This window comes from Melospiza georgiana, chromosome 23 (assembly GCF_028018845.1).
Source record: "Melospiza georgiana isolate bMelGeo1 chromosome 23, bMelGeo1.pri, whole genome shotgun sequence".
In the NCBI taxonomy this organism is placed as follows: Eukaryota; Metazoa; Chordata; class Aves; order Passeriformes; family Passerellidae; genus Melospiza; species Melospiza georgiana.
In genome coordinates, this window is record NC_080452.1 from 5,345,777 (window position 1) to 5,415,329 (window position 69,553).

Genomic DNA, 69,553 nt, shown 5'->3' on the forward strand with positions numbered 1-69,553 from the left:
GCCTTGGTCCTGGCTGGTTTTCCTCTTCACATGGCTGTGTGCTCTGGGCACTCTTTACCAGCTGGATAATAAAGGGTTAAAGCTGGATAAAGAGTTTAGGGCAGTCCCCAGGGATGGGGCAGAAGCAGTGGGCAGCAGTGCCCCTCTGGCCCCCAGAGCTTGCCCTGGGCTGAGCTCTCAGCCAGGGAATCCAGCCCAGGCACTGCTGCCCACTGCTTCTGCTTCTGGGGTGGGAGCCAACAGCACCTGCCTGGGGGAACTGAGAGCTGGAAACTCTTTCCTGGCCATGTCCTTGCTCCTTTCTCTCCCTGTGCCCTGGGTCCTGCTGCATCTGGAAGCTTCCTGGGCTGAGCAGGGATGCACATCCCTGGGGCCTGAAAGCCAGGGCAGGGCATGGGAGAGGGTGCAGGGGCAGGGATCCATCCCTTCTTTGCTCTCCCTCTGTATCACTCCACCTCCACCTTCCCCACTCCCCTACTGCCCCCAAGGTGAGAACCCTTCCCACCAGCACTGACTCAAGCACAATTCAAACATCCTCGAGGAGGGTCCTTGGGTGCCTTGAGCATCTCCACAGCCACAAACCTGCCTTGTTCTCCAGAAATGTGTCCACTACTGGCCTGAGAAGGAGGGCACCTACGGCCCCTTCACCATCCACGTGCAGGGGGTGAGCGAGTCTGTGGAGTACGTGGTGCGGGACCTCTCCATCCAGGTGGGTCTGAGCCTCATCCTGGGGGCACAGAGGGAGCACCTGGGGCCCAGCAGTGCCCCTGGCACCCCTGGCATCTCTGGTGAGATGGCAATGCTCTGTGACAGGAGAGAGGAGGGTTCATGATTCTCAGGAGGGCCCTGCCAGAGGAGGGGTGTGCAGAGCCTGGGGAGGCTGGGAGGGAGCAGGAGCCAGTCCTGGGGTGCAGAGGAGAAGGGTCAGCTGGGCAGAGCAGCACCAGCCTGGTATTTTTGCACTGTGGCACTGGGCTCTGCCCCATGGGCTCTCTGTGTCACCCTGGGCTGACACCAGCCAGAGGATCTGGCTTGCTTTGCCTGGGCTCTGGTGGCAGTATTGGAACACTCTGCATCTGTTCTCATCCTCTGGCTCTGGCCCTGGGGTCTCTCCCTCATGTCTGGCAGAGGCTCAGAGAGGGATTCAGAAGGAAAATGGCTGAGATGGGTGCAGGCTGCTTGAGCTCTGCTGAGCTGAGCTCCCCATTTCATCTGGCCCGTGCCCTCACATCCCCATTTCTCTTTGTGCTGTGCTGGAGAAGCTTGGGAAGGAATGCCGCAAGGTCAAGCACATCCTCTTCCCCTCCTGGCCAGACCAGCAGACACCTGAGTCAGCCAAGCCCCTGCTGCACCTGGTGGCCAAGGTGGAGGAGGCTCTGCAGACTGCAGCCAGCCCAGGGCCCATCGTGGTGCACTGCAGGTAAGAGCTGCCACCTCACTGAGCCCTGTCTGTGCTTCTGTCCAGGGTCAATCCCCTGTGAGTGCTCACACACAGGTCCCAGCTGGTGCAGAAATCCCAGGGCACAGCCACCCACAGCAGCTCCTGTCCTGGCAGCTCAATGGGGGCATTAGAGTGGCAGCTCCTGCACTGGGGTCCAGCAGGGTGGGAGCAGGAGGGGTCTGCATTGGGACCCAACCACCAGCCCCACCCTACACCCACATCTCCAGCTCTGGAAGGTCCTGCTTGAGCAGGGAGATGGAACCAGGTGGCCCCATGGTTGGTCCCTTTGAACCTGACCCATTCCTGCTCCCTGTGCCACCCAGCATGGCCTGTGGCTTGGATGTGGCCATGTTTCAGGACAGCCCTCCTGCAGGAGGTGGCCTTTGCCTGTTCTCTCCTTGCTGAGTGAATCTGGGGACAGTGGAGCAGAGCACCCAGCTGTCCCTATGGAACGTGCAGCATGCACTGCTGCAGACTGAGTGCAAACCTGGTGCTGGGGTTAGAGCCCAGCTGGGAGGGGAGGGCTGCAGAGCCCCCTGCACTGCACAGGGATGGGCACAGACTGGTTTTGTGCTTGCAGAGCAACCTCAGCTGGGCTGTGCCACTTGGCAAGAGCTCCCTGCCATGGCAGAGGGACCCCAGCCCATGGATTTGGTGCCTGGCTCAGAACCTTGGTCTGGCAGCTGGGGCCAGGACCCAGCCTCCCTCTAGGCAGAGATCCCAATCCAGGAGTACAGCAGCTCAGCAATTCCAGCACAGGCAGTGGGTGCTGAGGGTGCTCACAGCTGTGTCTGCCCTGCAGCGCGGGCATCGGCCGCACCGGCTGCTTCATTGCCACCAGGATCGGGTGCCAGCAGCTGCAGGACACGGGGGAGGTGGATATCCTGGGCATCGTGTGCCATCTGCGCATAGACAGGTGGGTACACAGGGCAGGGGGCTCCCTGCTGGGTGCCAGCCTGACAGCAGGGCTGGGGGAGGGATGTGGCAGAGACATGGGCATGGGCATCCCAAGGGGCACGGGGACTATGTCTGCTGGAAACCAGAAAGGTGCCTGGGGAAAGCAGGTGTGTGGATGGCAAACAATTCCCAGTGCCAGGCTGGTTCTGCAGTCAGAGCTGTTGTAGCTCTGAGCTGAGGACACAAGGGAGAGGAGAGGGGCTGTGAACCTGGCAGCCATCTGCTCCTCCCTTCCAGCTCAGCCACTAAGTCCAGAAACACTCCACCTGGCCACTTTTCAAGAAGTACAGGTGAAAATTAGCACCAAATCAGCTGCTAATCTCATTTTGAACAGCCCAGCAATGCTTCTGAACCCCTCCATTCTCTGGGCTGCTCTGCTGCCTGTTTCAGAGGCATCTTGATATGGCTGGTGCAGCGGGAATGTTTGTGCCGTGGGAGCAGAGAGCTGGAGCAGGGTTCTGTGTCTGTGAAGTGTCAGTGGTCCCTGCCTTTCCCTTGCAGGGGTGGGATGATCCAGACGAGCGAGCAGTACCAGTTCCTCCATCACACGCTGGCTCTCTACGCCTCCCAGCTGCCAGAGGGGGCAGCCTGCTAGTGCAGGGCTCCCGCCGGGCCCGTGGCTCCCTGCTCGGACCTCTCCTGCACCAGCCTGGGGATACCTTCACCAAAACCCCTCCTGATGCTGCCAGGCCACAGAGCAGCAGCATAAGCATCCCTCGGGTGCTCCCTGTGCATCCCACAGCCCAGCCAGCCCAACTGTGGCTTTGGACCCTGGGGATGAGCAAGGTGAGGTGCTGCACTGGCTGCTCCACGTGGCCACTGCTGCTGCCTCCAGGCAGATTTCACCCGCAGAAAGCAGCTTTGGCTTTTGAGAGGTGCAAGATCCTGACGCAGAAGAGCAAGCTGTGTGGAGGAACTGCAGCTGGCAGATGCTGGGAGTGTGGTTTGCCTTTCAGCTGCACACAAATGTCCACCCTGTCAGACACAGCACTGGTGGAACTACCCTGAAATAAACAGAGCCTCTGTCCTGGCTGTGCATCCTTGTGGGCAGGGCTGGGCTTGCTCCAAACATGCCCCATGAAGCTCTGCTTGCTAAAGACACACCTTGATGGCTTGGTGCACAGTCACTAACAGCGTTCCACAACTTGCTTTCCTCTCCACCTTCAGCCAACACCTCCTCAACAGCCTTAAAGCAGAATCATAGAATTATAAAGGTTGGCAAAGACCTCCAAGGTGATCAAATGCAACCTCTGATCGAACCCCACGGAGGCCACTAAACAGCATCATGAATTGCCATGTATATTTGTTTCCTGAGCACCTCCAGGGATGGTGAGTCCACCTCCTCCCTGGGCAGCCTGTGCCAGTGCCTGAGCACCTTTCAGGGAGGAAATTTTCCCCCATATCCAACCCAGACCTCCCCTCTCTCGAGCAGGGGAGATTCCCAAATGCAGTTTGCAAGTGATGTGTTCCCAATTGCCTTTTGTTACATGAGGGTGGGGATTTTAAATTCTTGGGGTTTTTTTTCTGAATTAAGAACAAAATAATATTTGGGTTTTATTAGGTTGGCTTTTTAACTGATAAATCCAGAGGGGGAAATATAGAAGATGGAAAAACATTTTGTCATAAAGCATGGAGATGGGAATACTCTGGGAAGTATTTTGAAGTACTATGAAGGTATCCAAAGCTGCCCTTGCCAATGGGCATCAAACACCCATTTGGGCAGTGAGGGCTGGGAAGGAGAAGGGAAATGCCCAGTCTGTGCCCACCCATGTCACAAGCCCTGACATGATCCAGTGTGAGATGCAGGGAGAAAAGGCTCAATTTTCCTGCTGGAAGATGTGTGTGCATGACCTACCCCTTCCCCCCTCCATGGCTCCCCAAAATGCAGCTGAATTGCTGCCCAATGGTCATCCCTGCCCACTTCCCTCCCTTGGCACCAGGCACAAATCTGCTTCCTGGCCCAGCAGCAGGAAAAGGAGCAGATCTCAAGTGCCATCCTTTCACCTGCTGCATTTCCATTGTCCTGGCAGAGAAATCTCTCTGCTCATAGTGTCAGCTCAGCCCTTCCTCAAGCTCCAGCCTGCCCAGCCAGGACATTTGGGGTGGAATTGTGTTCTCTGTGGGACTCTTGTGTGATGCTCAGGCACTTGGAGAGGCTGTGGAGCTTCTGCAAGCTCCCTGCAGGTCAATGCATGGCTCAGGACTTTGTCTTCTCTGGTAATTTGGTGTAACACTTGTCTTTAATGGTGTCTCTGAGGCACCCATGGAGGTTTGAGTTGTCAGACAGGCTTTATTCAGCATCCCCCTCCTCAAGTCTTTCTCACCCACTCCCATCAAGCAGGAGAAGTTGAAGACTTGCAAACTGCACCTGGACAGTCTTCCTGCCCTCCCTGGACAGCAGGACACACACCATTTTCCTCTTGCTTTTAGTGTGCTGTCCAGAGGAGAGCTCTTAGGGCAGGCTCAGGCCAAGGGCTGCCTGAGGGTCTCCCAAGGCATGCAGGAGCAGCACCAGGATCCCAGCTGGGCCAGGGGTGTTGTCACCTCCTCCCAGATTCCCCATCAGGTGCTGGGAGTTTTTCCAGCTCAGCTGTCTGATGCAGATTATGATCAGTTAAGCAGGTTTCCTGCCTTTGATCTCAGTTTCTACCAGCTCCATCTGCTCCACACTTACCTGGCCCCTGTGGGAGCTCTCTCCATCCTCTGTGGATGAACCATCCCCTGTGTTATTGCCAAACCCTCCCTGGGCTCAGCCCATGTCAGGGGTGAAGAAGAGTTTGTGTAGCACAGGTCATTGGGAGTGGGGCTGGCTCAGCCTCATCCCCAGTGGGTGCAGCTGTGAGCAGCACTGAGCCATGGAGTGCCCAGGGGTGCTGAGCAGCCACAGAGGGAACAGAGGGCACACAGGTGCACTGCATGAACATGAGGTTGGGCTAAAGAACAAGAAGGGCCAGTTCTTGAAGTCTCCTGAAGTGGTGTGTATTGGAAAAAAGCTCCCAATATTCCCAGTTAGATTGTGCCTGGGCCAGTCTGACCCTCGCTGCCGGGCCAAAGGCAGCAACTGCGGTGTGTCACCCCAGAGATACCTTGGCTTGCTGGTGGTTGCAGCTGGGCACTGAACAAGTCCAGGCTTGTTAGGAACCCCGTTTACCTCAGGAGGAACAGCTTCAGGCGATGGTGAAGAGAAAAAGGAGAGGATTCTGCTGGAGGGTTTAATGTCCAGAGGTTTATTCCATGGTTACAGAGGTCTGAACGTGAGCAACTGCTCCAACAGAACCACTGGCCGCATGGTCTGATCACCTTTTAAGCTCAGGGACAGGGGGAGGGGAGGTACAGGTGAGCCACCAACCAGGTGAGAGGGGCAGGGTCTCAGGGGAAGATGACACCCAGACAGGCCAATGACCCCTGGGCATAGGGGCATCCTTTGAACTTGACCAACCACACGACGCCTTGCTGGGATGTTCAGCCTGATTGACAGGACTCACTCAGCATGGGGGCAAGGGGGAAGGGAGAGAGGTACAGGCACACCTGGGGGAATGACCTGGAAGGCCAGAATGGGACATTACAGCACACCACAACATGTGTGGTGTTGCTCTGTGTGGGTTGAAGCCTTCTGGCATTACGTGGTGACACTCTGTGTATTGTGCCCATCTCAAGTGTGATGTGTGCTGTGACAGGTTTGAGCTGCTCTGGCTGTGTCCTGAGAAACTGCCTCAGGTTCATAAACAGCACAGGGTGCCAGCGGACAGAGAAAAGGAATCTCTCTAAAATCTTGTGCTCTCCCATGTCCTGGGAGAGCCCCTGAGCTTGGGTCAGCCTAGCAAGATTGCTGCTGTTCCTCAGTTCCCCACTTAAACACCAGGTATGGTCCCAGCTGTCCTGCTCATGGTGTTCCTGTGCTCCAGGGGAGGTACAGCCCAGGCAGAGCTGGGGGCACTGGGTTGCAGCATCCTGAGAACCATGTCCCCAGGGCTCAGGAAAAGTCCTTCCTCCACACAATCATAAACCAGTTTGGGTTGTAATTCCATCTAGTCCCAACCCCTCCCACTATCCCAGGCTGCTCCAAGTACAACCTGGCCCTGGGTACTCCAGGGATGGGGCAGCCACAGCTTCTCTGGGCAGCCTGTGCCAAGGCCTCACCTCCCTCTTTGTGAAACATTTCTTTCTGACATCTAAGAAAATATATTAGGTATAAAGATACAAGATATAAGATCCTATTTTATCCATATGACTGTAATTTTGGCCTGGGGTTTTCCAGGCTGATAATCCTTGCAACAGCTCACTGGGATGGGAGGAACACAACATGGTGGCCACATGGCACACATCACTGTTGTGGCACACACCACCGTTGTGGCACACACCACCTTTGGTGGTGGCAAGTAGACCCAGAATGCTCCAAATTCACTTGCAGCTGGTGGAAAGCTTCAGTGCCATCAAACACAGCACTGCTTCAGAAAGTCCTTGGAAAGGCAGAGCATGTGCCAAAATCAAGCATTTTGATTAATTAATAACAGCTTTGCTCTCAGGTGAGTGATGGTAACCACAGGCTCCAACAGCACCTGTGGACTCCAAGTAATCAGTGACCAAGCCATCACCTGGAAAGCAGACATTTCAGGAAAGATTTCTTCACCAAAAGGGTGCCCAGGCCCTGGCACAGGCTGCCCAGGGCAGTGGTGGAGTCACCATGGACATGGTTCAGCGGTGACCGTGGCAATGTTGGGTTAACAGCTGGACTCAATGATATTAGCAGACTTTTCCCATCTGAACAATCCTCTGATTCTATGAAAAAAAACCCCTTCAAGCAGAAATTCCATGCAAGATTTGGGGGATGATGAATTTTTCACTGGTATGAGGACTTCTGAAGGGGTGATTACAGAAAACAATGATATTTCTGCTTCCTAGGTCTCCCTTTAGGAGCACAGGGATCCTGAGCAGGCTGCAGCAGCTTGGAGAGCAAAACACTTTCTGTCTCCAAAAATAAAGTCAGCTTCCCCATGACTTATAGCACATGAGGGAAACTTCCCCACCATTAATTGTCAGGACTGTGAGGTGAATTGAGCTCTAACCCAGTTTCCCCATTTCCTGTGCACACCCATTTGTCTCAGGCAGCTCCAGCAGTGGATTCAGCACTTTGTCCCTCACAGAGCACCAGCAGCTGCTGCAATAAAGGATCTGCTGTGAGGAAACTGCAAACAGCCTGGTGTGTCAGTCCTTGCTTCAGGCCTGGCTCAAAGCCCACGAGGATGGAATGAGCCCTGTTGGAGTGGCACAGCCAGGGAGCCCCTGTGTGGGAGAGCACAGCAGAGCCAAGGCACAGCCCTGGGGCAGCTCTGCACCCCCAGCCCAGCAGAGTGAGCAGGGCCAAAGCAAGAGGGTTCTGAGGCTGCTAAGGCAGCAGGCTGGGTACGGCTCTCACAGGAACATCCTCTGAGGGAGCTGTGCCTTTGGGTTGTGTCTCGTTCTGCAGGTGGGAATTGCCAGCTTCTGTGGCATTGCTTGGGGCTCCTGGCACCCCCTGTGCCCCAGTGCCACCCTGGCTGCTGGCCCCAGCTCTGCTACACACCCCAGACCTGCACCCTCAGTTCTCCTGCACTGATCACACCCTGCACCCTCCAGTACCCCAGGACCTCTGCCACCCTGCATCTCCCCCACCCAGCACTGCCTGCACCCCTCAAACACCTGCACCCCCAGCACCCTCAGCATCCCTGCAGTCTGCACCCAAACCATCCCTGCACCCCTGCAGCCTGCACCTGAACCATCACATAGACATCACCTGGGGAAACTGAGGCCTGAGGCCAAGCACAACCTCCAGAGGCACCAAAGCAGTGACTGGCCCATCACTGAAGAAAACAGCAGGTGGATGAGGTACTCCCTGTGCCCATGGAGCTCCCACCACCCACAGCAGGTGCACCTCCCTCAGGGCTGGGGCTTCAGGTCCCCCCTCACCCACTGGTGTTCCCTGAGCCTCAGGAGCCAGGGGCCCTGCTGGGGCCTTGCCACCCTTGGTGTCTCCTTGGCACACCTCCTTTGGATGCCACCAGCCCTGGGCAAGGGGCAGCTCCTATGTCACTTGGCAGTGACACCGGGGGGACAATGGGGCAGGAGGGCAGAGGGGCAGCCCCACGGGCTGGCTCTTCCCTGCTGTGTGTGCCAGTGGTCCCAGTTGCACTCCCAGGTGTGTGGGGGGCTGGGGTGCAGGTACAGGTGCAGGATTGGGGTGTGCCCCGTGGCATGGCTGGAGAGGCTGGTGCCAGCTGTGCCAGGGCACTGCCAGGGGTGCAGGGAATGCACCTGCCGGGTGTAGGTGACCGGCACAGGGTGATGGAGGTGGAGGTTCTGGGTGCAGGTGACTACCACGGGAGGCACAGGGTGATGGAGGTGAGGGTGCTGGGCACAGCGGGCACCAGGTGAAGAGGTGCTGGGGGCACAGGAGTGCAGGCTGGGGGATACTGGGGCTGCAGGAAGGCTGTGGCTGCAGGGGAGCTGGGGTCCAGGTGTGTCGGGGCACAGGGGTGGGCTCGGGGGGATGTGCAGGGCTGTGGGGGGCAGCGGTACGAGGGTGCACCCCTCCCCTCAGGCTGAGGGTGCACTCCCCTCCTCAGGATCTGGGTTACCGAGGGTCGGGGATGCCGGCAGTGACCAGGGCAGGGCTGTGGGATATTCCGGTCTGTCCGGTCTGTCCGTGCTGTCCCGGGGCCCGGCCGCTCGGTGCAGCGGCTCCTCCGGGCCGGCAGGGGGCGCGGCAGCGGGGCGGGGGAGGCGGCGCGCGGGCCCCACCCGGTGCGGCAGCAGGGCCCGCGGCGCGCGGACAATACCGGCGGCGGCTCGGCCTCCATCGGCTCCGCTCGGCCCCGATCGGCGCCGCTCGGCTCCACCCCGACTGGCCCCGCCCCGACTCGGCCTCGCTCGGCTCCGCTCGGCCTCGCTCGGCCCTGCCCGGCCCGGCCGCGCTCGGCTCGGCTCGGCCCCGTTCGGCTCGGCCCGGCCCGGCCCAGCTCCGCTTTGCTCGGCCCGGCCCGGCTCGGCTCCGCTCGGCTCAACTCGGCCCCGCTCAGCGCGGCCCGGCCCGGCCGGCACCATGCTGGCGCTTTTCAACAAGCTGCTGGACTGGTTCCGGGCGCTGTTCTGGAAGGAGGAGATGGAGCTAACCCTGGTGGGGCTGCAGTACTCGGGCAAGACCACCTTCGTCAACGTTATCGCGGTGAGCCCGGGGACGCCCCGCATCGCCCCATCCCCGAGGGGTCACGTGCCCAGCCAGGGCTTCACCCTTGGACCCCCATTGCATCCCAGCTGAACCCCATTGCATCCCAATTGCACCCCCATCGCATCCCCATTGTACCCCCGTTATACCCTCATTGTACCCCCATCGCATGTCCCCGTTGCATCCCCGCGCCTTCCGTCCCCCATTGCATCCTCATTGCATCCTAATTGCATCCCAGTTGCACCCCATTGTACCCCCATTACATCTCAATTGCACCCCCACTGCGCCCCATTGTACCTCCGTTGTATCCCCACTGCATCCCCATTGTACCCCCATTGCATGTCCCCATTGCACCCCTAGGTATTCTCTGAACGTCTCCGCCCTATCGCACTCCAGTCTGAAAATGCTTTTAGGGAGGGGATGCAGGCTGTGGGTGCGGGATGCAGCAGTGGGGTACAGTGTGGGGCACAGGGTGGGCTGCAGTGTGGGGTACAGCAGTGGGGTATACTGTGGGGTGCAGGACGGGGCACAGTATAGGATGCAGGGTGCAGCAGTGGGGTACAGTGTGGGATGCAGGGTGCGGGCCCGGGGCAGCCCAGGCCATCCGCAGCCCCGGAGCCGAGGGGGTGCTCGGGTCCGGTTCGGCCCTGCCCTGTGTCCCGGAGCCCCGGCCGTGCTCAGCGGTCGGTGCCGGTGTCGGTGCCCTGTGGGCCGGGCAGTGCCGCCCGGGCACTGCGGGAGCTCCGCTCTCGGTCCCGTAGCAGCAGCGGGCGCTTTGTCATGGTTGCTGCCGCCGCCTCAGGACGGCCCTGCCGCGCTCGATGCTGCCGGGGATCCTTCCCTTGGGGCCGATGTGGAGGTGTTTGCCTTCCTTCCTCGGGAAGCACGAGGTGCTTCACCCAGCACCGTGCTGTGGGTGCCGGCTGCACCCGAGCGGGGCAGGGCAGGGCAGCGACCCCGCCTCGGGCCCCTCAGCCCCGGCCTCTCCCCGGCCGCGCTGCCTCATCCGCGGGCTCCCGCATCCAGCACAGCTTCGGGAGCTGCTGTCCTGGATCCCGAGCCCAGGGCGTGGCTTCACCCGTGGGGATGCTCGGCAGGCTCCCCGCCGGCTTTTCGGGTTGTTCTGGGCCTCTCAGTAGTGATGGTGCAGGGCGGGAGGATCCTGAAGGGTGGGTTTGGGCTGTTCATGGAGGGAGGTGGATGCAGATCCGCCCTGGTTCCCCCACTGCCCCCTGGTTGCTCTGAAGTCTGTGCCATGGCTCCAAAGCAGGGCAAGTTCTTGGTGCTTGCTCAGGGTGCTGGAAGCTGCTGGGCTCTCAGAGGGGATTTTCAGCTCATATGGTCGCTCTGTTGCATTGCTCTTTGGGAGGTGCTGAGTGACATAAATGTCCTTCCTGAAGTGTCTAGGGGCAGAGAGAGGGCACCCCAAAATGCTTTTCATCCTGGAGATGGTGGCACTCCTGCTCTCTTGCTGGAAGTCACTTCTCAGTGCTCCAGTCTCCTGCTGGTTCCTCCCATAGGCCAACACTAGCATCTGGGGTCAGGGAGCATTTTGCATCTGGGGCAGTGACCCTGAACACCAATCCTATTTTTGGAGAACCTCTCCCTGCCATTTGCATGTTTAATAGTCAATTTTTGCAATCCCATGGCAGGGTGGGACGTGGTGGTGCCATGTGTGAGCTGCTCCTGCTCTTGGTCTGCTGGGTGCTGCTGCCTGTTAACAGCACCCAGGCTACCTTAAAAATGGCAGAGTAATTTATTGTTGGTTTTAATCACCCAGTTAAGCTGTGAAGGGTGATGGAGCTTTATCCCAGAGCTGCTGCACTGTTCTGCCTGCACAGGGCTGGAAACCCCAAGGGTTGGTGTTTCCCACATGTCTCCTCCTCTCCCAGCCACATCTGGAGCAGACAGGGCTCAGTGTGAGCTTTGTGAGATTTGCTTCTGTGAGTAAATATTTTGTACCTGGCACTTTAAATGTGGGCACTAACCCAGATTTAACTGTGGGCAAGACCCCACTGGCAGGACCCATGCACTGGGACTCTCTCTGCTTAGCCAGGATTGCTGGTGTAGGGAAAAGGGATTTTGAGGAATTACAGCAGCTCTTGAGGTGGCTGAAGTTGGCACCGTGGCCTGCTGCTCTGGCAGGTCTGTTTTGGGGTTTTTGAGACCCTCACATGGCAGTCAGGCTCATGGTGCTGAATTTGGCCTCTTAAGTTATTTGGAAAGTTCAAGTTTTGTGGCAGATGGACACAAAAAGGGGCACCAACTTTTGAGAAGATATCCTGGAAAGAGGGATTGGTTGGGCACAGTGAAACAGGAGCATGGCACAGGAAATGCCAGCTCAACAGGAACTGTCTGAGAAAGTCTGGAGGTGCCTGGCTTTAGGGTGTTGCAGTGGGGTTGTTGGAAGGGGAAATAGCTGTGATTTGGGTTTTGTGAGGGGATAAAACCTGAACTGGAGAAGTGTTTTGGGGTGTTGGAGAGATGTCACAAGAAGGGCAGAAGGTCCTTTCTGGGACCAGAGCTGCTCTGGGGGTTGGCACCATCCTTTGCTTGCCGGATTTGTAGCTGCAGCTGACTGAGGAGTGGACTCTGGTTCCCTGGCAGGTGGGCGCTCCCTCCAGCAGCCAGGCTGTGCCTGTGCCAGGCAAGGGCTTTGCTGAAGGCAGCTGTGGTCAGGGTGACTCCTCCTGGGTCACCTGCCTGGGGTGGGAACTTTGATTTTCCAGGACTTATTTTTTCTTTTCCTAGCTGTTGATAGCTGAGGTTTGAAGTCTTTCCTGCTGCAGATACACACCTGGTGTTGATTAACCCTGAAGCCAGTGGGCTCTTAGCTGCCTTTTTTCCAGTCTGGAGGTGCCATGGATGGCTCAAGGGTGTTGAGAGCTCCTCAGTGGGTGCTGGGGCCCAAAACCTGTCAGTGCAGGCCGTGGTTGGAACAAGAGGGCACTGCTGCTTTTTATCATGTGATTTCTACCTGTGCTGGAGCCTTCCAAGAGAGTGAGGGCACAAGTGCCAGGGTGTTGGATGTGGTGGGAGCTCTGGGGCACCATCCTGTGCTCCAGCCCTGCCTGGAAAGTGATTGAGACCAGTGCTGCAAGAGGGACCATGGAGCTCTTGGAGCCAGTTCAGTGGAGGCTGTGAAGATGCTGACAGGACTGGAGCATGTCTCTTATAGGGACAGGCTGAGGGAGCTGAGGCTGTTGAGCCAAACAGCCACAAAGAAATGGCTGAGAGGGGCCTTCAGCAGCGTCTGTCAGTGTCTGCAGGGAGGGCTCAGAGGATGTGCCAGGCTCTGCTCCCTGGGGCCCAGCACTGGCACAGGAGGAAGGGACAGAAACTGATGCCCAGGAAGTTCCACCTGGACATGAAGCAGAACTTCATCCCTGGGCAGTGATGGAGCCATGAACAGGCTCCCAGAGATGTGTGGAGCCCCCTCCCTGGGGACATTCCAGAGCTGTGGGGGGATCCTGGGTGAGCAGGGGGGTTGGATCACTGTGGTCCTTCCAGCCTGACCCATCCTGTGAAACCACAGCAGCCTCATGTTTGGCTCCAGGTAGGATGTGGATGGTGGATGGTGGGGCAGGTGCCAGCTCTCCAGCAGGGATCTCAGGGAAGGCATGGCCTGGGAGTGGCTCAGAACACTGCAGAGCTCAGCACCTCCTCCCACCCCTCCTCAGAGAGACACTGACCCCTTGGGCAGCCAGCTGGATGAGCCTGGGAGGGAAGGTGCAGCTCCAGGTGTGCAAGGTGCCCAGGGTTTGCTGGGGTAGAGCAGAGAGGTGCTGAGGAGGTAGCAGGGAGATGTTGTCCTGATGTATTTGCACCAGTCTGTCCTGTCACCCAGCTCTCCCAAGAGCTCTGGGTATGCCCCACTGGGTGGGAGGTGGCTGTGGTTCTCAGATTCTGCCTCAGATGCTCACCTGGGCCTTCCACAGGTGTGTCTGTGCTCCTTGCCTTCATAATGCAGAAGGTGTCAGGTTTTATGGGGGGTTCTCCATATTCCTGGAAGAGGAGGAGAATCTGGCTGAGGCATGGTCTTGTCTTCTGCTGCAAGCTCTGTCAACATGAGCCAATGAAAATGCACAGTGTGGCTTTCCTGAGATAGCATCCCAGAGTGGTTTGGGTTTGGAGGGATCTTTAAAGATCAGCTTGTCCAACACCCTCACCATTGGCAGGCACATACAGGCACCTTCCTCTGGACTGGTTTGCTCCCAGCCCCATCCAGCCTGACCTTGAACATTCCCAGGGATGGGGCAGCCACACTTTCTCTGGCTAACCTGTGCCAGGGCCCCACCTCAATCATAAAACATTTCTTTTTTATATCTTATATATAATTTTCCCTCCTTGTTAGAGCTTGGACACGGTTTGGAAGGGCCTCGAGTGCCACCTGGCAGGAGTGGCAGGCTGGGCAGTTTTGGGCAGTGATGGGACACCCCACCCAAGGTGCTTTGGGCTCCTGCCTCTGTCCCAGGGAGGGCCATGCTCTGGTGATGGAGACACAACTGCAGAGAGCAGGGCTGGGTTCCAGCTCTGCCATCTTGTCCCTCTGGGGAGCAGGGCTGCAGAGCAGCCTGCAGTGATGGATCTAGAGCAGGTCACATCACTCCAGTGCCATCCTGTGCTGGGACAGGGTGACACCATGGTGAGGAGCAGGGCCTGGCCACCTCAGCCCTGTGTGCTGCTCACCGGAGCAGGGAGGCTGAGGTGGCTTCTCTGCATGTGCCAGTGAGCCTGCATGTCCCAGGCCCTGTCTGTCAGGGGTGATGGCTGAAGTGTCCATCAGGGGGTGTGGTGTCCATGTGCATGTGTCAGGATGGGCTCAGCATGACCTGGGGGCAACACTTACAATAACCCTTCACTTTGCCCTGGCAGAAGCTGAATTCTGGCCACCTCTCCCAGTGACCCAACTAGAAAGTCTTGGGGCAGGACAGAAAGGTCTCTTACCTTCCAGGCAGGGCACCAAGGCAGAGTGGTTTGGGCAGAGCAGTGGGTGACCCTGGCAAAACAAGCAATGAACTGGAGTCTGTAAAGACCCGACCTGCATTTGTGGCCACAAAATCCATCTTGCCTGCAACAATTTTTGTGCTTCCCAGTGGAATTGGGTTGGACTCGAACTTGAAGGTCTCTTCCAACTCAGTCATTCTTGAATTCTCTGAATTCTGTTGTTTAGCACTTGGTGTGGCTTGGCATCATCTTCAGGGTGAGCATGGATGCTATGTCCATTACATAACCAGAATTTGGGGGAAGAATGTGTCCAGTGAAGCCTTTGCTTGTCTCCATCTGGGTGCTCCCTGCTCTCCTGGCAGTGGAGCTGTGGATGGCTGGACCCTGCAGGGAGCTGAAAATGTGTTGAAGGCACCAGCACCAGGGTGGTTGGAGAGGGAAGAGGAAACTCTTGTGTTTCCAGCACTGGGAGCTGCTTTCAGAGAGCAGCTGATGCAGGATGAGCTGATGGAGGAGGAGCAAGATGCCTCTGTGGGTGATGGGACAGCACGTGGGAGCCATCCTGGGGCATCGTGCCTTGCATTCCCTGCTCAGCCTGTTCTGGACAGCTCAGGCAGTTCTGTTGTGGCTCCATGGACAGCCTGGAGGCAGGAGCTGCAGTGGGAGGGGGGTTTGGGGCAGGAGCAGGGCTGTGCTCACTCACACAGACATGCTCTGTCCCACTTGTGGAAGAAAGAAGAGGTGATTCCTGGCTCCTGCAGCTCACCCCTTCCTGGAAGAAACTTCTGTCACATGGGAACTTTCTCTGGTGTGGCTTTTGCACAGCCAGCAGATGCCATGATGTGTCTGCAATCCCTGAGGGAAGTGCCTGCAGCTTCCAAGAGCTCTTCAGCAACTGCTCTCTGTGCCCAATGATCAAAGCCTGAAAATTCTTTAATTTCACAGAGCTCAGCTGTGTGTTAAACCTCAGCCCATAGCAGATGTGCCCTGTGGATCCCTGCCTGCCTCCCCTCCTCTCCCCATGCCCTTCCCCACAGCTCTGTGTGGGTGCAGCATGGCCTGAGCACCCCTTGGCTGCTGGCTTGTGCTGCTGGATGCAAAAGGGATGTGAAAAAGGGAAGCAGGGGACATTGCAGAGCCTTTGGAACAGCTCAGGAAATCCCTGGGGACTTGCTGATGTGGTGCATCTGGAGGAGCCACAGGCTCAGCCAGGCACAAAAATCTGTTTATGCCAAAATAGCATAAACTGACTTCCTGTTTGAGGTTTGTGTTAACTAAGAGAAAAGCCCTCAAGAAACTGAGGATTTTAAGGCAGCAAAGACCTGCTACGATGAGTTTGGCCATGGTTGGTGGTTCCTGCAGGTTTCTGGCACTGATGGCTGAAATCCCCAAGGCTGCACTATCCTGGCTGTTAAACATCCTGCCCTACTGGCTCCTCTGCATTCCCCAGCATCCCCCAGGATGCATTTACAGGCCATAATCCTAGTTTGAGGTGAAGGGCTGTGCCAGCTCCTCTCTCCTGCCCCAGAGCTGCCACATCCCTGCCTGTGATGTCCCTCTGTGCTGCTCCACCTGGGCCCATCCTGCACCCTTGGGATTTGAGCAGCACACTGGGGTGGGCTTTGCCAGACTCTCAGAGATGAGTGATGAGATGGTGGCTCTCAATGGAGGGTGAACATTCTGTGTGTGTTAAGAGAAGTTTTGTAGATGCAGAGTTGTGTTACTGTGAGGTGTCCCCCTCCTCATTGTTATCATGGGATGGCCTTGGTACTCAGGCATTGGGAGGGTTGGCTTGTTACTATGGCAACACCTGAGCTCCACCCAAGGTGTGAGAAAGTGACAGCAAGGAAGGGGTTAACTGACAGGACTTTAAGGGGGTCTAGAGATATAAAAGGGGGAGCATCCATTTTGAAGATGAGCACATGGTTGATAGTCATGGGGGCTCCCAGTGCTGTAATTTTACCTTATTTCGTATTTTTGTTGTATTTGTTAAGGTTTAATAAATCATTAACATTTTAAAAGTGAGGGTTGTTTCTCACAGGACCCCTTGGTGTGTGCTGGGCACGGGGCTGGTGAGCCAGCACCAGCAGAGGGATGGCTCCTGCTCACTGCTCCAACAAGCTTGACCTGTTCCACAGCAGGCTGGGCTGCTGCAGCCCCACAGGGATCTCATCATCTGCTGCATAAACTCAGCAGACATTGGAGCAGCCCTGGAGCAGCTCTAGGGGGCCCTTTGTGATCCCCAAGTGACCCAGCACAGGCAGGGTGCACAACTGGGGGAGCAGTGCAGACAGCTCTCCCTTGAAAGCAGAAGTCAGTCTGGTTTGAGCTGGGCCATGAACCATCCAAAGCAGAAACATGAACCGTGCTGGTGCCCCCAGGTCCTGCAGCTGGAGAGGAGGTGGGGCAGGAGGTGCCTCCCTGGGTGGGGGGCCCAGCCTGAAAGCCCAGGGCTGCCTGACCAGAGGTCCCTGCAGAGGAGCAAGGTCTCAGCCTCCTCCACAGAGGGTTTGAGAGAGCTGGGATGGGTAAACCCGCAGCCCATGGGGACAGCAGTGGGTCCAGGGATGGGGGTGGCAGCTGGCTGAGGGTTGGGGCTGCACTGGGGCACCCAGGGCACCTGTGCCCGTTGCAGCAGCCATTGTGTCCCATGGTTTAGGAATGGTATTCCCCAGTTTGGTATTCCCCAGTTTGGTGCTCCCACTCCTGTTAGCTGTTGGCTGCCTCTTGCTTCCCCTTCCTCTCCAGCTGGAAGCACAAAAGGCAAAGGTGATGGGTTGAGACAAGAACAATTTACTAAAAACAGCAACGAGATAAGAATACACTGAGAGCAACACTGCTAATAAGAAAAGTGTACAAAGGGTGATTTACATGCAAAATGCTCAGCAAGCCTGGCACAATGACACAATGGCTTCCCTCTGCCCACCAGGCTTTCTCCCACTGGAAAAGAGCAGCATTCCCATGGTCATGGTGGAACCTTGTCTCCTGGGCTCTGTGCTCCTGGCATGGACCTATCCCAGGCTGTCAGCCTTGCTGCCCTGGCCCCATCCTCCACCTCCTAACACTGTCCCCCCTTGTTCTTGCAGTCAGGACAGTTCAATGAGGACATGATCCCAACAGTGGGCTTCAACATGAGGAAGATCACCAAAGGAAATGTCACCATAAAGGTAAGATTGTAGTTACTGCTGGTGAGGGCTCTTGGGATGAAGGGTGAAGGTGAAGATTGGTGATTCTTCTTCTGAAGGTGGAAGAATTCCAGGGATCCCAGCTGCAGCTCACGGAATAGAAGCATGGCAGCATTAAGGGTGGAAAGTCCCTTTAAGATCAAGTCCAAGCAGGAGTGCCATGCCCACCACTAAACTGTGTGTCCAAGTGCCACATCCAGGTGTTTTGTTAACATTTCCAGTGATTCCACCACCTGGAAGTGAAAGATTTGCCCTGTTAGGGTCCTGCAGGTACCCACCAGAGGAGGTGGTGGAAGGGCTGTAGGGGATCCAGACTTGTGCAGTGAGAGCCAGTGGAGGTTTCCTTGGATCTCTGGCTTGCTGGTAGCAACTTGTGGATGTGGTCACCTTGCTAAGGGTGGCAGTGCTGGGAAAAACAAGTCATGGCCTGCAGTAGTGGTCTCTGCCTTGGGAGCAGAGGAAGAGGAGGGTTCTACCTGTTCTAGATTTTTCCAGGGCTGGGGTTATACTGGGAAATAGCTGTTGGACAGGCTTGAAAAGCTGGCTGGGGGACCTCTGGCTGCTGCAGGAACACTTTTGAGTGTGCTGAATGTTCTTAAATGGGAAATGGCAGGAGGTGTGATGGGCATGGGGGGGAGGTGGGCCAGGGGTCCCTCTGTGCCAGCACAGGCACACACAGGGGGGTTCAGCATCCTCCAGCTCCCCTGCCTGAGGGTTCTCCCTTCTTTATCAGGTCAGGGGCCTCCTCTGAGGTTTGGTGCAGAGCCAGAATGCCCCAGGTGGGGAGGAAGGGTGTGGGGCAGGAGTGTGGGGTGCTGGGCACGGTGCCAGGGTAACAGTGCCAGTTAACAGTGCCATGTCCCTGTCACAGCTCTGGGACATCGGGGGACAGCCGCGGTTCCGCAGCATGTGGGAGCGATACTGCCGTGGAGTGAGTGCCATTGTGTGAGTATCCTGAGCCCTGCTGTGTCCCCCTGCCATGGAGTGAGTGTCCTGAGCCCTGCTGTGTCCCCCTGCTGTCACCCCCTGCCATTGTGTGAGTATCCTGAGCCCTGCTGTGTCCCCCTGCCATGGTGTGAGTGTCCTGAGCCCTGCTACATCCCCCTGCCATCCTCTGAGTGTCCCAGAGCCCTCCTGTCACCCCGTGCCCCCGTGCCATGGTGTGAGTGTCCCAGAGCCCTGCTGTCACCCCCTGTCACTGTGTGAGTGTCCCTGAGCCCTGCTGTCACCCCCTGCTGTCACCCCCTGCTGCTGCTGCTGAGCCTTGCCAGGGGCTGGGCCATCACCCCCCTGGGCTGCTCCGGTGCCTTTGCTGCCCGAGCTGGAATCCGTGTCAGGAGCTGGAATCACTGAATTACTGAATGATCATGAAGGTTGGAAAAGGCCTCTGAGATCATTAAGTCCAGCCATTAACCCAACACCACCATATTTATCCCCAGATGTTTTTTGAATACCTCCAGGGATGGTGACTCTACCACTGCCTTGAACAGCCTGTTCCAGGGCCTGGCCACCCTTCTAGGGGAGAATTTTTCCCTAATATCCAACCCAAACCTCCCCTTGTCCAACTTCAGGCCATTTCTTGTGGTTCTGTTGCTTGTTTCCTGGGAGGAGAGCCTGACCCCCACCTGGCTCCATCCTCCTGTCAGGGAATTGGAAAGACAAGAAAGTCCCCCTTGAGCCTCCTTATTTCCAGATAGTTCCCCTGGGGACTGATGTGTACATGGGCTCTACACAGGTCCCTGCAGCTGTGCCAGACCCTCCTCTTCCCTTGCAGCATCCCTCAGTCCAGCTCTGTTCCCCAGCTCCCCCTTCCAGGCTCCCCCGCATGCTCTGTGCTGGCTGCTCACCACAGGGGCTCAGCCCTTCCCCCAGGAGAGGCTGCTTTCCAGCTCAGGATGTTTGTGTGCTGCCAGATTAATCTTGTGCTGAGAGCAGGAGTCTCACCTGCTCCTGACTCAGCAAACCTGAGTGTCCCTGGCTGTCCCCTGCTTGCAAACAGTGCAGGAAAAGCAATGCCAGGGAGTCCAGGGAGAGCATAGCAAGGCACTCATGGGAAGCAGCTTGCCTGTTCCAAAGGACAAATACTGATCTTGGGACACCATACTGGGGTTACTTAAACCCAGACAGAAAATAAGATTTATGGGATCTTTCCCAAGTGACCATCCCCTGAGATTTGGAGGGCTGCTTTCTGTGCTGCCCTTCCCAATTCTAAACCTTAGCAGGTGAGGAGGAGTGTGGTACTGCTTGTTCTGCACGTTGGGACATGGCCTTGCACCTGCAGAGTGTTTTTATTACACTTTTTATTACAATGAGCTTTGCTGGAAATGACAAAATCTCTGTCCTTTCACCCCTTCTGCTGCCTCCTTCCATAATGTCATCATTTTGTGGTTGTCAGGAAACAAAAGGACCTGTCAGCATCCACGCCACACTCCAGTCTGCCCTCATCATCACATCAAGCTGTGTCAGGTGCCTTTCCCTTTGCTCTCAGCTCCCCCCTGTGCCCAACATGCCAAGGGCTGGGGCTGTCCCTGGGAGTGTTTTTCCCTCTTGGCACACATTCCCATTTTCCTGTGTTAAGCACTTTAGTAGTTAGGGCTTTTCCTATTTTCCTGTTTTTAAATAATTTTTAAAAGTTATTTTAAAAGTTTTCTATTAATTAATTTGGAGGCTGAGCAAAAGTGAACTGAGCTGTCTTAGGATTTTTACAAACTAGCTAGGATTTATCTCTGCCTCTAGAATTTCCTAGCAAAGGACATTGTTGTGGAATGTATTCCTATTTTTAAATAACTCCCCAAAGCCTGATGAGCTGGTGTTTCTCACCCCTTCTTTCCCAGCTTCTTGATCTTTGAATTCAAGGCTGCTTTGATCAATTCCTCACCCAAGTTTTGGCTTCACTGACATCATGTGCAGAATAAAAGTTGGCCTTTAAGAACAAAATCCTCTCCCAAATCTCCTGTTCTGCTCAGAGAAGCATTGGTGGCCACCAGCTTCACATCCACATGCTCCATGGCCCCTCCCAAGATTACCCCATTGATGGATGAGGAGGTCCTTCCCCTTCTTGGATCATCATCACCTCTGCATCCTCAGCTTCTGCTGCCTGCTCTGCTTGTCCTGGGTGTTTACAGGGCAGCTCCATGTGCATGTTGGACACTAAGTGTGTCCTGCAGCTCCTGCCTGGCCTTCCCTCACCCACCCTGTCACCTGCAGAGACAAGGATGAGGTGTTCCCCCACTCCCCTGGGAGACATGAGGGGCTCTCAGCTCCACAGCCATCCTTGGGAAGAGGTGAAGAGGTGGAAGGATCCTGTTATCAACCCCATCCATGTGCTGGCCCTGTTCCCAGTGAGCTGCCATGGGAGGAGGTTTGGGGTGGCACAGACACAGCATGGAGATCTGGGCACCTGTGCTCAGGGCTGTCCTTTCCCTTGCAGGTACATGGTGGATGCTGCTGACCAGGAGAAGATTGAGGCCTCTAAGAATGAGCTGCACAACCTGCTGGACAAGCCCCAGCTGCAGGGCATCCCGGTGAGCCTCAGTCCTGCTGCCCAGGCTGGCACTGCCAGGGCCTGCAGAGCACATCCAGGGAGGGCTCCCCTTCCTTGGAGCCATCACCTCCCTGCTGCACTCTGAGGGACCAGCTGGGACAGTGACACTTCCTAGGGCAGAACTGGGTCCAGCAACACGGAGGGAACTTTGGGGCAGAGAGCACAGATCAGGCCCCCTGGGTGAAATCCCCTCTCACATGGATTTACACTGATTTGTGCTGTGTCAGGAAGGGGCTGTCTCCTGTGAGAGGGGCAGTTGGACTGTGACAGGTGCAGGAGGTGGGACATGGGGTTGTGGCATGTGCCGGAGGTGGGACATGTCACAGGTGTGCTGTACCTGTGTGTTGCAGCCTGAATTGCTGCTAGTAAAGTCCAGAGTAAAGAAGCAAAAAGAGCCTTTGAATAATATCCACAGATGTTTAATTCAGCTGCACAGTGAGGTGTTCAGGTCCCAGCACACACACCTGGAGAGTTCTGCTTTCTCCAGGGGCCTGGGCACTGACCCTGGTCTTGGGCAGTACAAAGGTGTCTTGGTTTGGAAAGATAGGAATCTGCTAAGGAAGGCAGGAGCCTCCCCTGAAATGGAGAATGTAAACCCTCCCTACCCCTCTGAATTGCTATAAATTTTCAATTAAGGGCTCTCAGGCAAAAATATGGGAGTAGGAAATAACAGTTCTTTAATAGGGAAGAAAATAAAAAGATAAAATAAACAATGCAGTAAATCAAACCAACACTGCCAGAGTCAGAACACAGCCTGACACCCTGTGGGTCAGGGTGCTGGCAGCAGTCCCATTGGAATTGTGGCTCAGCCCTCCTGCAGTGTCAGGGCTGGTTCTGCTGGAGCAGGGATCCTGGAGAAAGGTGCAGTCTCTGCCTCTGAAGATCCAGAGGAAGAAGAGGCAGCTGCTGTTCCTCTGGGCAATCCAGTGCAGAAGCTGTGCTGGTGTTCCAGAATCTCCAGATTCTATCCGGGTAGGAATGCTTGGCTCCTCCCTCTGGGCTCACACCTCCCAATGGGATGCTGTAGTTCTTATCAGCCATGCAGTGACATTCAATAGCTGTTATCAGCAGATGTCCCCTCAGAGGGAGGAGTGATTGTGATCACTCAGAGAGAGATAAGGCAAACTGCCCACTTGACAAAAGATAATCTGCCATACAGATGGTAATTGAAAACATCTTGCATTGCAATCTGGAACAAAAGGTGAGGGCCAGTCAGGGAATAGGGAAAGTGTGGCTCAGGAACATAGGAGCAGACATAGGAACAGGGGAAGGAGCCAGTGGGGTCTAACAGCTTTTTGAGGGAAGCTTCTTGTGTCTCCCTAGACCAGGGAATGCCCTCCAGGGTCTCCACACCTGAGGGGTGGCTGTGCACCAGCTATCCCAAATCAGCATCCTTTGGAAGGAGCTAACTGAAGACTTGCCATGGATCCCAAATGCCCCTGCCAGCTAAATTCAGCTCCTGGCACACCAGGCTGCAGTCCCAGGCCTCTGGAGGCTCTGCTCTGAGAGAGGGTCCTGATGAAACCGGGCTGGGAGAGATGCTCACCCTGAGCTGCTGCAGAGCCCAGTGCAGGCTGGCACTCCCCCTGTCAGTGATGGCACACACCAGTGATGGCACAAACAGCTGGCTCTGCTTTGGGCTGTCTGCCTGCACTGTGGGGTCTGCCCAGCACCCAGGGCTGGCTCCTGCTGGATGGAGTCAGTGTCAGACATTTCATTTTCTGCTCAGAGACAGGAGAGGCTCCTGGGAGGGTGTCCTGGTGCCACAGCAGATGCTGCAGAGAGGATGAGCTGTGGGGCCATGAGCACTGGGAGCAGGGAGTGCCCAGGAGATGCTGGTGCCCTCCAGAGAGGATGAGCTGTGGTGTGACTGTGTTCACAGGGGTCCCAAGATGAGGGAAGAGATGAGGATCTGACTCCATGTTTCAGAAGGCTTGATTTATTATTTTATGGTATATAGTTTATTAAAACTATACTAAAAGAATAGAAGAAAGGATTTCATCAGAAGGCTGGCTAAGAATAGAATAGCAAAGAATGATAACAAAGGCTTGTGGCTCTGACACACGGTCCAAGCCAGCTGACTGTGATTGGCCATTAATTAGAAACAACCACATGAGACCAATCACAGATGCACCTGTTGCATTCCACAGCAGCAGATAACCATTGTTTACATTTTGTTTTTAAGGCTTCTCAGCTTCTCAGGAAGAAAAATCCTAAGGAAAGGATTTTTCATAAAAGTTATCTGTGACACTGTGGGGCCATGAGCACTGGGAGCAGGGAGTGCCCAGGAGATGCTGTGCAGGGCTAATTAAGGCAGTTAATTGAAGTGCTCTGCCTCCTGAGAGCTGCTGAAGGGGTTTGTCTGCCTGGGACATCCCAGTGGAGCAGCCAGGGCTGTGTGGTGGCACAAGCAGGTCCCTGCCTGGTCTGGTGCCAGGTTCTTCAGGTGTCCCCTGTCCTGCCTTGCAGGTCCTGGTCCTAGGCAACAAGAGGGACCTGCCCGGTGCCTTGGATGAGAAGGAGCTCATTGAGAAGATGTAAGTGTGCCAGTGTCACCTGGGGGTGTGACACAGTGTGCCAGTGTCCCCCTGGGGCACAGATGGGTGACACAGTGTCCCCCTGGGGCACAGGGGTGTGACACAGTGTGACCCCTCCCCATTCTGCCGTGTCCCCCCCGGAACAGTTGCCCATCTGAGGTGGCACTGTGAGCCTGGGGTGGCACTGTGAGCCTGAGGTGGCACTGAGGGCCTGGGGTGGCAGTGGGGTGGCACTGTGAGCCTGGGGTGGCACTGAGGGCCTGGGGTGGCTGGCAGACACGAGTGGCTGAGGATGATGTCTGAGGTGACACCTTGTGGAGACACAGAGGAGCTGGAGGCAGCAGTGCCAGGGCTGGTGCCACACGGTGGCGTGGGGGCCTGGCACAGCGTGGCACTGCCTGCTGGAGCTGGTGTGCCCCAGATACTGCCCTGACAGTGGGACTGGGCTCCTCCACAGGGAAAATCTGGGATGCTGCAGTGACTCACAGCACTTCCTGCCCTTCAGCCACCTCCCAGAGCGCCTCTGGACCTGGGCTGCCATTGCTGCTTCTGTGCAGCTGCCATTGCTGCTCCTGTGCAGCTGCCATTGCTGCTTCTGTGCAGCTGCCATGCAGCCAGCCCTCCCAAAACCTCCCTGCCCATCTGCAGGGCTGGGGGGACATGTGGAATTTGTTGGTTGGGGTCTCTGTGGGGTCGGGTCCCTCCTGCCCTGTCACACAGCCCCCCCTGAGCACCCCCAGGCATGGAGCCCTGGTGCCTGACCCTCACACAGCTCCTGGGGAGCTGCTGCCCTGCCCTGTGCCCTGTCTCAGAGCACAGAGAGACCCTTCAGGGGCTGCCCAGGGTGTCTGCCACAGCCACCCCACCCAGCCCAGAGTGTGCAGCCAGACCTGCTCCCTCCCCCAGGAACCTCTCTGCCATCCAGGACCGAGAGATCTGTTGCTATTCCATCTCCTGCAAAGAAAAGGACAACATTGGTGAGTGCTGGGGGCAGGGGGGGTGTTAGCTGGGTACAGGGGGAGGGGACAGGCAGAGACAGAGGCTCTGAGTGTCCCCTTGCCTCTGCAGACATCACCCTACAGTGGCTTATCCAGCACTCGAAGTCCAGGCGGAGCTGAGGGCCCTGGCTGGATGGGAGCTGCCGTTGTCCCAGCCCATCCCCTCCCTCCTGCTCTGTCCCTCCAGCTCTCTCTCTAGATGGGTATTTTTAGGGGACCCCAGGCTCTGCTGACATTGGGGCAGAGTCCTTGTTTTTATTGTAAAGAAGATGTCTGACTGCCCTCCTGTCCCCTGTCTTCTCCTGCCCTCCCTTCCTCCATTTTGGCACTGTTCTGTTGTTGTCTGTGTATACAGTATATATATATGTATATATATTTTAATTTTTTAATTTAAGGGATAGTGCTGTTATTAAATTGGGCCCTGTGAGCAGTAGGAAAGCTGGGGCTCCCCAAGGCCAGCCAGGGGTCAGCGTTGGGAGGAGGAGGAGGAGGAGGGTGGTAGCAGAAGGCAGCCCTTGGGGATGGGGCTGTGCCAGCTGCAGGCTGGTCCCTGGGGCTCCCCTTGCCCTTCTCTGGGTGTCCTGCTGCTGCCTCCAGGCAAGGACCACCCGGGGATGTTGGGGGTGCCCACCTTGCCCTGCCTGCCTTGGGTTTGGGGAGATGTGTCAATGCCACCTGCAGGCTCCTCCCCCCTCTGGGGGACAGGGATTGGTCACAAGCCACTGCCAGCAGCCTCCCCCTGCTGCCTCCACTTCCCCAACCCCTCCTTGGGGTCCAGGTCCCCCTTCCCCTGCTCTTGTGCCTGGCCAAATCCTGCCCAGTGCCCAGCCTGGCTGCTGGGGGATGATCTGGGGCACTGGTGCCAGTGCTGGGGGCCCAGCAGTGCCAGCAGCCCTGGGGGTGCTGGGGCTGGCACCTGCCTCCCACCTGTAACCTCCCAGGGGAGCTGAGCTGGCTCCCCACGTGCCAAGGGGCATCACCTGTGCCCAGCTGGGGCTGCTGGCTCTGCCCTGGCCAGGGACATCCCTTGGGATGCCAGGGAGGGAGGGAGGGACACGTGGAGGCACCTGGAGAGATGTTCAGAAATATCTGTGCACCCTCAGTGCTGCTCACTGAACCAGGGGTGTGCTCTGTGCCTGCTCCCCATTCCCTGCTCCCTATGCCCCACTTCCCCTTTCCTGCTCCCCATGCTTGCACCAAATTCCTGCTCCCCGTGCCCCTCTCCCCATTCCTTGCTCCCCATGCCTTTCTCCTCATCCCCTGCTCTCCATTCCCTGCTCCACTCTCCCCATTCCCCTCTCCCCACTCCCCATTCCCCAATCCCCATTCCTCCCTCCCCATTCCCCTCTCCCCATTCCCCTCTCCCCTCTCCCCATTCCTCCCTCCCCATTCCCCATTCCCTGCTCCCCATTCCCCATTCCCCACTCCCCTCTCCCTATTCCCCATTCCCTGCTCCCCATTCCCCTCTCCCCTCTCCCTATTCCCCATTCCCCATTCCCCTCTCCCCACTCCCCTCTCCCCATTCCCCATGCCCCCTCCCCATGCCCCCCCTGCTCTGCTGCCCTGGCTGGGGGGCACAGGAGCTGTGGGGCAGGGCCAGCAGGGCTTGTGGGGACAGTGGTCAGGTCTGTGTGTGCACAGGGGGTGACAAAGGCTGTGCCATGTCTGTGCCATGGGCTGGGGCCTGGCCAGGTTGTTTGGGGCCAGTCTGGGGCGCTGGGCTGGCACTGGAGCTGGGTGAGCAGGGGAGGCAGTGCTGGTGCCAGTGCAGGGCTGGGGCACAGGGTGGGAGCCCTGCAGCCCCCCCAGCCCCTTCCCACTGGGCTCCAGGGTGTCAGGCTGGGAATTTACCTTCTGTTCTTGTTTTTGCAGAATTGCACAAAGAGAGGTTTCTTTTTGGTTTTTTTTTTTTTTTTTTTTTTAATTTAACGACTTGTAAAGTGTTGTCTCCCCCCCACCCTCCCTTTTTTTTTTTTTTTTTTGTAAGAGATATTTTGACTCAGATTTGACCTCTGTTGGGAAATGATTCTTGTAACTGTACAATTTTTTTGCCTCCTAATAATAAATTAACAATTTTGCGTTGCGGCTGTGGTTGCTGCCACGTTACTTCCTCCCCATCTCTGCCACCCATCCTTGGGGGCCCTGCCTGGGAGGGAGGTCCCTGTCCCCTGGGTGGCACTGGGCACTGTGTGGCCATTGAGCAGGCACCTCTGATGGTGTCAGATCCTTGTTTTTTTGGCCTGGGTACCAAGACCAGCTTGGGCACTGCATCCATGGAGCTTCCTCTGGACCTTCTGTGTCTCAGAACTGCTGCAGAGCCCTGCTGGGTCTGGGGTCCTGCAGTGCTCCTGCTCCCTCTGGGGGCTGTTCCCACTGCTGCAGGGCTGCTGTGTCCTTAGGAGGCGCCTCCATGTCCCCAGGAGGGGGTGACCATCGCTGCTGGGGTCCTGGGGGTGGCCCTGCCCTGCCCTGTCAGCTGCCCCAGGGTGGGAGCGGGGCTGGCCCGGGGGTGCTGCCACAGGCACGGTGCCAGTGCTGCCTGCACCCCCTGCCCCTCCCCACGCCTGCAGCACAAGCCTGGCTTTGTTCACGCTTGGCCCAGGCTCAGGAGGAGCCATGTGGAGCAGGCACATGAGAGGTGCCCTCCCCCAGCAGCCCAGAGCCCCCAGACCCTCCCGGGACCCCGCTGACCCCATGGGCACTCCAAAGGTACGGCCTGGGTATGAGCCCCCTGCATCCCTGGGCCGAGACCAGACCCCTCCTCTCCCAAACCGTGGGGCCCAGCACGGGCTCGCAGCGAGGAGGATGAAAGGAAAAACCCAGTTTTGTGTTCTCAAAAGAAAACTGGGCCTTTTGTTTCCCTGGAAACAGCTCTGCGAAAGCGAAGCGCGCGCGGGGCCGGTGGGTGTTGCGCACAAAGCCCGCTCTGAGCCCCTGCCTTTCACTGCCCCTGGCAACCGGCTCCTTCTCGCTGGCACTCCGGGGCTGGGTGGCTGCCAGCCCCGGGACAAGGAGCTCTAACAGCTCCGGTGGACGGGGCTGCATGGCCAGGCTGCCCTCGGGCAGATCCGTCCCGCCTGCTCCTGACCCCCCGGCCCTGCTGGGAACATGTGGGCTTGGAAACCCTGGTGCCCTGAAACCGCCCTGCAATGGGCACGTGGAGGAGGGCCAGGAGCCCTGTGGGGCAGTTTGGGGAGATGCTGTCACCCCAAGGGGTGCTGGGGGTGGTGGTCCCACATCTTCCCACAGCACTGCAGTAGCAGCACCTTGGTTGTGCATAGTGCACATGGGGAACCAGGCTGGGGGCTACCTCAGCCCTGTGCTGGGCTGGCTGGACTTTACTGAGACCAGTTCAGGTCCTACAAACCACCCCAAACCCAACACTTCAGAGGGCACCCTCACTCTCAGCATCACCCCAGAGGGAGGCAGCAAAGGGGCTGGGCGCCTTTCCCCATCTCCCCTGGCTGCTCCCTGCCCTCCTGCCCCCCAGCTGCCCATGCCCACCCCAGTGCCCCCAGGTTTAGGGAAGAACCATTCCAGGGGCTCCCAGGGCTCAGCCCAGCAGTGCCAGCGGCTGCAAGCACGACGTGCTCTAGGTTACTGGTTTATTGAGCTCATACAGGGCACGGCTTGGATCCGTGGGATACGACCAGTTGGACCTTTTCCTCTTGTGGAGGGGCTGGCAGGAGGGGAGGGGACAGGAGGAGGGCAGTTTGTGTTTGCTGTGTCCTCTGGGAGCCATCATGGTCAGCCTCTGTAGTTTCAGGTGAGACCTTTCCGGCACGACGCCATCTCCAGAGCAGAGCCCCGGGGAGCCCGGCCAGGCAGCCGGGACAGGAGGGTGCTGCTGTCCTCACTGACCTCTGGGCAGAGGCAAGAGGGTCACCAGGGTAGCCATGGGGACTGGCATTTCAATCCCACCTGCCCCATGCTGGCTTTGAAGCCCACGGCGCAGCCCCCTGAGCCGTCTCTCTCTTGTTCCACGTCCAGACACGAGTACTAATGGCAGAACAAGGTTTGGTCTTGGGAGGAGGTGGTGAAACGATCGCTACGGCTCCCTGGTGGCACTTAGCATGGCGTGCCCAGGGCCAGGAGGGGCGGGGGGGTCTCCCGGGGCTTGTCGAAGAAGATGGAGGAGGACATCTCTGTTTTGAGCTTGCTGTCGGCGCTGCTCTCGCTGGAGGAGCCGTCGGGGCCGCAGCCCTCGCAGCAGCAGCAGCAGCAGTCCATGAAGGCCTGGCCCAGGGGACGGCAGAGACACAGGAGCAGCACGGGCGTCACGGAGCACTTGAAGAACAGGAAGAACTGGTTGATGAGGTTGAGCAGATCCAAAGTCTGCTTGGACACGTCGGGGGACATGTAGGCCACCACGATGTTGCAGACGTTCTCGGGGGTGGTGCAGAGCCCGTAGATGACGGTCAGGGCGATGATGGTGCAGTTGAGGTGGCCCTCGGCCTGGCCCTGCTTGGAGCCCCGGCTCTCGCCCTTCTTGTCGGGGCCGCGCACGCGCCGCGTCACCAGCTGGCAGCTGACGGTGAAGAGCACGGGCAGGCAGAAGTAGCAGCCAAAGTACCACCACATGCGGGCGTTCTGGTAGGTGAGCACCAGCGAGTAGATGGACTCAGGCAGGTTGGACGAAGGTTTCATGGTGCAGAACTCGCTCATCACGCCGGACACGGGCGACGTGTCCCGTGCCAGCTGCCAGAGCAGGATCTCGGGCACCGAGAGCGTCATGGAGCCCACCCAGATGACGGCCAGCTTGGCGATGATGGACTGGCACTGCTCGATGGGCCGCGTGCTGGCCTGGGGGCTGGTGGCTGCGTGGAACCGGTCGATGCCCAGGGCACACAGGCTGAACGTGGTGACCCCCAGCGACGAGACCTGGTCAGGGAGGAGGCACAACAGGGACATCACAGGGGGCTTGGCTCTGCCAGGCTGCGGGCAAACCCCTGGCAGAGACCAGAATGTTGACTCCATGTTTCAGAAGGCTTGAGTTATGATATATATGTTACATAATATATAAAAATTATTATTGATTATAATGCATATTATTTATATAACTTATATAATACATTATTCATCAATATAATGTATAATATATACAATTATTATTGAATATAATTTTAACATAATACTATGTACTAATTATTATAATATATATTAATTTCAATATATTATATATTCTATTACTATTATATTAATATGCTATATATTATATATTATATAATAAAATATATAATGCATATAATATATCATATACTATAATATATATTATATAATAATATATATTATGTATTAATATATATTATATAATATATATAATATAATATATATTATATTAAATTATATATTATATATTATATAAAAATCATAATATATTTATATCTATTATATTAAATTATAGATATATTAAAACTATACTAAAAGAATAGAAGCAAGGATGTCATCAGAAGGCTAGCTAAAAACAGAAAAGGAATGAATAACAAAGGCTTGTGACTGACCAAGACAGTCCAAGCCAGCTGGGCTGTGATTTGCCATTAATTAGAAACAACCAAAATGGACCAATCACAGATGCACCTGTTGCATTCTACATCAGCAGATAATCATTGTTTACATTTTGTTCCTGAGGCCTCTCAGCTTCTTAGGAGGAAAAACCCTAAGGAAAGGATTTTTCATGAAACATGTCTGTGACACCTGGCTACCTAAGACCACCACCCCTCCTCCAAAGGCTGTAGGGAGGTCACACCTGTGGCTGCGTCCCAAGGTTTAGAGTCACTTTTCTGTGACTCCTGAAAGGAGAAAAATGTCCCCTGCCCCTGTAGTCCCTGCCCAGCTCCCTTTTCTGCAGAAGGGAGAAGTTTAGCTGGATGTCTGTCTGTCTGTCCATCCAGCCAAGGTGGGAACAGCAGGGTTGTCCTTCAGGCTTTTGCTGTGTCCTGGACGGCTCTTGCAGAGGAGAAGCAGGGTCCATCACACCCACCAGGGTTCCCAGGGTTCCCAGGTTCCCAAGGCCTGCCTGGACAGGCCAAGCGAGTTGAAGGCGCCCTTGTCCCAAATCAGCTTGGGGCAATTTCCGCTGCATTGAGAATAGCAAGAAAAACATCCCCTCTGCCAGAGGAGGAGGCCAGGGCAGGGAGAGGATTCGCTGTGGCCAGCACCGACCAGCACTCCCAGCCCCAGAGTGGGAGCCAAGTCCCAGAGCCCTTGGCCAGCATGATGGCAGAGTCACATGCTGGTGTCCCAGTGCTGGGGCCGTTCCTGGCCTCACGAAGCCATCAAACATCAGACCCGTGCTGAAAGACCTTCCCAGCGCTCAGGAAACCTCCCAGGGCTCCACGTGGTGCCCTGGGAACAGCCTGGAACAGCCTGGAACACTGCCCCCCCTGACCCCCCAGGCTTTTCCTTGGCCCTGGGTTGGGCACTGCAGCAGCTGATGGCCACAGTGATGCCAGCACTCAGCAGCACATTCAGTTATGCACAGCAGCATCTCCCCAGACACAGAATCAGGACACCAGCCCAGCACCAGCATCCTGCACCCAGCACCATCTCCTAGCATGTCCCAGCTCTGCCCAAAGCCCAGAGCCAGCACCCAGCACACTGCACCTGCACCCTGGCTGGCACCTGCAGCCCTTGGTGTTGCTGTGCTGCTGCCTACACCCTTCCAAGGGCTCTTCCATCTCTCCTGGCGCTGTGGAGCACCCATCTCCAGTGCCCTGTTTGCAGGGATGGCACTGATGGTGGCATCAGTCAGTGCAGCACATCCCTGCACACAGCCTGTCCCCAGGAGCCCCTGTGACCAGCTTTGCTCCCAAAGCCTGGCCCTGTGCCACAGCACTGAGGATGCATCTGCTTCCCACAGCATCCCTGCAGTGCCTGAGCCACAGCCCCAGCAGACAGACAGACAGACAGACAGGAGCCCTGGCCTCCAGAGAAGATCCCTCTCCCAGCTGACTGCTGGGATTTGGCTCTGGCCTGGCTGTGGCTCCTGCAGCTGCCCCAGCTGAAGCCCTGGAGCCCTTTCTGCCCATGCTCTGGGGGGCAGGAGGGCAGGGCAGGACCCCCCACACCAGGACCTGTGACACCCTCATCCTTCTGCAGCACCAGCATCCCACCAGCATTCCTGTCCCTTCCTGACTCCTCTGGGACCAAGCTGTCCCAGGACACCCTGGATCCCTGAACCTGCTGGTGCCACCCCCAGGGTTCTCTCAGGGGACAGGGAGCCCATGAGCAGCAGCTCTTCCTCAGATCCTCCTCAAAACAGGGTCTGTTTGGGGCCTTGGGCAAACTCCTGTCCCTCTGAGTGCACCCAGGTGCAGCTGGAAGCCTGAGGTGGAGGACAGGGATGGGGCAAACTCTCCAGTTAGTGAGAGGATGGGGTGGGACACCTCAGAAAGGAGCAATGCCTGTAGGGCAGGGGTACAAGGGGGCTGCAGGGCTCCCCCAGCTTTGGGGCTGTGCAGGTTTGGGGCTGTGCTCAGTGGGACACCCCAGGCCATCCCCCTGCACCCAGAGGAGCTGCTGGAGCTTTAGGGCTGTGCCCAGGGAACCCTGCACAGTGCAGACCCTGGGCATGGACAGGGGTCTGTCACAGGGGACTCACAGGTGACTGTCACAGGGGATTGTCACAGGTGACTGTCACAGGGGACTGTCACAGGGGACTGTTCTGGGGCAGGGCATGGGGCACACAGGAACCCAGAGCACTGGGGTGGATGCCCAGGGGAGGGGAAGTTCTGAACCCTGGTCTGACCAAGCCCGAGGGGTTCTTCAGTGACCTGACCCTGTCCCTGAGCTCTTCCAGCTGTTTGCACCCTTTGATAAACGGGGCATTGACCACAGAGAACAGGCAGGCTTGCTCTGTCTGTCTCACCAGGGCACAGCTGGACCCAAGGTTCCCTGGAGGATGGGAGATGAGCACACTGAGGGGTGGGTTCCTGCATCAGCCCAAATCCTGCCTGCCCTCTGGGGCAGTTTTGCTCATTCTGCCATCCCCTGTCCCCACAGTTCCTCTGCCCTCCTCAGTGGGTGCCTGGCTCTCCCTGAGGTGTGAGGACAAGCACAGATCTCAGGCTTCCAGACCTCACTCCTGGGCTGTCCCATTCCACCTGCAGCCCCCTGGGCCATCCTCAGCAGCCCACAGTGTCCAGCACACTGCAGGGCTGAGCCCCCAGCTTTGGGTGGGACAGGAACAGACAGACGGGGGGACCCTGCTGACAGAAATCCCTGTGCTGGCTGGATGGGGTCTGGTGGGCTTTTCCCAGCCCTGGCAGCATCAGCGCTGGCTGCAGAGCCAGAGGGAAGGGCACTCTGGGGACTGTCCCTCAGCTCCTTGTGCCCCATTAGGGATCTCTGGCTGTCCTTGTGCCAGGCCAGCAGCCCCACAGCCTGCCCCAGAGCAAGGGGACAGAAAGGAGCTGAGTCCTGCATCCCTGGGGCCCTGAGCAGCCCTTACCTCCATGAAGGGCACGATGCGACAGGACACGTCCCCCAGCAGCCTCTTCTTGGTGATCTCGTTGAAGATGACCACGGGCAGGCAGAAGAAGAGGATGAGGAAGTCCCAGAAAGCCAGGCTGGCCAGGATGGAGTTCCAGGCACTCTTCATGTAGTAGTTGTGCCACACGATGCACATCACGGCCAGGTTGGCCACGATGCCCACGGTGAACACGACGAGGGACAGGAACACGACGGCGTAGGCGCTGTAGGAGCCCTCGGTGACCGGGTACAGCGGGTTGTGCATCTGCAGCCGCCGGTCGGACACGGTGCTCAGGTTGGCCCGGGGCTCGGGCCCGTCCCGCTCCGTGGGGACCCCGGCGTCGGTGCTAGAGGGGAGCAGGGCCCGGGTGGGCTGGAGGCCGCCGGAGCTGAGGGGCCGCGGGAATTCCACCCGCACCCCCGGCCCGTACTGCTGCACGGCCCGCGAGTCCTCCGTGCCCCGCCGCTGCCGCTGCCCGCCCGCGGGGACCGGGGCTGTGTGCTCAGCCTGCCCGTGCCCTGTGCTGCCCCGCATCCCCTCCGGTACCGGGGCTGTGTGCTCAGCCTGCCCGTGCCCTGTGCTGCCCCGCATCCCCTCCGGTACCGGGGCGCTGTGCTCAGCCTGCCCGTGCCCTGTGCTGCCCCGCATCCCCTCCGGTACCGGGGCGCTGTGCTCAGCCTGCCCGTGCCCTGTGCTGCCCCGCACCCCCTCCGGTACCGGGGCGCTGTGCTCAGCCTGCCCGTGCCCTGTGCTGCCCCGCACCCCCTCCGGTACCGGGGCTGTGTGCTCAGCCTGCCCCGGGCCAGCCCTGCCCCGCATCCCCGCGGCCCCCGGGGCCAGCAGCAGCAGCAGCAGCAGCAGCAGCGGTGGCGGTGGCGGTGCTGGCGATGCCATCGTGCCCGCTCCGAGTCCCCGCGGCTCCGGCACCGCCGCTCGCTCCGGCTCCGGCCGCGGCTCTGCGAGCCCGGGCAGCGCTGGGCAGCAAAAAGCGGCGGCTGGAGGGGAGCCGAGCCCTCTGCTGGTCACCCACCGCCCGGGACACGGGACAGCGGCCAGACTGGGCAGGTCCACAGCCCCGACACCCCCAGCATCTGCCTCAGCATCCCCAAACGTCCTCAAACCCCTCCCCAGCTTCTCCACATCCCTAACGCCCCCAGCATCTGCCTCAACATCCCCCAGACATCCTCAAACCTGTCCCCAGCATCTCCACAGCACCGACACCCCAGCATCTGCCTCTACATCCCCCAAACATCCCCTCAGCATCCCCAAACATCCTCAAACCCATCCCCAGCATCCCCACAAATCCCCCAGTATCCTCAAACTTCTCCCCAGCATCTCCACAGCCCCGACATCCCCAGCATCTACCTCAACACCCCCAAACAGCCCCGCGGCATCCCCCTGACATCCCACAACACCCCTCCATCTACCTCAGCATCCCCAAACAGCCCCTCAACATTCCCAGACATACCATAGCATCCCCCAAACATCCTCAAACCTCTTCCCCAGCATTTCCACACCTCCAGCATCTACCTCAACATCCCCAAACACCCCCCCGACGTCCAGCAACATCCCCCAAACATCCTCAAACCCCTCCCCAGCCTCCCCACAAATCTCCCAAGATCCCCAAATATTCCCCAATGTCCCTCCAGCATCCTCCCCTGAATAAAAATTCTCCAAGATCCCCAAACATCCCTTTAGCATCCCCCCTGGAATTCCCCATCCTGGAATACCCAGTACCCCCAAACACCCCCAGCATCCCCCAAGATTCTCCAATGCTCCACAACAGCCCCAGGTGGGCAGGACAGGGCTGCCAGGGCTGCCAGGGTGAAGCACAGGGTGTTCTGAGTGGGTTTATGGTGGGATGTGGGACATTGCTTGTCAGGAGCCAGGACATCCCTCTGGCTGTCCTGAGCAGCCCAGACCCTGCCAGGGGGCTCAGAGACCCTGGCACAGAGCCCAGGATGCCTGTGCGGGTTTGATTATGACCCATGGAGCAAATTACCAACCTTGTATGAAGATCTGCCACCCACAACAGTTTAGGTAGAATATTAGTGAAGTTATCACAGGGTGGAAAAGTAGATTTTAGTGTTTCTGGTATGGGGGTTCAGGAGTCAAGATGGAGGGATCTGGGCATGCCCAGCCTTTCTCCTTCTTCTTCTTGGCCTCCATCTTCTGCTGTGATGGTGGCACTTTTGGATTGGTTTAGAGTAGAAGCTCACTGTCTAACACAGGTGATAGGTATTGGAAAGTAATTATAAATATTGTACACATAGTTTTAAGTATAAAGACATAACACTGCCCTGGGCTCAGGCAGAGTGCCTGGAACTGTCCTGCTGGATGGACCTCAGCAGGGCAGGAGAAAGAATTTTATAGATAAGATAAAATAAACAACCTTGAGACCGAGAAATGAAGAGCTCTGACTCCTTCTTCAAGCACCAGGCTGGGAAAAGAGACTTTCCAACTTTTCTCGGGGCCACTGTGACAAGATAAAGATCCCAACAATGCTGACAGAGTTTTGGTGTGGGATGGCCTCCTGCTCCACTCACAGCCACGCTGTGCTCAGCTGGCACTGGGTGCTGGGCCACCACAGCTGGGCTGACACAAATTCTGGGGCTGGGGGACAGGAGGAGTGAGTGCCCCCAGATCAGAGGGCTCAGTGAAGCACAAACCCCTCATCCCCCCTGCCCGGGAGCTGCTGCTCAGAGTGTCACAGGCAGGGTCAGCCAGGGCTCAGCTGTGCCCGAGGGCTCTCCCTTCTCATGATGCCTCAGTTTGGCTTTTCTGTTTTTCAGGTTCTGTGCTGCTTTAGTGTGCGGGTCTGGGTTCATATTAAGGGATGCTGAGCTCTGTGCACAGAGCAGGGAGACAAAACAATTCCTGCTCCAGCTGGGCACCAAGGACAAATGATCCAAATCTCAGCCCAAGAGCACAAACAATATGAACTAAAGACAGAAAAACAAGCAGGATGGGACTTCATGGGTTAAAGCTGTAACTGGACAATTAACCCCAATATGCAAATGGACCAAAACTTATAAAAGTGAGAGACCCCATCACCTGTCATCCATTTTGTGACCATTTGGGTTCACCTGGGCTGTAGCCCTGGCTGGTGTTGGTACAAGCCCCTCAGGGCACAGGGCTGGAGGGAAATCTAAGCACAAGGATTGAACTGAAACCCCATGAGAAACTGAGATATATAAAGCTACAAACTGAAATAGAAATACAGATTTAGAATATAGATTTTAGCTTTCAGTAGAAATTTATACTCGGTGCCTTGGGTATCTAATAAGCTGCAATAGAGAACAAAAGCTTTTTTGTCTTTAGGCACAATTCTACCATAGTAGTGGCATTTCTATAAGGTTGCTTTGCTCCAGATAAAATGTAAATTGCTGGGCTCTTGTGCTGCCCAAGGTGGATCCATTGAGGCCTCCTAATAAATCCCTACTTTATTCTTTAGCTCTGTGCAGCCTCTGTTCTAGCTCAGCCTTCACCAGGCATCTCTCACCCTGCTTCTGCAGCCACGTGCTGCCTCTGACTCTCAAATTATTATAATATATATTAATTTCAATATGATATTATATATTATATTACTGTTATATTAATATGCTATATATTATATTATATATTATATAATATAATATATAATATTATATTATATATTATAATATATAATTATAATATTATATATTATATATTATAATTATATATTATAATATATATAATATATAATTATATATATAATTATATATTATAATTATATATGCTCTGAGCTTTGAGCACCATTTGGAAATCCTCATGAGAAAAGGAGGGTTTTGGCTCCTTCTGGGCTCTACAGGAGCAGATTGGCAATGCCCAAGGTCTGCCCTGCAGCCTCAGAGGGATCATTGGCCCAGCCTGAGTTTCCTTGAGAGCCGAGGATGTCACAGCACTCCTGTGAGCTTTGTGTGCCTGTGGATGTGACTGCCTGCTCACAGAAAGGCAGATAAGCCTTCCCATGGATTGGTCTGGGAAGTTTTAGGGAGGCAAAGAATGGTAAACAAATGGTGAACAATCTGCAGCTGGTGTTTTGAATAAGTTGTTTTTTTCATCAGGTGTTTACCAAAGGGTGGTTCCTTGATTAACCAACTGGGTTACAGGTCTTATTGAGAAGCAGCCAGGTTCTGGTGAACAATGTTGATTATAAATATCATGAGACTGTAATAAAAATGCATTTTTAGCCCTCTGATAGTGGATGGAGTGTGTCACTATCCCCACAGGTGACTCAAAGGCTGCAAGGATTCCAGGGAATCTGAAAGTTCACGTGAGTCAGGGTTCACGACTGCTCTGCCCTTGATCCACTGCCCTGCACCTGAAATGACCCAGGAGGAAAAACACCCCAAAGAGCTGAACTGGGTCCAGTGTGAGCAGGGCACAGCGCAGTGCCCGGGGTGCCAGCAGAGCCAGGGCAGGGGCAGCTCGGCCAGCCAAGCACAGAGAGGGTTAAATGAAGGATGAATACTCGAACTTGCTCCTCAGCAAAGCCCAGCGCTGCCCCAGCTCCCTCTGCAAGGCTCAGACAGGAGAGACGGGGGCACCAGTGCCCACAGCGGGCTCAGGGGGGCTGGCACTGCTCCTTGGCCAGGCCTGGGCAGAACCCACCCCTGTGCCAGGGCCAGGATGGGCAGAACCCACCCCTGTGCCAGGGCCAGGATGGGCAGAACCCACCCTCTGTGCCAGGGCCAGGATGGGCAGAACCCACCCCTGTGCCAGGGCCAGGATGGGCGGCTTGGCAGCGCCCAACACCCCTGAACACCCTCCAACAGCACCCAAATACCCCCCAAAATCTCCAGCAGCACCCTAAGATCCCCCAACACCCATCTAACATCCCCCAGCACCCACCCAACATCCCACAGCACCCATCCACATTCCTCAGCACCCCGCAGCACCCACCCAACATCCCACAGCATCCCTCAGCACCCACCCAGCACCTCCCAGCACCCACCCAGCACCCACCCAACATCCCCAACACCCATCCAGCACCCCTCAGCACCCACCTAACATCCCCCAACGACCCCCAGCATCCCACAGCACCACCCAACACCCCCTAGCACCCACCTAACATACTCCAACACCCACCTAACATCCCCCAGCACCCCCCAGCAACCACCCTAACCTCCCCCAACACCCATCCAACATCCCCCAGCACCCACCAGCATCTCCCAGCACCCACTCAGCACCCACCCAACATCCCCAAGCACCTCCCAACACCCCCCAACAGCCCCCAGCACCCCACAGCATCCCAAACACCCACCCAGCATCTCCCAGCATCCCCCAGCACCCACCCAGCACCCACCAGCACCTCCCAACACTCACCCAACATTCCCCCAGCATCCCCCAGCACCCATCCAGCAATGACCTAACATACCCCAACACCCATCCAGCACCCCCCAGCATCCACCAGCATCCCCCAACACCCACCTAACACCCCCCAGCACCTCCCAACACCCACCCAGCACCTCCCAGCACCCCCCAACATTCCCCAGCACCCCCCAGCACCCCCAGATCGCTGAGCAGGGCATGAGCAGGGGCAGGAGAGGAGCAGGATGAGCAGCTCCTCCCTCCTTCCCTCCCTCAGTGCCCCATCAGCTCGGAGGAGGGAGCCCTTGCAGCGCTCTCCTGCCAGGTGCTGGCAGCCAGGTGCTCTGCAGGAGCTGAGCTATTTTTATTATTTTTTTTATTTTTGGTTTCAATCCGCGGCATTGCACAAGGGCCAGGCGGTGTCACGGAGCTGCCTGGAGGGGTCACTGGGGCAAGGTGACACTGCAGGGGCACAGGGGTGACCCCAGGCTGGCTCTGCAACCCGGGAATCGCTGCCCGAGCTGCTCCTTTGGGATCCTCCTCTTCCTCCCCTCCCTGTTTGCAGCAGCTCACAGCGAGCTGGAACCAGGCTGGCCCAGAGCAGCCCTGGCACTGCCTGGCAATGGCACATTCATCTCCTCCAGCTGGATTCTCACAGGTCAGGCTGTTCCCTGGGAGATGAGAGTGGGTTTGGCAGATTCTACTGGGAGGGGCCTCACCAGAGCCCAAATATTCCCCTGGGAGCCAGGAGAGGATTTTCCTCCATCCCCCTTGCAGGTATTTCATTCATTCCTTTGTGCTTTGGACAAGTCTGCATAAAAATCATACACCACTGACATCCCACAGGGACAGCCCCAGCAGCACATTCCAAACCAGGACCACATTCCAAACTCTCTGATGGAGCAGGGACACGGGCCAGGAGGGCTCCTGAGCCTGCACTGCACCACCAACAGACTGGAGATCTTCAAAGCTGCTCTCAGGGACAGGAGAGCTCTGCTGCAGCCAAGGGCAGGGGTAAAACCACCTGGGGATCTGGAAAACCACCTGGGGATCTGCAAAACCACCTGAGAATCTGTAAAACCACGTGGGGAACTGTAAAACCACCTGGGGATCTGCAAAACCACCTGGGGATCTGGAAAACCAATTGGGGATCTGGAAAACCACCTGGGAATGTGTAAAACCATCTGGGAATGTGTAAAACCATCTGGGGATCTGGAAAACCACCTGGGGATGCGTAAAATTGCCTGGGGATGTGTAAAACCACCTCAGGATCTGTAAAACAATCTGGGGATCTGCAAAACCAACTGGGGATCTGGAAAATCACCTGGGGATCTGTAAAACCAATTGGGGATCTGTAAAATCACCTGGGGATCTGGAAAACCACCTCAGGATCTGTAAAACCACCTGGGGATCTGGAAAACCAATTGGGGATCTGCAAAACCACCTGGGAATCTGTAAAACCACCTGGAGATCTTCAAAAACCACATGGGAATGTGTAAAACCACCTGGGGATCCGTAAAACCACCTGGGAATCTATAAAACTATCTGGGGATCTGCAAAACCACCTGGGAATCTGTAAAATCACCTGGGGAGCTGTAAAACCAATTGGGGATCTGTAAAACCAGCTGGGATCTGTCAAACCAATTGGGGATCTGTAAAACCACCTGGGATCTATAAAACCAATTGGGGATCTGTAAAACCACCTGGGGATCTGTAAAATCACCTGGGATCTGTAAAACCACCTGGGGATCTTCAAAAACCACATGGGAATCTGTAAAACCATCTCAGGATCTGTAAAACCACCTGGGATCTGTAAAACCACCTGGGAATGTGCAAAACCACCTGGGATCTGTAAAACCACCTGGGAATGTGCAAAACCACATGGGAATCTGTAAAACCACCTGGGAATGTGCAAAACCACCTGGGGATCTGTAAAATCACCTGGGATCTGTAAAACCAATTGGGGATCTGCAAAACCAACTGGGAATGTGCAAAACCACCTGGGGATCTGGAAAATCACCTGGGATCTGTTTCACCCCATGCCCAGGTACCCCCACAGCGCCCCAGGTGCTGGGGAGGTGGAACAGGGCCACATCTGATCCATGGTGGGGAGGATGATGAGGGTGCAGCACCGGGACACACCAGGGGCAGTGGGTGGGCACTGCTGGGACCCCCAACCCTCTGAGGGGTTTCTCAGAGTCCTGCAGGATCCCCCTGGGCTCTCCTGCTCCAGCATCTCCCTCCTGGAGGAGCCCAGTGGGGTGAGATGTGCATGGTCCCTGCCACTGCTCACTGAGCTGGGAGATTCTGGGGGAAAGGAGAGTTTGTCCTGGGAATTTTTTGGGGAAAAGAGAGTTTTTCCTGGGAATTTCTGAGGGAAAAGAGAATTTCTCCTGGAATTTCTGAGGGAAAGAAGAGTTTTTCCTGGGAATTTCTGAGGGAAAGGAGAGTTTTTCCTGGAATTTCTGAGGGAAAGGAGAGTTTCTCCAGGCCATTTGCTCCAATCCAAGCCCAGAAGAATGGCTGAGATGGAGAAAGTTTGAAAGGCTGGGTAGAAATAAGGTAGAAGTGACTGCAGGGGTGACGCTGGTGCTGAGATGGGCAGTGGGATGGACATTAGGATGGCAGTGGATGGGCAGGGGATGGGATGGGATGGGATGGGATGGGATGGGATGGGATGGGATGGGATGGGATGGGATGGGATGGGATGGGATGGGATGGGATGGGATGGGACCCATGGGATGGGATGGGACCCATGGGATGGGATGGGATGGGATGGGATGGGATGGGATGGGATGAGATGGGATGGGACCCATGGGATGGGATGGGACCCATGGGATGGGATGGGATGGGATGGGATGGGATGGGATGGGCAGTGGATTGGGAATGGATGGGCATTCAGATGGGATGGGCAATGGATGGGCAGTGGATGGGCAGTGGATGGGCAGGAGATGGGCAGTGGATGGGCATTTGGATGGGCAGTGGATTGGGAATGGATGGGCATTGGGATGGGATGGACAATGGATGGGCAGTGGGGATGGACAGTGGATGGCAGTGGATTGGGAATGGATGGGCATTGGGAATGGATGGCATTGGGAATGGATGGCAGTGGGGATGGATGGCAGTGGGGATAGGCAGTGGATTGGGAATGGATGGGCATTGGGATGGGATGGGCAATGGATGGGCAGGGGATGGGCAGTGGGGATGGGCAGTGGATGGGCAGGAGATGGGCAGTGGATGGGCATTTTGATGGGCAGTGGGTGGGTCCCCTGAGGGCAGATGGAGCTGCCTGTGTGCAGCACGAGGAGCATCTTTGCCAGGAGCCGCCTGTGCCAGTGATGCTGAGCCCCTTGCCTCAGGCTGGGACAAGCTGCCCTGTCCCCAGGTGTGCAGCACCTGTCACCCTGTCCCTGAGGCTCCTGTCCACGACCCCAGGCTCCTCTCCAATGGGGCTATCATGGCACAGAGCTGCCCACCCCTCTGCCCTTGGCAGGGTCCCCCATCAGCCCTGGCAGTGGGAGCAGACCCAGCCCAGCTCAGCCCTCCCAGGGCGCTGCAGGGCTCAGACTCCTTCCCTCGATGAACACATCTTTTACTCTTAACTCGGAATCAATGTCAGAACCCCACGAGGCTTCAGCCCAGCCTTCTGCCATGGCAGCCAGAGCTCTCTGTGACACACACACAGCAGCAGAGCCGTCCTGTCTTTCGGTTTCTCGGCTGTTTGGGTGGCCTGGAAAGGCCCGGGGTGGCCTTGGACAGCCGGAGCTTCAAAGGACGAGGAGAGACTTCTGATCTTTTCTCGGTCTCGGTGTTTATTAATTGTTTATCTAAAAGATTTTCTCTCGGCCCAACAGAGGTCTGCACAGCAGCCAGCCATGAGCACACTGTGAGCCCTTGGGGCAGTCACCTATCTTTATACTCGAAATTACGTATACAATATTTATAATTTTTTCCCAATACCTTCTACCCTTATTAACCAGTGCACTTTTAGTAATAACCAATCCCAAAGTGCCACCATCACCACAGAAGATGGAGGCCAAGAAGAAGAAGAAGAAGGACAGGACACGCCCCAATTCCTCCATCTTACTTCTCTAGACCCCCCTGTACAGAAATCCTAAACCCTGTGTTTCACACTCTAATTAACTTATCCCTTCACCATTCACCCAGTGAAATCCTCCCATCCTCATACAGGTGTCGTCTCCCGTGCAGGATCAAAGTCCAGCCACCAGACACTTCTGGCAACATTCCAGGACTCCCGAGCCCCCCAAGGGTGATCTCGGTCACTCTGCACATCAGTCCTGAGGTGCTGAGATCCCACACCGTCCTGGTGGCCCTGCAGCGGTGGCACAGGGGACAGCGCTCTGTTCCCCTCGCTCCCGTGTGAGCTGCCACCCCTGACTCGGGGCACGGGGGGCACACAGGGCCCGTGGGAGGAGGAGAACGCTGCCTTTGTTTCCAGCAAACAGCGGCGCTGGGGAGCGGGGCAGTAACCGCGCTGGCCGCGCCTGTTTGCCAGGAAAGCAGCGAGAGGGCAGGGAGGGGACACGGCAAACACAGAAACACAGACAGGGAGCAGCCGGGCCGGGCTGCGGGCACCGCTGAGGGTCCTCAGGGATACACCCTGTGCATTTCTGTCATTTGTCCTGCCTAGAGGGACACTGAGGCCACCCAATGTCTGTGCCAGCCCTGTGACACCAGGACACAAAGCTGAGCCTGTCCACGCACACTGGGGGTGCCCATCAGTGATCCCACACTCTGGGGGTGCCCATCAGTGTCCCCATGGCACTGATCCTACCCTGGGGGTGTCCCCATGGCACTGATCCCACGCTGGGGGTTCCCATGGCACTGATCTCACACCCTAAAGGTGCCCATCACTGTCCCCATGGCACTGATCCCCCACAGTGGGGGCTCCTATCAATGTCCCCATCACTAATCCCCCACACTGGGGGTGTCTCCATGCACTGATCCCACACCTTGGGGTCTCCCAGAACTGTCCCCATGGCACTGATCCTATACTGGTTGTGCCCATCAGTGTCCCCATGGCACTGATCCTACCCTGGGGGTGTCCCCATAGCACAGATCCCTCAAACTGGGGGTGCCCATCACTGATCCCACACCCACACTGGGGTGCCCATCAGTGTCCCCATGGCACTGATCCCACACTGGGGGCTCCCATGGCACTGATCCCACACCCTAAAGGTGCCCATCAGTGTCCCCATGGCACTGATCCTATACTGGTTGTGCCCATCAGTGTCCCCATAGCACTGATCCCACACTGGCACTGATCCCACACCCTGGGTTCCCATCACTGACCCCACACCCTGGGGTGCCCATCACTGAGCCCACACCCTGGGGTGCCCATCACTGAGCCCACACCCTACCAGGCTCCTGGAACAGGACAGGGGAGCCTGGGGGTCCCTGCAGAGGCAAGGAGGGGGTCAGAGAAGCTCATCCCCTCCAGCCCCAGCTCTGTCACTGCTCCCTGCAATGGGGCATGGTGTGCAGTGGATGTTGAGGTTTTGGGGAGTGAAGCACCCTCAGTGTTTGCCCTGCACACCCCGGTGCCAACCGGGAGCCAGCACAGGCTCTGGGTCTGCAGTTTCTCCTCCCCTGCTCCTGGAGATGATGAAAAGCTGCTCCTGTGTGCCCATGGCACTGCTGGGGTGAGCTCAGAGCCCCCAGGGCCTCTGTGGGATCCCAGCCCTGCTCCATGCGTGGGTGTCCCAGCGGTCACTGCAGGGCAGGAACCCCCAAAGCCATTTACAGCAGGCAAACCCCAGTGACAGAGGGATTTCCCAGAGCCCCAGCAGGAGCTGAGTCCCAGGGCCAGCCCAGGGCCAGCCCGGCACTGCAGGGCTGTGCAGGGAAGCGTTCCCAGCCCTGGGGCAGGGGCAGCCTCGCTGCTTTCCCGGAGGAACTGAGAGCCCACAGCCAGGCCAGCTCAGGCAGAGGCAGTGTTTGCACGTGGAGTTGAACCAGCAGTGCTCTGCAAGCAGAAAAAGGCCATTGGGAGAGGCTGTGAGCTCTCCCCTTGGTGGTTCACCTTAAAGCTCCCTGTAAATGTCAGGGAAAAGTCAAAAAGGCAGAAATATGACTTGGAGCAAAAATACCCCCGAGTGTAGAAAATAAACCATCCTCAAGTCCACCACCTTTCTTTTGGGATGAGTATTTGGTTTCTCCATTTGTGTCATTTCAGTCCCTCTGTCTCTAGCAAGAAATCCTTCATTTTCCCTGCTGTGGGTGAACCTCCTGCTCCCTGGCTGCTGTGTGCCCCCTCTGGCCATCCCCTCTGTGCCCAGGGCCTCCAGAGCTGTGCCAGCTGGGCTTTGGGGGGCAGCTGCACAGGGGGGGCTGCAGCAGCTCCCCAAAGCCCTGGAGCCATCCTGCTGGAGGTGATGTGCTCATTCCCTGCTCCAGCACCACTCTCAGGGTGCTGCAGCGTCCCTGGCTGCTCTCAGTGAGCCCCTGCAGCCATGGGGGCCCAGCCCTGCTGGCACTGGGGCTCCAGAGAACCACGGGCAGCTCTGGGGGCAGAGCTGGTTCAGCTGTGTTCAGCTGTTCCTGTCTCGGCTGTTTTAATGACCTGGAAAGGCCTGGGATGGCCTTGGGCAGCCCGCGCTCCAAAGGACAAAAAGAGTCTTCAGGGTTTTTCTCGGTCTTCAGTGTTTATTAGTTCTTTATCTACAAAATTTTCTCTCGGCCCAACAGAGGTCTGCTCAGCAGCCAGCCATGAGCACACTGAGAGCCCCCGGGGCGGTCACCTATCTTTATACTCAAAACTACATATACAATATTTACCTATTTTCCCCAATACCTTTTACCCTTATTGACCAGTACACCTTTAGTAATAACCAATCCCAAAGTGCCACCATCACCACAGAAGATGGAGGCCAAGAAGAAGAAGAAGAAGGACAGGACATGCCCCAACTCCTCCATCTTACTTCTCTAGACCCCCCTGTACAGAAATCCTAAACCCTGTGTCTCACACTCTAATTAACTTATCCCTTCACCATTCACCCAGTGAAATCCTCCCATCCTCATACAGGTGTCGTCTCCCGTGTAGGATCAAAGTCCAGCCACCAGACACTTCTGGCAACATTCCAGGACCTCCGAGCCCCCAAGGGTGGTCTCGGTCACTCTGCACATCAGTCCTGAGGTGCTGAGATCCCACATTCAGCTGGTGTGGGCTGGGGTCACCTGTGCTGCTGCACCCCACCTGCTCTGGCATTGGGGGAGCCCTTGTGGAACCAGCCTGTCCATGGAGCCCCTGTGGAACCAGCCTGTCCAAGGAGCCCCTGTGGAGAGCTCTCTGCCCATGGAGCCCCTCAGGAAAGCTCTCTGCCCATGGAGCTCCTCAGGAAAGCTCTCTGCCCATGGAGCCCTGAGCCAGGCACAGCTCTGCTGCCCAGCCACACTCTGCCCTGGCTGTTCTGGGCTCTGGGCAAAAGTCAAGGTGAATTGTGCTTCCAGGAACACACGTGTGGGAACTCTGTCCTTTGGGAATAGTGTCATTTGTGAATAGTGTTGTTTGGGAATAGTGTCCTTTGTGAATAGTGTTCTTTGGGAACATTGTCCTTTGGGAATAGTGTAATTTGTGAAAAGCGTTGTTTGGGAACACTGTCCTTAATGAATAGTGTCCTTTGTGAGCTCTGTCCCTTGGGAACACTGTCCTTTGGGAACATTGTCCTTTCCTTTGGGAACACTGTCCTTTAGGAACATTGTCCTTTCCTTTGGGAACACTGTCCTTTAGGAACATTGTCCTTTCCTTTGGGAACACTGTCCTTTGGGAATAGTGTTGTTTGGGAGTGTTTTAATTCGTGAATACTGTCCTTTGGGAACAGTGATGTTTGGGAATATTGTTGTTTGGGAACACTGTCCCCTGGGAACACTGTCATTGGGGACACTGTCCTTTCCTTTGGGAACGCTGTTGTTTGTGTTTCCTCAGAATGCTGTGAGGGGAGGTGGTGCAGGGCACTCTGTGCTTTGTGTGCCCCTCAGGGCAAGGCACACCTCCAAAGGATGCAGGGGCATGGCTGGCACCGGGGGCACAGCTGGCACTGGGGGCACGGCTGGCACCAGGGGCACCAGTGTCACACCAGTGTCACCCCAGTGTCACACCCTGCCCTGCAGGAGGGGTCTGTGCCCAGCACTGAGCCAGGTGGGCTGGGAGCTCTGGGAGGGGCCCAGGTGCCCCCAGGGGCTCCATGAGCACCTCAGCGCTGCCTGCAGTGCCCGCCGGCCCCTCGGGTGGGGACCTCAGGTGTCCCATCTGCAGGGGCTCCATCCACACCTCCATCCAACATCTTCATCTCCTGAGTGGCCTCTCCTGGCTGTCCCCCTTGCAGCCCTCCAGCACACAGCTCACCCTCTCCGTCCTGCCCAGATCCTGCACCCACGGGCAGCCCCCGAGGCTGTGATGCACTGAGTGACCCCAGAGTGACACAGCCTGTCCCTCATGTGCCACCCCCAGAGCCTGTGGCACAGCTCAGCCCTCCCTCAGGGCTGGGGCAGCACCAGGGGCTGGTACAGGGTGGGCAGGGGGCACTGGGGGCCCTCCCTGGGGAGATCTGGGGGGTCCTGGCTGGTTTTGAGCTGAGCTGGCAGTGCCAGGGTGCGGGGGCAGGACACAGTGCCCTGCATGCCCAGCTCTGGGGAGCACAGTGACAGGGCACCACGGTGACATTTGTCAGCTGCCCTGGGCTCCCGGCCTGCCTGGCGACAAAGGTCACCCTGCAGAAACTTCAGCTGCTGGCTGCTGGAAAATTCCCTGCTTTGCACACATGCAAATGAGGGTGGGGAGCTGTGCCCACACCCTGGCACTGCATTCCCTTCTCCAAGCCCCAGCCAGGCTGGGGGGTTCCATTCTGACCATCACAAATATTGGCCCCCCAAATCCTGTCCTTGTCCTGGAGGTGTCCTGGCACAGGGCATGGCTGTGTCCCAGCCTGGCTGTGACCTGGGAGGGCTCATAAGAAATAACATACATAGAAATGTCCACATTTTATTAATTGTAATGAAAACTGGTGTTATAGACTGAAACATTCTGCCTACTTTGTCTGCAGCTAGGACTGGTTACAATCAAGAAAGGAGTAATTATTTCTAAACATTGTCATTATTATCTGAATAATTGCATGAGTATGTGGCCCTGCCACACAGACCCCCTTGCTCTGGGGCCAGAGAGGCTTTGCTGGAGCCACATCCAGCCAGGGCCCAGAGCATGGAGCAGATCACATCCCCATTGCTGTGCACAAGTGGGGAGAAGGGTTATGCCAGGCTCCTTGGAGGCCATGGGAGGAGACAGGCATCCATCTGTGCTTTGCCCTGGCAGTTTGGCACCTGTGCCCACTGCAGGACACTGCACAGTGCTGGTGCTGCATGGTTTGGGGGGCAGGAGCCCCCTGAGGTCCCACAGCTGCACACATGAGCTCTGAGGATATCCAGGCTCAGCCCAAAGCTTCACCCCATGAGCTCTGAGGGTACCCACAGCCCAGGCCCAGGGCAGGGCACAGAACAGGAGGGGAACACCCTAAGCCTTTACCTAAACAGCCCTGTTTCTGCCTGGGATGCCTGAGGGATGATGCAGGAAGGGAAAACCTCCCTGCCAAGCTTTTTACCTTGCACACTCTCTGCACTGCGGGATCCCACCTGACAGCCATGAGGACCTGTCCAGGGGTGGGCAGGATGTGCTCCACAGCGTTGGAGCTGCTCTACCCAACACCTGCAGTATCAGCAGAGGTGCAAGTGGGGTTCCTGGGGCTGGCAGCACCATCCATGCCAGGCTCCATGCCCTGCCAGCTGCAGGACAGAGCTGTCACCCATGGCTGGGGCAGCACAAGAGCCAGAGGGAGAGGATGGAGAGATCCCCAGGGGTCCTGAGCAGTTTCCCCTCTCTGCAGTGACTCAGCCCCATCAGTGAATTGCTCAGCACCGACTCTGACCCACAGGGCCTTCAGCCAGCAGCCCACAGGGGCCTGGAGCTCCTCGGTGCCACAGGGGCCAGCACCATGCACAGACTGTCCCCAGGGTCAGGTCACAGCTCCAGCTCAGAGCCAGGCCAGGCCCTGAGTCACCAGGTGACGGAATGCTGCAGGAATGTCCCAGGTGTGGCAGCACCACGGGTGATGTGAGGCAATGCAGCAGTTGCACCTCGGTGCTGACAGCACTCGTGACTGCAGCTGGGGGAGGTCTCTGCTGTTCTCAGCTTTGGGCACTTGCTGAGGAGCTGCTGAGAGATCACTCAGCTGGCACATGTCCAATGCCTGCCGGGATTTGGGTTCCTCTTCCCTGGGAGAAGCCACTGAGCTCCAAGGAAGGCTCCTCACCCTCTGTCCCTGACAGCAGAGCCTGGGCACGGTCTGCTGCCTACAAATCCTGCAGGAACCTTTCCTGCCCGCTCCTCAGAGCCAGGGGCACCAGCTGGGGACAGAGCCAGCCCCAGGCACCACATCCTCTCCTGTGACAGCACCTGAAGGAGCAGCTGGAGCTGTGCCGGGGCAGGGTCAGGCTGGAGAGCAGGAAAGGCTCTTCCCCAGAGGGTGCTGGCACTGCCCAGGCTCCCCAGGTAGACAGAGTAAAGATCCATTCTGAATTAGGTGAGGTGTCTAAGAGGGGTGAAAAGTCTGTGAGGCCAAAGCTGAAGGAAGAACTCGCATGCCGAGACAGCAAGGAGACAGAGAAAGAAAAACAGAAAAGACCACAAGGTCGATTTGCCCCAACTTAGAAATTCCTTTGATAAAGAAGAACTGGTGCTAAATGTCACACGGAATTAATATGTATGAACTTATTGTGAAACTGTATGCATATGCATTTGGAAGGGGGATAAAAGAAGACCCGAGGTCTTCAGAAGTACTCATGCCTTGTTGGGGGACTTGCGCAGCGCGTCATAATAAAGGCATACCGGGCTTTACAACTGTAAAAGTTGTGAGGTTTCTTCTTTTCTCCACAAAACACAGGGAATGGGCACAGCCCCGAGGCTGCCAGAGCTCCAGGAGCTCTGCGATAAAGTTCTGGAATGTTCTGCCTGGGGAGGTGGTGCAGTCCCCATCCCTGGGGTGTTTACAAAGCCTGGATGTGGCACTGGGTGCCAGGGCTGAGTTGAGGTGCTGGGGCTGGGTTGGACTCCATGACCTTCAAGATCTATTCCAGCCTGGTGATTCTGTGATTATGTGAACTCTGTGAATTCTGCGAATGAGCGCTTGGACAATGCTCTCAGGGATGCACAGGATGGGATTTTGGGGTGTGTGTGCAGGGCCAGGAGTTGCACTCCGTGATCCTTGTAGATCCCTTCCAGCACAGGAGATTCCATGATTCTCTGGTTCTGTATTGGAGCAGGGCCCAGGGCTGGCTGCAAACCCAGCAGGGATGATTTGTATTTGGGGCAGAAGGTCCCTTGGCTCCACCAGGCTCTCTGAAGTCCTGATGGTGGCCATGCAGGTGGCCATGCAGGTGGCCGTGTCCTGCCCAGCCTGGCAGCTCTCTCTCCTGTCTGGGACACTCAGAACACTGAAACATTTCCCTGCTCTCCCTGTACAGGAGCAATCCTGGGGCTCCAGCAGGGAGCAAGGTCAGAGGGGACAGCGGCAGAGTAGGATCCAAGTGCTGATACTCCATGAATACCACATGACAAAGCTCTGGAGGACTTCCAGCACCTCAGGACCTCACATCCCTTTGTCTGTGGGGTGCTGAGTGAGCCCCAAAAAGGGACAGGAGAGCAGAGAGCCAGTGCTGAGCAGAGCCAGGGGGCACAGCCAGGCTGCTCCTGCCCTGTGTGCATCCTGTGGATGTGGGGAACCCATGGAATGGAATATCTGGGACATCCCAGTGTGCAGCAGACTGGCAGATAAGATACCATGGGCAGGTGTTTCAGTGAGTGCTGTGTCAGGCTCCAGGACCAGGGAAAGAACAGGCTGCCAGGCAGGTGCCAGTGCTGCCAGGCAGGTGCCAATGCTGCCAGGTGGTGCCAATGCTGCAAGGACACTGCTGCCAGCCCAGAGTGCCAGCCCACTCCTGCAGCATGAGGAGATGTCAGCAGATTCCCACGTCTTCCTCCTTTCCCAACACTTTAACAGACAGCAGTCAGAAAAGGCACCCACAATGTGAATGAACAGCTAAAAAGCAGCAGCTCTGCTGAGTCTTGTGGAAGGTGAAGAGAGCAATGTTTGGAGGTGAGAGATCCTGTAATAACAATAATAACTGATGCATCCAGAACCTTCCCCAGCCCTGTTTTGTCGCTGCCAGTTGAGAGAAGCCCGTGCAGCGCAGACCTGACGTGGCAGCCCTGTGCTGTGTCTCAGCCCTCAGGCCCAGCCGTGCCCCTTGTGCAAACACCTCAGGCTGGGGGTGGAGAGAGGCTGACAGAGACCAGGAGGAGTGTGAGAGACTGAGTCAGTTCCACTCAAAATAGAAACCCCCTGACATCAAGGTCTGGCCCTGAGTTTTGGTGCGTGCTTGGAAGGAAGTCCTTGCTCCTCCTGCATTTCTGCTCTGACGTTCACCAGCCCAATTTGATCAGTGCCATGGCCCCAGTTATGGGGTCACCAGTTCACTGGGGACAATATCTGCTTTTAGGGGCAATATCAGACACAAACAGTCCCTGGAACTTGGGGAAAGGTCTGCAATTTCTGCTGTCCAACACAGCCTTTAGCCTGCAGTGCCTTTCTCATCCCATCTCATCTCCTGCGCCACTGGCAGAGACATCTCTGACCCTCACCCTGTTCAAGTTGGGGACCCATCTTCAGGCATCTCCTCCTCTGAGCTTTGTTGAAATGGAACAATTTGCTGAAATGACTTTTTCTCTTTTCCCTGTCACTATTTGCGCACTTTTCTTCTTGTCCTGTATTCGCAGATGCTGAAGTTTTCTAACCTCAGCCTGGAAGAGGGAAGGACCTTTCCAATCCCACTGGTCCTTTCCCACTCAGGGATGGAGAAGAGACAAGGAGCATTAACTGCTGGCTGCCAGTCACTCAGTGTTGCTGTGGTTTCCTTGGAGTCTCCTCTGGAGGGCTGCTGAGCCTGGGACATCCTGACAAAGTCACGCTGATGTGTCATTGCACAGGTCCCCTCTCACAGGAGCCCTGCAAAATCCATCTGCTGTAGCTCCAGGTTTCCCATGACGGTTCCCATACTCCTCCCTCCCCTTTCCCTGATTCCAAACACCTTTGTGACCTTGGCTGACCGAGTCGTGCCCAGCTGCCGTGCCAGGAGGAGGGGCTGAGCCCTCGGTGTGGCCGGGCAGGCGTGGGCAGTATCTGCAAACCCTGAGTCAGGCTGCGGGAATGCAGGCGGGATGGGGCGGCAGGCAAGGACAACAAAAGGACAACAACACGACCCACGATGCAGGGGATCTCCCAGGCTGTGGGTGATGTCTTTCCCTGCAGGTGACATGGCCACAAGCCCTCATGCTCACACCTGTGGCAACGTGGGGTTTGGATGGTGGTTGCTGCTATTTCCCAATAAGCATCTCCTGTGGAAAAGCTGCTTGGGCAAACATTCAGACAGAGCAGTCAGGTTCACACACCACACTCACCATGGCTAGCTCAGCACAGGGAGGCAGAAGGGCTTTTTGTATGATAAATTCCAGTGAAGGTTTATTCCAGCACACCCAAGGGATCAGGGACAAAGACACCACCATGTGCTGGGCACAGGTGTAAGTGTGGGGTCAGCAGCAATGACCTGAGGGCACAGGGCAGGGCAGCAACCTGTAGGGGGGATGGGGGATGAACACTTGGGGCGGGCAGGGATGAACTGGCCCCTGGGGGAAGCAATCTAATGTAGATTGGCAATCGTGCTGCACAGCACCATGGGGGGAGTCCTCTCTCTCAGCCTAGGTGGGGAAAACTCCATGGTAGATCATTACAGGGCAAAGCCTGGAAGTTTCTGAGGGGCTTTTTACATTCCCCCACACACACCTGCACCTTGCAGTGAGCCCCACCTCTACTGGGGCAGTGGTGTCCCCTGAGCAGCCCCTTTCCTGTGCCCTGCGCTGGGGTGACACCACAGGGATCTTCTCCTGGGTGAAGCCTGTCCAGCCATGTGTGGGAATGTAAAAAATGACAGAGATAAGAGATAATAAACATCTGAGTCCCAACATGAAATATCATCTGAAGGGCTTTCAATCCCAGCACTGACCCAGGTAGAAAAGAAGCAAAGGAACCAGCATTAGCCTAAGTCACTGTCACTGTGTGTCCCCAGTGTCCCTCACTCACCTGCCCAGGTCTGACCAGGTGAGCAGTGCAGCACTGGGATGAGGGTGGTGCTAGCTGGGTTCTCACTGTGCCTCATGGGTTCTCTTTACTCACACAGTGCCAAGAGCTCTTTATTCACCTTGCAGGAACTTACCATGGTCATGGAGTGTCTGATCCACCTGCCAGGCTGGATTATGGCCTCTGGCTGTGTTTCCTTGCTGTGGAAGGTGCTATCATGGTGTCAGGGGAGGAGGATGATGATGAGAGGGACATGTTTGTATCCCGTGGCCATCCTCCCACTACCAAAGCTCTCCTGCTGGGGTTACCAACACCCCAGCCCAAATCAAAGTCCAGCCATCTGGGCTGATGCAAACAACAGATTGCTCAGCATCTTCCTGGTCTTGGCTGTGCCCTGTGCAAGCCACACTCATAATTTTCCTCTTTAAAGTTCTTTCTGGTACTTCCAAACCCAGCCAGTCACACAGACACTTCCTTCATCCCAGGCTCAGTGTACATGTTAACCTGACTTTACCTGCAGGACAACAAACCTGGGCCAAAATGTTCTTCTGATGACCACAAAGATCTCTAGGACGGGAAAACCAGCAGCAATAGTTAGGTTCAAAAGAGGGACACTATGAAAATTAAGAAACCGAAAAAAGGAAATTAGGAAATTAAAATTAACAACAAGAGTTTCTGAGCTGGAAGTGGGCATACAGAGGACATCCCAACAATCCCACCCTGTCCCTGAGTGTTGTACAAATCCTCCTGGAGCTCTGGCAGCTTTGGAGCTGTGACCTGAGGAGCCTGTTCAGTGCCCAATCACCCTGTGAGGGAAGAACCTTTTTTAAAATATCTAATTAACCCTCCTCTGGCCCAGCTCCAGCTGTTCCCTCAGCTCCTGTCACTGTCACAGAGAGCAGAGATCCGAGCTGCAGCCCCCAGTGGGCTCTGACCATGCCCTCAGCCCCTCCACCACCCTGCTGGCCCTCCTCTGGCTGTTCTCTAACAGCTTTATCTCTTGCCTTTATAACATGCTTGGATGTTGTGTAAATATGACCCTGGAGGCAGAAAGTGAGTGTGTTTGTCTGTTCATAGAGGTTGGAGCAGAGTTACAGCAAATGTTTGTGAAAAGTGAGCGTGGGAGCTGGCTGGAGGTAAAGTGATATCTTTGAATAAGCCAAAACCGTGTCCAAACACCAAGGAGGGGAAGCTGGGCAAGTGAAATGTGAAACCATGGTCAGGCAAGCCAGCTTTTTGTTGGTTTTTTTTTGAGGAACAACTTGCTAAAGGCATAACAACCAACGTCCAAGTGGTTTGTGAGTAGACAAAAGGTGGTTGCCTGCCAAAGAGGTTGAAGTCAACAAACAGTGGAGTACAACAGGACCACTCATGAAAATGAGCTGTAAGGAGAAGTGAGATGGATTCCTCACACTGCTGAGGCACTCAGGGGCTTCCCATGCTATGCTCTTTCTGCACAGTGAAGAAGTTCAGGGGGTTCCTCATATGAGGGTGCCAGGAGATAAACGTTTCAGAACACACTCATTTGCATGAATGGAGAGAAAAATGTCAGGATCTTCACATGGAGAAATGTCTTCATGTAGAGGTTTGGGAGCTCCCAGCTGGGGCTGCTGCCTGGCAGGGGATCCATGCCCTGTGGCCTAGCAGTGAGCTATGTCACAGACATGTTTTATGAAAAATCCTTTCCTTAGGATTTTTTCTCCTGAGAAGCTGAGAGGAACAAAATGCAAACAATGATTATCTGCTGCTGTGGAATGCAACAGGTGGATCGATGGTCTCATGTGGTTGTTTCTAATTAATGGCCAATCACAGTCAGCTGGCTAGACTGTCTCAGTCAGTCACAAGCCTTTGTTATCATTCCTTTTCTATTCTTAGCTAGCCTTCTGATGAAATCCTTTCTTCTATTCTTTAGTATAGTTTTAATAAAATATATATCATAAAATAATAAATCAAGCCTTCTGAAACATGGAGTCAACATTCTTGTCTCTTTTCTCATCCTGGGACCCCAGCAAACACCATCACAGAGCTGTGTTAAGAGTCAGGGATGTTGGCAGTGAAGCGCTCAGCAGCTGGGTGTCTGGGGATCCTCTCTGGGGCTGGTGCTGCTGGTGGCATTGAAGCCCCCGAGGCTCTCAGGGTGCCACAGGATCAGCAGTGAGGGTGGTGCCTCACAGAGCTCCTCAGGACCCCCTGTGTGGGATGGAGCAGGACAGGACGGCTCTGGTGACACCAAAGGAGATTGAAGCACAAGAACACAAGTGGCGCCTCACACTCATCTCCCTCAATGCCCAGTGCCTCTGCCTGCCCAGGTGCCAGCTCCAGGACCTGCTGTAGATGGAATCCCTCCCTTCCACTATCCTAAGGAACCCAGATACTGTTCAAAGCTCTCAGATGGCAGCCAGCAATCATTTCCCACCTGCAATGTTTTGTTTGTTCACGCTCTGGGGCTTGTTTAGACCACAGACTGGAGTAAGAAGGACTGGGAACTGACACTCAGAACCTGCCCCAGGCCTCTGCTGGCCACCGGTGGCCATTGCCAGCAAACAGGGATCATGAGGGAGGCTGAGGGGAGGCTCTGCCGCCTGTGGGTGGGATGTGAACCAGGGCTGGGCTCCAGCAGAGCGGGCACTGCTGGGAGAGCCGGGGGAAGGCTCTGCCCCACAGGAGACGCCAGCAGGAAACAGGGCAGGGGATGGGGCAGGGACAGTGCAGGGACAGGGACAGGGGCTGGGCAGAGCCTGGGGCAGGTACAGGGGAAGGGGCTGGAGCAGGGAAAGGGCTGGGGCTGGCACAGCAGGTAGAGCTCGGCCTGCAGCAGGGACAGCTGCTGGGACAGGGGAAAGGGCTGGCACAGGAGCTGGAGCTCGGCCTGCAGCAGGTGCAGGTGCCGGTCCCGCCCTCCTCCCCCACAGCCCCGAGCGCCAGGGGCGGTCCCAGCCGCCATTACAGCGCCCAACAAGGAACCAATGAGCCTTCAGCACCCAGCCACGCAGCCAATCAGCGCCAGGCACCCGCCAATAAACCGTCAGGAGAGGCCCGGTAGCCAATCAGAGGCCTCCTGCCGCAGCCGCACTTGAGGGAGTGGTGGCTGTGTTCTGATTGGCCGAGTGAGCCACCTGGTTCTGCTGCAGCCAATCAGGAGCGGCGGCGCCGCGGGGTTACCCGGGGTCAGGATTTCCCGCGCCGCACCAGCCATGACGTCACCGTACCTGAGCGTGAGGGGCCGCGCCTGAGACACGCCCGGGGCGCACCTGGGGTACAACTGGGGCACACCTGGGGGACACCTGAGGCACACCTGAGGTACACCTGGGGTACACCTGGGGTACACATGAGGTACACCTGGGGCACACCTGAAGTAAACCTGGGGTACACCTGAGGTACACCAGGGCACACCTGAGGTACATCGGGGCACACCTGAGGTACACCTGGGGTACACCTGAGGTACACCTGGGGTACACATGAGGTACACCTGGGGCACACCTGAGGTACACCTGGGGGACACCTGAGGTACACCTGAGGCACACCTGAGGTACACCAGGGCACACCTGAGGTACACCTGGGGCACACCTGGGGGACACCTGAGGTACACCTGAGGCACACCTGAGGTACACCAGGGCACACCTGAGGTACACCAGGGCACACCTGAGGTACACCCGGGGCACACCTGAGGTACACCTGGGGCACACATGAGGTACGCCCGGGGCACACAGGGGCACACCTGGGGTACACCTGAGACACACCTGGGTACATCTGAGGTACACCTGGGGCAGAAACAGCACAGTCTCCAAGGAGGTGATTCCTGGTTGCCATAGAAACCGTGGTTTTTGGGGTCCCCTCTGTCTCTCACTGTTGTAAAGATGTGATAATTGAAATGGAATTTTATTTCAGCCCCTGGAGGTTGCTGGAGGGATGGATCCCAGGAGTGTCATCTGCCAGACCCCACCAAGGGGCTCCATGAGTTCCTGTCACACCTGCACAGGTGATGAGAGGTGGCCAGGGAAGAGCTGGTCCCACATGAGGGGCATTGCTAAACAAGGGCTGGGAGAGGCTCAGGTGTGTCCCAAACTGAGGCCCACAGCACCGGGAGCACGGGGTGGGCATGGCCCCGGGGAAGAGGGGCTGTCCCCTCCCCTCTGTGCGTGTCACAGCAGTGCTGCAGGGAGGTGGGGCTGGCACGTGTGACAATGGATGGTCACACCATTGGATGGACACACCACTGGATGGACACACCATTGGAGGGTTACCCATTGGATGACCACATCACTGGATGGCCCCACCGCTGGATGGCCACACCGCTGGATGGCCCCACCGCTGGATGGCCACACCGCTGGATGGCCACACCGCTGGATGGCCACACCCTTGGATGGCCACACCGTTGGATGGACACACCATTGGATGGACACACCGCTGGATGGCCACACCATTGGATGGACACACCATTGGATGGACACACCATTGGATGGACATATCATTGGATGGACACAGCACTGGATGGTCACCCCATTGCACAGCCACACCATAGCACAGCCACACCATAGCACAGTCCCACCACTGCACAGTCCCATAGCACAGCCACACCACTGCACAGCCACACCATAGCACAGCCACACCATAGCACAGCCACACCATTGAACACTCCCACCATTGCACAGCCCCACCACTGCACAGCCCCATTGCACAGCCACACCATAGCACAGCCACACCATAGCACAGCCCCACCACTGCACAGCCACACCATAGCACAGCCACACCACTGCACAGCCCCATTGCACAGCCCCACCTCTGCACAGCCCCACCACTGCACAGCCACACCACTGCACAGCCACACCACTGGCTGTTCCTGCCCCCAGCCAAGGGGAGCAGCTGCAGGCTGCAGTCACACAGGGAGCTGTTGCTCTGTCCCTGATTTACTGCCTGGGTGGCTCCTGCCTGTGCTGCTCTGCACTTTCCCCAGCTCCCTGGATACCCTCTGAACCCGGGAATGGGGACAGCAGTCCGGTATCTGCCAGGCACTGCTGGGCCTGGGAGCTGCAGCTCAACTCTAGAGAGGAAGGGGCTGGGCTGAACACACATTTGGGGACCCACTGGAGAATAGCTGAGGCTGAACGTGCCATGCCCATGAGTGCACATGGCCTGCAGGCAGATATTCCTGGCACGGGGTGGGTGAAGACATTTCTGTTTCATGTGTGGGCCCTGCCCTCTCTGATGTTCCTGTTGTGGAGCTGGGGCAGGAAAGCAGTCAGGGTGAATGCTGGGGCACTGTCAGGGTGGAGCGAGTGCCTGCCAGGAGCGAGGATGGCTGAGAGAGCTGCCAGGCCAGGCCATGGCACTGCACAGTGCCTCTCTCCATCCCTCCCCACACAGCACAGTGATGCTGGGGGGCCAGCTCAGCTGCCCACCTTGACCCAGCCCCAGCTCCTGCCAGCCAGGCTGGGGACACCGGTTTGTGCCTGCGGTGCCAGCTCCTGCCAGCCTGAACCTTGCTCAGAGCACAGGCAGTAAATATCCCAGGGACAATGCAATGACACGGGCTCTGCTCAGCCCTTGGCACTGCAGCTGCCCTGAATCATGCCATGGACACGGGCCAGCAGAGAGGCCAGCAGGAGACAAGCCCACACGTGGTTTTCTCCAGAGGGCCCAGCCTTGCCCAGAGCCAAAGTAGGTTAACTGGCAACGGTGTTTTGAGGTTAACTGCTGCACACAGGTCATGCTCAGCGTGACGAAGGGTCCGGGCTGGCCAGCAGCCAGCAGGATGAGCAGGAGGTGACACAGCTCTGCAGTGCCTCATGGCCAGTGTGGCAGCAATCAGCATGGGCCTGCTGAAAGCTCCTGAGCTCTGCCTGAAGGCTCCAGGACTTTTGTCTGGGGTCTCTGTGTGCCAGGTGGGCACAGCAGGGGCACTGATACCCATCGTGCTGTGTGTCCATCCCTGGCAGGGCTGTGACAGCAAAAACAAGTTAACCTAGAGCAGACAGCAGGGAGATGGGCCGGACACCCTCCTTCCCAGCCTGACACCCTCCTTCCCAGCCCCCTGTGGAAGGAAATGTTGGTGTTTCTGCTTCTGAGCAGCATTTCCCATCTCAAGCTCCACAAGCAGCTGAATTGAAACAAAATACATTTTGCCCTTGACTTTCCTCTAGGAAAGTTTCTCAAAACAGCATGTTTAGCTCTTAAACTATCCATCTAAAGGGATTTTCCCCTGCCTCTCAGTCTGCCCACACAGGACACGTATCCTGGCAGCTGGCAGGAGGTGCCCAGGTGGCTGGGATGGCAGTCAGCACAGGGTGAGGAATGCAGGGGAATTTCTGTCCCTCTCCCTGGGCTGACATCATGTGGATATGACTGCTGCAATGTGCCAGCACCTTCCCATGGTTTGGGACAGTGTTTTGGTGCACCCGGTGGTTTTTGGACGCTCCACTACCTCAGTTTGTGTTACTGCTGGAGCAGAGGGCTCCCTGCCCAGCACCCCACCATGAGCCAGCCAGCCCGGGCTGGGAACAGCTCACTGCTCAGCTGTGCTGAGCCTGGCGAGCAGGTTCGGGCTGGGGAGGATGGGCTGCGTGTCCTGGAAGGCAGCAGCCACCCAGGTGCTGTAAACACATTGCGAAAGGCAGGGCTGAGCCTCACCCCGCTCGCATCAGCGCTGAGTCACCCCGCGCTCCCTCCGGGCCGCTCCTGCCGCCGCCATCCCGAGAGAAACTACTGCTCACTTTGGAAATTTAAATAGGTTTGTTAAACCTTGACGAAATACAACAATGGACTACATAAGGAAAAATTCACAGAGCTGGGATCTGCCCCTTGTGGATACCATGTGGCTGGTTCATCTTTAAGATGGATGCTCAGGGTTTTATACCCCTGGGGGTTGCATCAGCCAGCTCTGGCCCTTCCCAAAGTTTGTCAGTCAGCTCTTCTTTGCCATTTATCAGTGCAGACTGCTTTGTAACTGGATTGGGGGTCAGGTGTTGCAATGCTGCACCCCGTAAGCACCCCCAAGCTTTTCCATTCCCAACTGCCCCATGCAAGGGACACCTGTGCAGCTTCTTTGTACCTGTCCTAGATAATCTAGGCTGTCTGATGGCAGCAATACAGGGGGGAAAGGAACTGTGGAGAGAACAGAGGATGTCTAAACTACAATAACATAACTGTACATCACTAAAGCTTTTCTTAATATTCCTACAATAGTCATCCCTTAATTGTGAGAGCAAATCATCTCATTATCCATCTATAACAATCCTGCCCTCTCCTCTCCACAGTGCCACCAGTGAGGGTCCCCTCTTCTGCCAGGGGCTGGGGCCCAGATCCCCCTCAGCATGCCTGAAATGGGAGTGAGTCACAACTTCTCCTTGCTGCAGGTTCCCCATCCTCGGCAGAAGGGCTCCCAGGCAGGAGGCAGCTGACTCAGTTTACCACTGAGCCATCAGACCCATCCTCCACAGGGCCCAGCACATCAGGCTCTACCCCCATGAGAGGAGGACAGCATGACCAGCACCAGCTTTCCAGGGGGACTCTCAGAGCTGGGGGCCATTTCTGCACCCTGCAAAGGTTTGGCAGTGCATGCCTTCCAGGTTCCATCAGGATGTTTAACCAGGGCCAGCCACTGCTGCTGGGAGAGGGAAATGACTCTTATCCAAGCACAGTGCAAACTCAGCTTGGAAATAAAATGCAGGCACTCTGCTTGCATGGAGAATTTACCTCTCTGAGCCAGCAGGAACCCCTCTCCCTGGCAGCAGTGCTCAGCTGGTCCCCACTCCTTCCTCACTGGGCCCACTCCATCGTCACTTGGCCCAGTCAGGACTGGTGCTGGGAGACTCTCAAGGAGATCTCTACACCTTGCAGGACCTCTCAGAAGAGCCAGCTGTGCCAAGCCTCCATGAGGGAGGACTTGTTTTGAAATAATGGAGTTCCCTGGCAGGGAAACAAGTCCTGATGGCAGCATGGCAGGATGGTGCTGGCAGCCACCTGGTGCAGAGTGGCACAAGAACCTGTGGCACAGGGCATTGGGCTGGGAGTTCCAAGAACCTGTGGCACAGGGCACTGGGCTGGCAGTTCCTCAAAACTCCCAGCCTGGGCAGCTCCAGAGCTTATCAGAGCTGTGGCTCTGCTCCCAGCACCCATGGGCAAAAGGAGTGGCACAGGCTGGGGGGTCTGGGCTGGGCTGGTGGCTGCAGAGCCTGTGCTGTGGCTCAGCCCTGCCATGGACCATCAGCCCAGGTGCTAAGATGAAACAGGAAAGCCTTATAAATATGATTGCCTGGCAAAAGATTTTGAGAATATGGAAACTATAAGTGACATTGAAATGAAAGCAAGCTTTGAGATCCCTCAGTTACTGAACAACTGGAAAACAATGGTGTGGCCAGCTGAAGGTGATCCCCTTTGGATGGAACAACACCCTCTGCTTGCAGACAGGCCCAAGGGTCAGAGCAGACCCTGCCAGCTTGGCAGAAGGGATCCAAAGAGGAGGTTTTAGGGCTTAAAATGTAACAGAGTGTGGTAATGTAATGATTCTTATAGGCTGTATGGAAATGCTGTAGGATTTGTATCCTGTATTAGATTGGTTAGGGAGAATTAGAATATTCAACACAGAAGAAGATTTATGGTATTGTAACGGGAACCTCACCCTCTTATCCTTTTACTCTCTTACCCTTTTACTCTCTCACCCTTTTTCCTTCCTACAGTGTTGGGTCTCAGCTCCTGGCTCAGCCCAGCACCTGCAGGGCCAGGGGGGCACCTGTGCCATGTCAGGGGAGCAGCCTGGTGTGAGTCCCTGGCTCGTTCCTGTGTGCCTGGATCTGGTTCAGGCACTGCCCACCAGCCTGGAGAGGTGCAGGGGGTGGGCAGGCTCAGCTCAGCCCCTGGGGATGCCAGGCATTTCTGTCTCAGGCAGGTGAACCCCACAGTGACGTGTTCTGCTTTGCTGGTTTGCACACCATGGGGATCTCCCCATCCCTTGGCTCTGCACATGCTGCTGTGCATCACCCTGGGCACTTCCACCCACTCCTTCCTCCAGCACGGGGCTGCCCTTGGCTGTGAGCAGCCTTGCTGAGCATGAGCCATGCTGCCTAGCACTGAACAGAGAGCCCAGCAGCTGGGAAACCTGCTCCACACTGGCTGCTGGTGCTGGAAGATGCCCTGGAGCAGGCTTCTTTCCTTAGCCACAAGATCTAAATCTGCTCTCATCACCAGGCTGGGGTTTCCCTGAACTCCTTTCACTCCAGAGCTGGCAACACTGGAACAGCTGTAACACCTGAGGAGATGGAAATGTGGTAAATGTGCCAGACCTGTCTGCTCCAAGTGCTCTGAGCTCCTTGCCAGGCTTTCCCTGCTCACCTCCATGCCCTGTCCCCAGCACCCAGCACTGCAGCAGAGCTCTGTCACTCACACCTGCATCCCCAGCTGTCAAACCCAGCATATCCCTCTGGCTCTCCTGAGCAGCCCAGACCCTGCCAGGGGGCTCAGAGACCCTGGCACAGAACCCAAAACACCTGTGGGTTTGATTATTACCAACCTTATATGAGGATCTGCAAGCCACAACAGTTTAAGCAGAATGATAGTGAATTTATCATGGAGTGAAAAAGTAGATTTTGAGGGTTTTAGAATTGACAAGATGGAGGAATTTGGGCATGTCCAGCCTTTCTTCTTCTTATTCTTGGCCTCCATCTTCTGCTGTGATGGTGGCACTTACAGATTGGTTTAGAGTAGAAGCTCGCTGTCTAACACAGGTGATAGGTATAGGGAAGTTATTGTAAATGTTGTACATGTAGTTTTTAGTATAAAGACATAACACCACCCTGGGGGCAGGCAGAGTGCCTGGAACTGTCCTGCTGGATGGACCTCAGCAGGGCAGGAGAAAATATTTTATATATAAGATGCAATAAACAACCTTGAGACCGAGAAATGAAGAGTTCTGACTTCTTTGAGTGCCAGGCAGGGAAAAGAGACTTTCCAACACATCTTGGGGTCACTCTGAGCAGCGAGAGATCCTGAGAGACCCAGCTCAGGTCATCCCAGCTTGCACTCTGGGTGCTTCCATTACTCACCTGTGAGATACCAGAACGTGCTGCTGGTGAGAGCTGGGCTCAGGCTGGCACAGCTGGACCAGCCACCACCTGGCAGAGCCTCTTGGACTGCAGGACCCGTGGGCAGAACTCACAGCTGAGGGGAGTCTGGGTTAGCAGTCCTAGTTTGGGCTAGGAGTGCCAATCTGGGCCAGCAGTGCCAATCTGGGCCAGCAGTGCCAGTTTGGGCTAGGAGTGCCACTCTGGGCTAGCAGTGCCAGTTTGGGCTAGCAATGCAAATCTGGGCTAACAGTGCCAGTTTGGACTAGCAATGCCAATCTGGGCTAGCAGTGCCAGTTTGAGCTAGCAGTGCCAGTTTGGGCTAGCAATGCCAATCTGGGCTAGCAGTGCCAGTTTGGGCTAGCAGTGCCAGTCTGGGCTAGCAGTGCCAGTTTGAGTTAGCAGGGCCAGTCTGGGCTAGCAATGCCAGTTTGGACTAGCAATGCCAATCTGGGCTAGCAATGCCAGTCTGGGCTAGCAATGCCAATCTGGGCTAGCAGTGCCAGTTTGGGCTAGCAGTGCCAGTCTGGGTTAGCAGAGTTTACACATTCCCCTTGTCCAGCAGTAAGGGAGCTGTTTAACCCATGGGCTGCAGTGTTAAGTGTAGCTCTCTTAGTAAATAGTAAGGGAATCAGTGGGCCATGATTCAATACAAATGTATGATACTGTGTATCAACAATAATTTGAAGACTTTTTAGCCACTCTACAGCTTCTGATTCCCTGTGAAATAATTTTATCCATATAGAAATTCCATTTACCAATGGAAACAAGATTTTAACTCTAATACTCATGAATTATTACATCTAACTACTGTATGTAAAAACATAAAAAACAGATTTTAGGCTACCAGAACAATGAAAATTGTCCCAGTTTGGGCTAGCAGTCCCAGTTTGGGCTAGCAGTCGCACCAGTCTCCAGGGATCTGCCTCTCCAAACAAACAAAAACCTCCTGGGCAGCTCAGCCTCCATCCTGCCCTTCTATCCAGCAAACCTGCAGCACGGTGTGTGCTGGGTGCTGCCTGTGTGTAGCTCACCTTTAGTGTCCTCCAGAGGCACCTGCATGATCTCATGTGCTGCTTCATGGCTGGCCTGGCCCTTTCCTTCTTTATAGCACTTGGAAGGACTTTAAAATAACTCTGCTTGCAGCCAGGCCTGGCCTGGTGTGCTGGTTCTTGGCTTCTTTTCTGCCTCTGTCAGGGTCAGGATTGAAAGTGTTTGAGATGATATTTTGTGTTCAGACTCAGATGTTTATTTTTTCCTTACCTATGTTACAGTCTCACAAGCAGTGAGTTCTGCAGTATTTCACTAAAATGGCCCCATATCTATCACTACAATGTCTTTAAAGGATAAACTATCCAATTAAGAAATGATACCTAAATTATTTTCACTTTCAACCCAATAACTAATCCCCTGTGTCCCACAATGCAGACTTTTCTGTCCAGTTACACAAAACCACCCAAACCCATGAAGAAGGTGTAGAAGAAGGTGAAGAAGAAGGTGAAGAAGAAAGTGAAGAAGAAGGTGAAGAAGAAGGAGCAGCCTCCACCCTACAACCTCCATTTTGCTTTATCTATATTACTATGCTCCAAAATCTCAAACTCCAAGCTCTCGACCCTGTGACATCACACACCTCTATTCAAACTCCACACCCACAATCCCAGTTCTGTCATTCCCTTTTGGAAGCTTCTCCATGGCCTCAGGTCAGTGCAGTGTTCTCCTGGGGGTCAGTGCCCGTCAGCACAGAAAGTCTGAAATTTTCAGCATCCAGGGTTCCAACACTGGCACTCAGGCTCTCTCATCCCAACAATCTTTTCTGTTCCCAGGCTCAGAACATCCCTCTGTGGTTTTGCCCCATCCTGCAGACCTCCTGCTCCACTGTGCAGGTTTGTGAGGAGACTGAGGGCATCCAGACCACCCCCACACCCCTGGGATGGTTGGGTGTGGATATTCTCAGTTCAGTCAAAGAAAGAACAGAGATGATTTCTCCCAGGACTTAGATAAAAGAAATAAAACAATTATTATCTCTCTTTCTGTAACCATTGTTTGTAGATATGGCTCTCCAGAGTGTGCTATTCATAGTTCACCAATAGTGTGAGAGGTTTTTCCTTTGAGACCAATCGAGTTGAGTCAGATTACAAAAAGACCCACTATCTTCATTAAATTCTGATTCACCCTACGAAGAGCAGAGTCTTTGATTCCATCCCTGACTCAACAGTGCCAGCAGGGCTTTGGCCAGAGGGCTCTTGGAGCATGGCATGAGCGTCTGGGTGCTGTCAGGATGGGCAGGCTGGCACAGGGGCAAAAATCACTTCAGGCAGCCCCAGGGTGTCAGACTCTGCAGCATGGGCTGCTCCAAGCCAGGCAGACAGCAGGCTGGAGAATGCAGGAGAAGCTGGTGGTGTGGGTGGCTCAGTTTGGAGACAAATTTAAGAGGAGACACTCTGCAATGAGCAGTTTCCTCTAAAGAGTGTCAACAATCTCCCTCCACTGAAAAAAATGAATGTTAATAGAGGAAAGTGGAGGGAAAAAACCCCAACAGTTTATTGACAATAGTGCCCACAAGGCAAGGAAGAAAAGTGTGTGAGAGGTTTTTCCTTTGAGACCAATCGAGTCAGATTACAAAAAGACCCAATACCTTCATTAAACACCTTATACCTTCTGATGCACCTAATGAAGAGCAGAGTCTTTGATTCCCCCCCTGACTCAACAGTGCCAGCAGGGCTTTGGCCAGAGAGCTCTTGGAGCATGGCCTGCATGGCCTGAGTGTCTGGGTGCTGTCAGGGTGGGCAGGCTGGCTCCAGGGCAAAAATCACTTGAGGCAGCTCCAGGGTGTGCTCCAAGCCAGGCAGACAGCAGGCTGGAGGATGCAGGAGAAGCTGGGGGTGTGGGTGGCTCAGTTTGGAGACAAATTTAAGAGGAGACACTCTGCAATGAGCAGCTTCCTCTAAAGAGTGTCAATAATCCCCCTCCACTGAAAAAATGAATGCTAATGGAGGAAAGTGAGGGAAAAAAACCCAACAGTTTATTGACAATAGTGCATACAAGGCAAGGAAGAAAAGTGTGTGAGAGGTTTTTCCTTTGAGACCAATCAAGTCGAGCCAGATTACAAAAAGACTCAATACCTTCATTAAACACCTTATACCTCTTATACCTTCTGATTCACCTAATGAAGAGCAGAGTCTTTGATTCCACCCCTGACTCAACAGTGCCAGCAGGGCTTTGGCCAGAGAGCTCTTAGAGCATGGCCTGCATGGCCTGAGTGTCTGGGTGCTGTCAGGGAGGGTAGGCTGGCACAGGGGCAAAAATCACTTGAGGCAGCCCCAGGGTGTGCTCCAAGCCAGGCAGACAGCAGGCTGGAGGATGCAGGAGAAGCTGGGGGTGTGGGTGGCTCAGTTTGGACACAAATTTAAGAGGAGACACTCTGCAATGAGCAGCTTCCTCTAAAGAGTGTCAATAATCCCCCTCCACTGAAAAAATGAATGCTTATGGAGGAAAGTGAGGGAAAAAAACCCAACAGTTCATTGGCAATAGTGCCCACAAGGCAAGGAAGAAAAGGAAACAAGTGCTAAACACCAAACTATCAGAACTCACACCCTCCTCCCCCTCACCCCCTAAAAGGAACAAAGACCCCAAAATGCCCAGAGAATGGGGCAAACATTGAAGAAATAAATACCCCTTCAGAACACGAGGTGTGAGAGGTGCTGGCTGTCACCCCCAGGGAAGTGCAGCTCCACAGATGAGTTCCAGCAGGGCTCTCTGGTGTCACCCCCTGTGCAGGGCAGAGCAAGCAGCTGGGCTGGGTTCTCAGGTCTGCTTTCTCTGCCCAGCTCAGCTCCCCAAGGCTTGGGGCTGCAACAGGGTGGCACAATTCCACCAGTCCCAATTCTCCAGCCCCCAGACAGCAGCTCTTCACTTCATCCCAAGGCAGTGCAAGATTGCTGCTGCAGCTCCTCCGAGCCAGGCACAGGAAAAGCTTTTTGCCTGGGCCAAAAACCCCAAGCAAGTCAAGCAAAACCAAACCAAACCACACAGGCACCACAGAACGCCTGGGGCAGTGAGGCTTTGAAAATGCCACCAAAAAACCCAAAGGCAGCAAATCCAACTTTTGGCACCATGGAGGTGCTTGGCTCCTTGCCTAGGTGGGTGCCAGCACTGCCTGCACCATGCTGGATGCTCAGGGTACTGGAGCTGGGTCTGGAGGTCTGTGGCACCTTTGGGAGACCAGCACCCAGCTGGCATTGCTGCCTGGAGAGCAGGAAAGGGTTAGCAATGCTCAGTGCTGTGCCTGGTGATGCCTGTGTGCAGCTATGTGAGGTATGTGTGGCACCAGCACACCTCAGCAGGGGAGAGACTCTCCCTGCCCTGGCTGGGAGCCTGCACACAGCTCTGCTCCAGCAGGATGGGGGTCCCCACACTCCACTGACAGATGTACTGAGTGCTGGCTCTGCTCCCTGGGGAGTTAACCTGTCAGAAAAGCAGATGTCCCCACTCCACTGGCCCTGCACAGCCGGGATTTGCCTTGCAAAAGCAGGAGGTGACATGCAGAGAGGGCAGCAAGCATCCAGAGATGCTGCACACTGCTGGTGTGCTCTTGCTACCCATGAATCCATCAGACAGGATGAATTATCACCCTCACAGATCCCCACACCATCTCTGCTCTGGCTTCAGAGCCCATCCAGGTGCCCACCAAGCCTCCATGGGTGCAGGGAGGGCTGGGCTGCTCTCTGCCACTGGAGCCAGGTGCTGTCGGACCATGGAAGGCACTGGCTGATGTTGGGGAAGATGAAACAGGAAAGCCTTATAAATATGATTGTCTGGCAAAATATTTTGAGAATATGGAAACTATAAGTGAGATTGAAATGAAAGCAAGCTTTGAGATCCCTCAGTTACTGAACAACTGGAAAACAATGGTGTGGCCAGCTGAAGGTGATCCCCTTTTGATGGAACAACACCCTCTGCTTGCAGACAGGCCCAAGGGTCAGAGCAGACCCTGCCAGCTTGGCAGAAGGGGCCCAAAGAGGAGTTTTTAGGGTTTAAAATGTAACACAGTGGGGTGATGTAGTGATTCTTATAGGCTGTATGGAAATGCTGTAGGATTTGTATTTTGTACTAGATTGGTTAGTGAGAATGAGAATATTCAACACAGAAGAAGATTTATTGTATTGTAACGGGAACCTCGCTCTCTTACCCTTTTACTCTCTTTTACTCTCTCACCATCTCATCCTCTCTGCCCCTCTCTTCTCTCAGTCCTGCCCCAGCTGTGGCTGGCAGCTCCCAGCAGGGCCCTGCACCCAGGCCCTTTGCAATAACCACAAGTTCCCAGCCCTGGCTGCAGAGATCTCTCATCTCCATCCATCCCCACCATCCTACCCCCGATGCTCCTACAGGCTGACACTGCTGGCCTCCACTCAGCTCATTTCATTCCTCATGCTCCAATAGCCAGAGAGGGAGGAAATCACCCCCCAAGCACAGCCCAGGGGTCACACTGGATCCAAAGGTGTCCCCAGAGCACCTGTGGGGACACCCTGTTCACCAGAGACCCAGCCTTGGAGCTTTTCCAGGCAAAGTTTTACCTTGTGCCCCAGCAGAAGCTGTCCCAGCCCAGGGAACTGGCAGGACCGGTCCCCACCCTGCAGCTGCTCACTAACAATGCCTGGTATGACAAAGGAAAAGCAAACCACAGCCTCCACACAGCCAAACTGGGACCAGAGCGATTCCCAGGGAGCCTGGGAGGAGAGGGAGAGGGAGAGGGAGAGGGAGAGGGAGAGGGAGAGGGAGAGGGAGAGGGAGAGGGAGAGGGAGAGGGAGAGGGAGAGGGAGAGGGAGAGGGAGAGGGAGAGGGAGGTGTCGCTGCAGATTCCCAGGATGAGAAAAGGCCCAGCAGACCACATCAATCATGAAAATCCTGGGGCTTTTCAGATGCTGCTTTTTCAGTTCAGACAAAATCCCAAAGTGGGACAAGGGGGTGTTGAGGGGCTTCTCCTCTCCAGGTGTTTCCCTGTCCTTGCCTTGTCCCCAGGTGACCTGAGCAGGCTCCAGGCTCTGCAGCATGGCTCCCCTGTCACTGAAGGGATACTGGGGACACTTAAAGGTGATACAGAGGCTCTATTATTAGAAGGGATGAAAAGACACTTTTTTAAAATTAGAAATCTACAGTTCTTTATTTTTTAATAGAAATCTACAGGGGGTTTTATTAGAAATTTAAAAAAAAATTAAATTTATTTATTTATTATTATTATTTACTCTCTTACCCTCTCATCCTCTCTGCCCCTCTCTTCTCTCAGCCCTGCTCCAGCTGTGGCTGGCAGCTCCCAGCAGGGCCCTGCACCCAGGCCCTTTGCAATAACCCACAAGTTCCAGCCCTGGCTGCAGAGATCTCTCATCTCCATCCATCACCACTGTCCCACCCCTGATGCTCCTACATCACAGGGCTGTGCATTGGGTAAATTCAACCTCCTGGCACTAAGAGCCCCCCATTTTCCATTGGTAGTGAGGATGAAGATCTGGGTGGGCTCTCCTGCTGTCCCTTGCCCACCCAGAGAAGGGGGGAGGCTGCCAGGGCTTGTGCAGCAGCACATCCTCCTGCACAGCAGCTCATTGCACACAGGGACAGCCCAGCACACAGGGCAGCATAAAGCCTGCATTGTTCCCAGATGGAAATGATCATCCTGCTGACCTGGAAA

At 55.8% G+C, this 69,553-nt stretch overlaps 3 protein-coding genes across 3 annotated transcripts in view; 2 read left to right on the forward strand and 1 right to left on the reverse strand.

The window, feature by feature from the left end:
- PTPN7 (protein tyrosine phosphatase non-receptor type 7) overlaps positions 1-3,823 on the forward strand; it is a 15,002-nt gene extending 11,179 nt beyond the window's left edge. Inside the window, exons 8-11 of the mRNA XM_058039635.1 lie at positions 599-709; positions 1,263-1,420; positions 2,244-2,357; positions 2,900-3,823. Coding sequence (XP_057895618.1) covers positions 599-709; positions 1,263-1,420; positions 2,244-2,357; positions 2,900-2,993 — 477 coding nt within the window. The 3' untranslated portion in view covers positions 2,994-3,823. The remainder of the gene's footprint in view (positions 1-598; positions 710-1,262; positions 1,421-2,243; positions 2,358-2,899) is intronic.
- Positions 3,824-9,385: 5,562 nt separating this feature from the next.
- Positions 9,386-24,969, forward strand: ARL8A (ADP ribosylation factor like GTPase 8A). Its single transcript, XM_058039637.1, has 7 exons — positions 9,386-9,599; positions 17,633-17,713; positions 18,603-18,676; positions 21,162-21,255; positions 23,745-23,812; positions 24,719-24,789; positions 24,881-24,969. The coding sequence occupies exons 1-7, from the start codon at positions 9,477-9,479 to the stop codon at positions 24,928-24,930; spliced, it is 561 nt and encodes a 186-aa protein (XP_057895620.1). The 5' UTR covers positions 9,386-9,476; the 3' UTR covers positions 24,931-24,969.
- A 1,321-nt stretch (positions 24,970-26,290) lies between these two features.
- Positions 26,291-34,243, reverse strand: GPR37L1 (G protein-coupled receptor 37 like 1). The gene is made up of 2 exons (XM_058039634.1): positions 33,260-34,243; positions 26,291-29,691 (listed from the first exon to the last, which is right to left on the reverse strand). The coding sequence occupies exons 1-2, from the start codon at positions 34,172-34,174 to the stop codon at positions 28,879-28,881; spliced, it is 1,728 nt and encodes a 575-aa protein (XP_057895617.1). The 5' UTR covers positions 34,175-34,243; the 3' UTR covers positions 26,291-28,878.
- Between the last annotated feature and the right edge of the window lie 35,310 nt (positions 34,244-69,553).

Bases quoted from the DNA above. Each gene is read 5' to 3' on its own strand.
- GPR37L1 (XM_058039634.1), bottom strand. From the start codon at position 34,174: ATGGCATCGCCAGCACCGCCACCGCCACCGCTGCTGCTGCTGCTGCTG. The intron at 29,692-33,259 runs GTAAGGGCTGCT...CTCCCTGACCAG, and splicing joins GCATCGTGCCCTTCATGGAG to GTCTCGTCGCTGGGGGTCAC.
- ARL8A (XM_058039637.1), top strand. From the start codon at position 9,477: ATGCTGGCGCTTTTCAACAAGCTGCTGGACTGGTTCCGGGCGCTGTTC. The intron at 17,714-18,602 runs GTAAGATTGTAG...TCCCTGTCACAG, and splicing joins AAGGAAATGTCACCATAAAG to CTCTGGGACATCGGGGGACA. The intron at 18,677-21,161 runs GTGAGTATCCTG...TTTCCCTTGCAG, and splicing joins CGTGGAGTGAGTGCCATTGT to GTACATGGTGGATGCTGCTG.